Genomic DNA, 72,089 nt, shown 5'->3' on the forward strand with positions numbered 1-72,089 from the left:
GGGGAATTTCATTAGAGAGGGAGAGACCTCCCTGGACAAGACTGATAAGAGCAGAGGAGGAAAACAGCATCCACTGTGTTTGACCAAAGACAGCCTTCACTGTTATCTCTGGGGTGAGGAGGAGAGGGCAGAGCCAAGGGGAGGATATTTAAAAAAATAAAAAAATAAAATAATGAGAAAAGAGGAGAGGGGATGGAGTGAGGAGGTGAGATGAGGTGGAAAAATAGGGTTGATTTTGTTTTATTTACTTATTTCATTCTACCTTTATTTTACCAGAAAGTTACATTGAGATTAAAAGTCCCAATCCAAGATCAATAAGATCAAAGGTCAATACAACATAGAATACATTTTAAACATGTTCAGTGCTCTTTAAAGAAAAAGACTTGCAGGCCTCTGTCACCACATGCTTTAAATTATTTCTTCAATTGTACATTTGTTGAGATACGATTGAAACAAATTTGAGCTCTTTTTGAATGCAGTTCCATCCATGTCCAAGGTGCATCATAGCAACATATCTTTGTCCCAAGATCTGTTAAAACCCAGTAAATTGGAGCTCCGTAACCGTTCGTTAGAATAAGGTCAAGCAGGGTAGATTTATCTTGTGTTTTAGGATTTAGTCTTGCAGGTGAGTTGATAAGTTGCCCAACATTTAGGGAATTGCAAATATCTTTTAAACAATCTGAGCTACATGACAGCCAATCTCAATTGAAATCCCCCATCAGGATGAATTTGGAGTCATTTAGGTTATGTAAAATATCTGCGATGGATTTAAAGGCATCCTCTGTAGCAGATGGTGTCTATAACAGCCCACTACTACAGGGTTGGGAGGGTTACTTTAAAAATGTAGTCCGATACAGTTACTAATTACCTGTTAAAAAATGTAGTCAGTAACGTATTCTAAGTACCACAATATTATAGTAATGTAACTTGATTACTTTAAGTTACTTTTGGATTACCGCAATACAAATGCAAATAAAGACAACGAAAGAAGAAATATCCAACTGAAACTATCTAACCTATTGACTATTAACAGTTCAGCTGTATTCAAAAATAACAATGGTTAACAATTATTATTAGTGTTATTGTAACTACTATTTCTAGTTATAGCAGTTGTAAAACACCCCCACCTATAGGATGTGTGTCACTTATATGTTCCCCAAAACTACCCCTACATGTTCCTAATATAATCATGCTATTTTAATACCTTGTTGTGCTCTAAAGTGTTAGTGACCCATTTCAGTCACTGCAGGTGTTTCAGGCAATTTTGTAACGTACAAGCCCCCCACAAGGTGGCAGTAGCTACATTTAAAGTGCCTATGGGGCCCTCGCAAGTCAACGAGTTTTCCACGATGAAGTCCGTGCAAATGTTTCACAATAAAAGCCTATTGAGCTATTTATGCTAGATGACTTTTTATATGAGACAGACCACAGTAAGTGTTGAGTTTGTATTAACAATGTACTTTTAACAGGGAAAACAAGAGCGAAACAAAACGAGCCTTCGCACTACAGCATGTTAAATCACATCAGAAATAATAAATAAATAAAAACTTCTGTGATCATTTAGCTAAATGATGTTACGGTATTCACATTTGAACGTCAGGCTCGAACTTCAAAACTACCAAAAAACACGTACCATCCCGGTCACCAGCAGCACCACCCACAGACCCAAAATAGTAGCAGCAGTAGCAGTAGCAGTAGTACTAACAATAACAATGACAGCCCGAGCCTGGTTAGCAGGCTAACTAATGTTAACTTTAGCTAACAGAACTTCTGTGTAGCTAGCTAAAGTTTCGCTTACCGTTAAATGTTTCTTTAAATTCGATGTGGAGTCCTTTGACAATGACAGTGTGTTCACAGCTGGGAGGCATAGCTTGCACTGTACAGTGATGTTGTTCCCCCTTACTTGTGTAACCGGGTAGTTGTTATGTGTTTATTATTTTAAGTATGGAATGTATGTTGTCACCATTAATATTATTTTTACATTACATGTTATTGTTTTATTATGTGTTTAAGTTGTATTGTTAACTTTATTAATTATGTTATTTTGTCTATAATGTTTTATTGTCACTTTAGTCTTTTGTTTTCTTAGCGGAACATAATGTTGGTTCCGCGTCCCCTTGTTGTGGTGGGGAACCAGGAAAAGGACGGACCGAAAAGAGAGTTCGGCTCCGCGTTAGTTGGTTGCTCTGTTACCTGTGATTAAGGGAAATAAAGTCTCGCTGAAACGGTGTCTCTTCATTTGAAGAATTATATTTCCCCTTGTAACCCGCAAAACCCACGCTCCTGGCGCTACCTGTCAAGAAGTCGGGATTACACTTGTTTAGAAATAAGCTAATGGCGAAATTGCCACGCAGTGAAAGCATTTTTTTTCTGATTACGTCTTTTTTTCTGTAACTGTAACGGAATACAGTTACTGTTTTTCTGTACCCTAATTACGTAACGCCGTTACACGTAGTCCGTTACTCCCCAAGCCTGCACTACTGTGATGTGAAAGTGCTTTGACACACCCACTTTGACAGCCAGGATCTCAAACTGTTTTGCTTTACTAATTGACAAAGTTACTGTAATGGTCATTTGGAAGGAAAGGAACGGAAAAGGTCTGTAATAAAATGAAATGTTAGGAATGTAAATATGGGGTATTACAAAATAGAGAAATGAGGAGAGGAGACAAAATTAGAGAAGGTGGTGAGGAGACAGTGAAGAATACAGAAATATAAGAGAAGATTGAGGAAAGGAAAGGAGTGTGGAGAAAACAAGAGGAAAATATTGGGACAGAAAATGAAAACAAAGGAAAGTATAGTGGAAGGTGGAGGAGGATAATGCATGAGAAGGAAGAGGAGCAGATGAAATGTTAGGGTTAGAAAAGACTGAGGAGAGAGGAAGAAGTTAAAAGTGAGGATGGTTTAGAGACAAAACTAAGGGCAGATGATAAGAAAGGAAAGGAGGATATAGGACAGGTGGGAAAGATGGCCAGATAAGAGGAGTCGAGCACCAGAATGGTAAACGGGCCTGGACTCCCCACTGAGGAGTGATATGATGGTAATCTCTCAGCTGGAACATCTGGTCCAGCCTTGAATAGTGACTCCTGCGGGCAGATCGCAGTGATCCAATCTGGCTCTCCAAGACCTTATGAGATGAACCGATAACCCACATAGGCCAGTCTGACTCCGCAGGTCAGCGTCTTCCACTTCAACAAAGACGGGCCTTGTGTGTAGACGCACCAGGTCACAGTTAATACACCTGCTGCTATGGGCTCTGATAAAAACAGGGGAAGTGAGTGGGATAGAAGCTCCTGTGTTCAAGGTGATTAGAGAAATTCCCTGGGGACATTCCTTAAAGAACCTCAGTGCGTGAACTGAACTTGCACACCACCAAACAGACAATAACATCTACAGAGACAGAGAACATCTACACAAAGAACTTGTTACAAGCGACTTGAGACTTGACTTGGAGTTGAGCTCAGACTTGAGACTTGCAAAAAAGACGTGGAAATCTCTGCAAAGAACATCTACAAATACTGTGGACACATCAGCAAAAAGACGAAGGACATCAACAGACAAAAACATCTACAAAGAGACACTAAACAACCATAACAAGACAACCAACAACTACTAAAAGACCACAGAACTACAATGTGTTCTTCATGTGGAATTCGCAAAGGCACCGCATTTCATTTCCACGTATGCTAAATGTGTGCTTAGAAGTGACACTGATTCTGATTCACAGAGACAAAAATATCTACAGAGAGACACAATACAACAAAAAAAACACACATCTGCAATGAGACACAAAACACATGGGACAGCTACAAAATGAAATGCAGAACAATAACAAATGAACACAGACCCATTAAGCAGCACAGACATACAAAAAAACATAACTCAATGACCTCAGAGATGCAAAACTCCACCACAAAACGACTAAAAGGGAGCCTGGAAAACTACAACAACATAAGTATCACAGAGACAAATGACCTCTGTGATGCAAGACGATAACAAACAAGCAATGCAATAGACAACACAACACAAAAACAAGGCACAGGATGAATATAAAAAGACAGAGAGGGGCCTCAAACAGATGCTTAACCACTACAAAGCAGCACAAACATGCAACAATGAGAAAAAAGAAAGACTATAAATTGACACACAACCAACAGAGATATGAAAGAATGAGAAACAATCAAAAACAAAGAAAACACAAAGCGGCTGCAAATCTCAGAACAGTGACGATGCAAAAACACCACGAAAAAAGATGCAGAAATTACTCAAAGGGCAAAAAAAAAAAAACACTTACTAAACCAAGAGACAAATGAAATGTGTTGTTGGGTGAAATGGTATTGTGACAGGGCTGAGGTGAACATGTCTGAGCCTGGAGGGCCTGTTGTCTAATAATCCATCCATACACATGTGCATGATCTTTGTTTCTAAGACGCTCGGAGATCAGAACAAGGACATAAACAGTCAGGGGGTCGACAGCGAAGCACAATGATCATCAAGTCCTTAAGAGTTGAAGACGTTCCAGATGGTGCTCAAGTGGAAGACAACATCACAGGAGACTATGGCTCGTGAATGTCAACAACTCTGATTAAAAGCCATTCCGCTCAGGGGTAAAAAAACAAAACAAACTGCTGGCTCTGCCTTTCATGGCCATTTATCACATGGAACTGTTTGTATACAGTTATTTTATTCTCCCCAACTGTGTGCCGAGGAGAAAGAGAGAGACAGAGATGAGATGAATGTAATTAAAGTTTTTTAATTAGACACTGTTCTTTTCTGGGAAGCCTGTGGCTGCGCTGGGTGGAGCCAGAGTAGAGACAGGAGGTTTGTGGTCTGGCTGAGGGAACCGCACCGGCCAGGCTAATGGAAACCGGGTGTTCACTGTGCACACACACACACACACACACGCACACATTTATATATGTACACGCACACACACACAGAGTATACTCTCTCTCACACACACAGGGTGAAGCTGTACTTCATAGGACACTGCACTGACTTCTATTCATTTATACAGCGATCACTAACCTGAACCATAACCAGCTCATCCCTAACCCTAACCTTAACCTGATCACAATTCCCTAAACTTAATCAGTTTCCGGGGTCAGTGTGTGTACCAGAAACAGTCCAAAAATAGGTAAATACAGTAATACACACACGCACACTGGTGATGTGACTACCTGGATTATAGAATTCAGTCTGCTGACACGAACATTTCGCTAAATAGTGAGGACGTGTGCATGCAAATATGCACATGTATGCTTCCAAACTCATGCATACATAACAACAAATAAGGACTGACACACACACACACACACACCCCCACACACACACACACATCCTCTCTCGACAGGGATGCACGACCCACACGCAGAGAGGTACACGCGTGGATACACATTCACTTCCACTCACTGCCTGTCACTCACACACCCACACTTTCTCTCTCTCACTCACACACACACACGCACACACACACATGCATGAGCACACATAGAACTCATAATAGATGCTTATAGTGTTTATAGCCAAACAAACATATCGAGCCTCTCCACTGCACGCACACTCTTCTTGTTCTCCACCGCCGCCCCTCCCCCCCAGTCATTACACATGCATGCACACGCACACATGCGTGCACACACATATAGATGGGTTTAGACACATGCTCGAGTACACACCCACACACACACACGATCATACACGCACACAATAAGCCCTCGTCACTCAAATCCCACGGCACACAAACGCACGCACGCACAAATTGTATTCCAAACCCTCTCCACAAACACACACAGACACACACAGACAGTCACGACACAAAGGCACACACACGCACAAACTAACCTTAGCCATTACCAGTTAATGACTAACCCAAAACTTAACCCTAACACACTTCTGATTGTAATGCTCTCTTTATCCAGCGTCTCAGAAATGAGGTTGGGCCCAAACGCCTGGGCCTAATGAGGACGACTGGTCCTGACAGGATCCTAAATATGTCACACAATCTCAGACATAATGCCCTTTACCTTAGACTTAACCATCACAACTAAAACCCAAACCCTTAACCTAAACCCAATTCTAAGTCTAACCCCAAAAACCGGTTCTTAACCCCCCAAAAAGAGGACCAGACCAAAATGTCCTCACTCCCTATGTTTTAGACGTTTTTGGCTCTCACATAGACACATGCACACAAAAACACAGTCATGATACAAAAGCGCATGTGCGCGCACACACGCACACACTGGTTTCCATCACTTCAGAGGACATCACATTGACTTACATTCATTTCCTGGAGACTTACTCTAAACTGAACCATAATTATTACTGGTCTAATCCTAATCCATAACCTAACCATAGCCTCAGCCTAATCTTAAAACATTCACCTTCAAATGTACTCATTTATAATATGGGGACTTGATTTTTGTCCACACACGCACACACACACACACACACACACACACACACACACACACACTAGAATAGTAGGGCCAGGAAATGTAGAAAACAGATCTGATGACATCAGAGAGAGCAGTCTGGCCTTTTTCCTTAGACGCTGATATCACTTTTCCACTTAAAAAAATTCACCTCAAATTACAGGAGATCCAGCTCTGCCCCCTGCTGACCACTGAGAATTGATCAATGTGATTGATTGTGCACATCATCATCCTCCTCATACATGCGTCAATGCACAGAGAGCACACTTCAACACTGGCTTTTCTCGAAGCACTGCAGTCACAGGCGTGAGGATATGTAAAACAGTGAGGTGTGAGCGTGCATATATTTAACACAGCTGCCTCTGCTGCCATAATGTGTTTGTCAGTGAGCTGTGTTTCCACGAATAAACCACATTCACTCCTGTGCTGCTGTTTCTGCTGCTGCTACCACTGTCACAGTCAACACAGGTCACAACTGGGTAGCAACAGGTCACTATCACTATGAACAGGGCACCATCTAGTGTTGCATGCAGAGTATGGGAGGAGAAGAAGAGCTCGAGGAGGGAGCACACACAAACGTTTCATCCCGTGAAACTCCAAGGTCACAGAGAGGTTAGGTTCTCCATGTCAGAGTGAGAGGTTTCCTGAGAATTATAAGGAAGAAGACAGAGATTCAGAGCTGAAACAGACCTGAGCAGTGGTCATCAGGGTTCCTGCTGCGTCTGTGGCTGCAGGGAAAAAGCCTCAACTTCGATCTCATCAATTCTCACAAGTCCAACTGAACCTTCTTGTCCTTTTCTTGTCGTCTCAGCGACTGTTGTCATCAGAGATGCAAATGTTAACAGGCCAGTGAATAACCTCCTTAAATAGCCGTCTTTAAACATCTGATTTTTTTTATATTTCTTGTAAAGTGCTGCTGTGACGCTCGTCATTTCTCAATTTTGGGATCAATAAAGTGGATCTATCGTTCTATGTAATCTAATATAATCTACTGGGAAACATGAAAATGACTCGTGAACAATATTTTAAACATCAATTCATGTTTTTACTGTTATCTTTGATAATTAAAAAGCTCAATATGGACTTTGACTGCTATTAATTAATGATAATATTAATTAATGATCATTTCGATGGTACATTCATCAGTTAGAATTTTTTTATGAAAAAACCTTCTTATCCTAAATGTGAATATTTTTTATTTAGATGGTTTATATGAAATAATTCTTTTTTGAAATCTTTTTTGGTTTGTGAATAAAACAATACCTGTGAGGTGGGCGTTGTCATTTTTCTTTCTTTTTCCTTTAAGTAAGCAAATAGTTCATAGTTATCAACAGCCCTTACTCTATCGTTGCCATGGCTACATCTTTGTTGTCATACATGCACTCATGTATTCTTTGACATTTGCAAATATTCATCAGGTGCTGTTTGTAGCAGATACATCAGACATCAGACATCTGTGTTTGACCTCTGACCTTCACACTGTTGACAGCCTATTTTCAACACTGGTGCAGCCAGTTCATGTTTACCTACATTTTCTTAAGCTCAAACTAAACTGCTAGTCTACAAAGACATTAAACAGTTGTTTATAGTTGCATTACATTTTACACTTTTCTATAGTTAATAGTAGTCATATGGTGATATTCAAAATGATTCCAACAACTGTCAGATAATTAAAAACTTAAAGATTTTTTCCCCGATGAACGAGTTAAATGAGGGTTTAAAAGTAAATAGGACTGAAAATGAACTGTATTCCAACTGAAATCACAATTTCAAACTGCAATAAAAAAATGTCATTTCTACATTTTAGAAACTCAGATTTTTAACTCCTAATCATTGTCTTAGTGTTTAACACTATATTTTGATATTATTTCCAGTGGTAGATATTGAAGTGACACTAAAAACTTAAAAGTTTTATCGCAAATCAAAATACCAATGAAATAAAAACCACAACGACATTGGCGGCAGAACATTCAAAGAAGTTATACCTGGTCATTTCAGTGTGTTTGCAAACTGCGCTAAACACACAGACTTACTAACAATTATTTTCATAAATGATTAATCTGTGGATTATATTCCCTAATAGATAGATATGTAGAATTGTGCTGTATTGCTTGGTTATAGAGATATTTTTAAGATTTGAATCCATGCATTTGATGACGGCTTTAAAAAAAAAAAAAAAAACGTTGAAAACCCAGTAAAACACAGCAACTGGTGTTTATTGTCAAAGTGTAGGAGTAGGACAACGTTATATGTGCATAATTCATTATTGTGACTAACTGTGCAACAAACTACGCTACAGTATATACAGACATCTATCATTGAACTGTTGATAGCTTGGATGACAGTTATACTGTATAACAGTAAATCTAAGTTGGCCCGGTTGCTTGGGCCGGAAAGTCTCCACTGACGGTCCGTCGAAGACCCAAGACTTTGGTATCATCTGGTGTCAAATGCGGAAACCAAAGAAAAAAACAAAAAAAGTGACTCTTTACTCTTAAACTGTAAATATCAGTCGGTACAACTAAACACGGCCATTTAAAAACATCCACATGAATATACTCGATCAACAAATGTTATGCAGAAAACAAAACTGTTTTTTTTTTTTTAACCCCCCCCCCCCACTCTCTTTTTACCTTTGTAAAATCCAGTCAAGGTTAAACAAACATTTAAATGTTACATATCCCCCATAAAAAGTAAAAAGAGAATAATGTTATTTGACGATGACAATCCACCCCCCCGCCCTACATAGCAATGATGCTTTGTGAAAAATAGAGCTATTGTATAGTGAACTAAACATTTACATGATTTTACAGGTGGAAAGAAAAACATTGTTTTGACATAGTTTCATTTTTTTTAAGAATAGTAATAATAATAATAATAATAATAATAATAATAATAATACAGCCCCCACAGTCTTATGAACATGCTATGATTTCTTAGTTACTCACTCTGATGCTTGTCCATGTGATCACAGAGTTGTGGATGAATTAATTGTGTTTACATGTCGTGTGTGTCTTGCATGTCAATGTAGGTAATGTGTGTGTGTGTGTGTGTGTGTGTGTGTGTGTGTGTGTGTGTGTGGTGCATTCACAGGCTCAACAGTCCCCAGAGTTATGCGAATGTGGCCCGGTCTCCATTTTCCAGTCTCTCTGCTCAGGTGCCTCGACCTGGCTGTGGTGGGAGGAGGCAGCGGGGGACAGTGACATCTGTCTGCGGGGGTTTCCACTGTGCATGGTGTTCCAGTGGCGCTTCAGGTCCGAAGCCTTGATGAAGGCTTTGTCGCAGGAGCCGCAGTTGAACGGCCGTTCGCCTCGGTGCTGCCGCTCGTGGTCTTTCAGGTGGGACTTGTGCTTGAAGGCCTTTTCGCAGATCTGGCACGCAAAGGGCCGCTCGTTGCTGTGGACCCTCTCGTGCCTCTTCAGGTCGGGGCCCCTGATGAAGGCCTTGCCGCAGACAACGCAGCGGTGAGGCTTGAAGCCTGAGTGGATCTTCAGGTGCTCTTTGAGGTGTGCAGAGGTGGTGAAGGCTTTGGGGCAGTGCTCACAGGCATAAGGGCGGTTGGCAGTGAGGAGACGCTCCTTTTTGGCGTTGTGGTCCAAGGGCTTAGTGCCCGTGCTCTGGCAGGAGCCGTGGTCGCGGTGGCCATAGAGGAGATACTCCAGCTTCATGTCGCTGGAGGAGGAGGAGCCCCAGTTGTGGCTGTGAGGATCTTTTGTCATGTTGGTGTTGTAGTTATGCGGCTGTGTCACATGTGAGGCACCTGGGCCCATGCTGTCCATGCCCTGGTCATAGAAGCTGTTCTTCCTCACCTCCTCCATGGCCAGCTCCTTCAGGATGGCGTCCTGAGCTCTCATCACGTGGTCACCCGGAGCCTGGTTCTCCCGGGTCTTCATGTTGGTTAGTTCGCGTTTCTGTGTGCACAGGTTGTCCAGGAAGTTAATGCCAAGGATTTGGCCAGAGGACATCATCATATTGATGTCCTTCTTCCTCACAGCGAGCCTGGCGGTGTACATGTAGTTGAGCACCTCCTCAAAGATGTCGGAGCGGATGAAGTCCAGCTCCACGATGGAGTTATCCTCATCGCTCTGTTTCTTGAAGAGCTTTTTGAAGTAGTTGCTGCAGGCTGCGAGGACACAGCGGTGAGCCCGGAACTCGATGTTCTCCACCACCACCACCACGTCACAGTGCTCACCCTCCATCCTCTGCTGGTTGAGCATTTTCAGGAAGGTAGCTTTGTGGTCGTAGTCGATATATCTCAGTAAGTCGGACATGTTGCAGGTCAATAAGGAGGATCCTGCAAAGGAGAAACAGTAAAACAGTTAAACACTGATTCCTAGAGTGACAAATGTAGATGTAGAGCAGTGCATCATAGGGAGGAGGAGCTTTATTTTCATGTCTCTGTGACATTATATGCAGACTGAGGATGCACCACACTTTGACAAGTAGTTATACAAAACCTGCAACACACTAGGTGTGCCAACTGCCAAGGAATAGTAAGGCTCGTCGCGGATTATTAAATTAACAAATGGCAGTAATGCAACTTTATGACTGTTAATTGCAGTTGGACTCAACCGCCAACCCATTAACCTGTAACCGATTTAACATTTTACGTTGTATGGAACAGAAATGCAGAGAGTAAGCAACAGTAACTTAGTTCAACCACGCAGAAAAACACTGAAAAAAACACACACACACGAGAGGCCCGAGAGCGACGAAAGCCGCGGCAATGTCAATAAAATGCACTAACGAGCGGCAGGAAACAACACACGCACTTTCCTTAAGTTGCACGAAACGTTTTCACCGCCGTGTTCGCGTGACAGTCGCGTTGCGTGTGCGGAGGATCAACCTGAGCAGGAATATTTCACATTTCACTGCGCCCAGCCATTTTGCTCAGCGAGCCTCCATTGGCATGTTCCTGGTGCGTTCACGGCAGCTCTCCAACAGCGGAAAGAAGAGCGCGTCAGCGGCGAACAACAGGCGGGCGGGAGAGCCAACGCGGCGCAGCGCGGTGTTTTCCGCGTCGCTCTCAGCGACAAACGAGAGAAAACATTAGAAAAATGTAAATACCCGAAGCCTGAGTGCGATTCCAGTGTTGTCACGCAAGGCAGTCGACGACGATCCTTGAGCTGTCGTTTTTCCTCTTCCTCCTCTTGTTGTTACTGTTTGGTTGCACAGGAAGCGCAGCATTGCCCTGCTGCCACCTACAGCACGGGAGACGGTACTGCTCTACAAAGATCGTCTATAGACGAGACAACGGCTGCAGCGGAGGTACAAGCATTTCACCTTCTGAATGGGGAACTACTGAAATCGCGATTCACTTTATCACAAGAGCAAAATTGTGCATGATGTGCTACTGACTATTTTTTTTTTTTAATTATATTGACTAGGTAAACCCAGCCAATTCTGTCTGTAATGCATGCGTTATTGAAACTAGCACTTTTATAATTTTAGTACGTTGTTTAAGTTGCAATTCTAACACCTGTATTGAATTTATGCTGTATTACACCATGTCAAAAATAAAGTCAAATATAGGCCAAAAATGTAAGGGCTGATCTCTCCATTAATCCAACAGCAACATAAAACAAAGCTGAGTGGGAGCTCTCACCTTTTGTTTTTCTCTGCGGGAAACGAGCACGCGCAGTCTGGTCCACATCCAGCAGGGGGCGGGGACATGGGTGGGCGGGGCTTCTCAGGCCTCATCATGTTCAACATTTAACCGAGTTAAAATAATGCTTCTTTATCACCCAATCAATGAAGTGTTGGTTATGTTGAGTAATTCTTGAACTAAAGCTGTTTTCAGACTCAACAAATTGAAATAAACACATTTATTGCACTGTATATAATTTTCAATACTCACTCTTTGTTTTTTTGGAGTAAGTTAGTTTCTGAGGCTATGAAATCTGTCTGGTCTCATTAATCATGAGGTAAAATAAATATTACACAAGTCATTTTAGGACATCAGGCATCAAATCTTATGACAAAACCTATGTTATTAGTTTCGACACTGGTTCCATATCAGACAATTTTTCAGTGCTGCTGTCAACAAGGTTATCTCAATAAAATATGGATGGTTATGGTATTAAAAAGTCCAATATGTAAAATTGTGTGACATCTAAAGGTTACATTACAGAGTCTTACAGTAGCACACATCAGAGAACTATGGTGATGGCCCTCACGTTCCAGAAAGGACACTGTTCACATTTGTTTAGGTCATTGTTTCTCAAAGTGCGACCTGCAGAAACATTTCTGGTGGCCTGCAATGAATTACAGTTGATAGTTTTAATACAGGAGCTAATAAGCTTGTTAAATGTTTATTGGACATTACTGGATACCGATGGGATTTCTTTGTTGTTTTTTTTTCCTTTGGCGGCCCCTCAGTTGAGTTTGTCCTTTTCAGGCTGCTGCAGAGACATGGACGTACACAACGACGTCCTCTGTAAAGTCAGGCTGCTGCCAGACTTGAAGCTCATGAGTTTGAGACAAAAACCAAGTACCTATGCATTATATACAAACATACTCATTAACCCTGCGGGTTAAGCAGTGCATTCTCTAGTTTGAGAATTGAGAAAAAAAGCCAGTTGAGGAAAACATGTGTTTGCCACTTTTATTTAATTTTTGAGGAAAACATGGCTGTACATGAACGATACTTGAGTTATTCAGGATACAATGAAACACGAGGGAGGCATACAGATGACATGATCAGGAGAGGTTGGTTTCGGGTAGATGACAGATCTTCTTTTTGGCTTTGCATGTGGTTTTGGGCAGAGCTTGGCAGACCAAACCCTTTTCCCCTGTCACACAAACCTGGGGGGACGTGTGCTGCAGCCGATCATCAACCCTGGAAAACATTCACAGCCTGCGCAGGCACATCGAAAAAAATCTAATAAGTCCTTAGCATTTGCCAAAACAGATCTTCAGTGGTGGAATCAGATAATGAGAAACAATAAAATACTGAAATGATCATTAAAAAAATGGAGGAAAAAATAATTCAAGTAGACATGACAAAAAAAAAAAAAAAATTACTGGTGACAGATAAGTCGCAAATTTCTTAGGAAAGCTCTGATATGTACAGTTGTGGGCTGTGAGTGACGTACCTCGCAGAGATTCATGGGCTTGTCAAGTAAGTGAGGCGACGCTTGCTGACAAATGAAGTTGGCACTTCTACAGCAAGGGTTAAATAGTGTATGCTCTCTTTAACATATACAGCTGATGGCGATTTAAAAAGTTTCCGGACTGATGGCTTTTTATTTCATAAATAAAAGGCTTGCTACAATAATTATTCTCAGTAATCATAAAAATGCTTCAGAGTCATAAGGCAGTGAAAGCAATGCTGCACACAGGGATTTCGGCGTGCAGGCGGATCGAGGACCATTTCTTTTAAAATCGTACTATGTTCAGTTGGATTAATGCGACGTTGCGTCCTTCTCATGCACTAAATGCACTGGTTTATATTGCAGGTGATGGTTGCGACCGGCGGCGAGCTGCAGCATTAGGAGAGTGAGGAGGCTTTTCTAGTCTTCCGAGAGTCCTGGTTGTGATGCGAGGAGAGAGATCTGGGATGTCGGAGTTGTGGGAGGCTGAACCGGGAAAGAGACCTCAGCAGTGCTACTCCTGGAGGAGCAGAGTAAACGGCAGTTAGTGCATCCTGCAAGCTTTTAACGTTATATTGTACCTTCAAGTGCAGCAGTGCATCCTGCCAAAGACTGAAAATGAGACCGATATAACATTACCACAGTTCCCCCACGTGAACAAACACACCAGAAATCTACAGATCACACAACAAGGCTACAAAAACCAAATAGTCCCAGAAGCAACGATAGAAAAAAAAGAACCCTTTCATGTTTCATTAAGAAATGATTCAAGCAGGATAGTGTCACAAATGAATAGAACACAGAAAACAACACTATCAACAACTATCTGTCACAAATCCTTTTTTAGGGAATTAAGTTTTGATGAAACACATAGCGTTGGTTTTTATAAACTGCCTTCATCAGAGTGAGGAGAAACATTATTTATATCCTTAAAGGTCCCATATCCTATTTCTCCAAGTGAACCAAGTTCCCTGGTGTCCTAATGAACATGTATCCACTGGGCAGATAAATCCTCTGAGGCTGGAAGTTTGTGTAGAACTATCTGCTGCACTGTGGAGACAAAACTTCCGGTTTTCGGAATACCGTTGCCCTCGTCAGCACTCTCGCGTGTTTTATGGACAAAGCGGAGCTCCGCGAGACAACAACTCCAGGAATTCAGCGTCTCGTGACGTCCCAAGGAGCGCAGAAGTCAACATTGCGTGTTTTATCTCCTGTACTTAGACTGAGGAGGACCACAAAAACACGAGTGAGAGATCTTTGTTCACACTTTGCCGACTGATAGGGCCTCAAAAGTCCCAAATATAAGGATTTAAATGATTAAAAAGTTGATTTTGCATAATATGGGACCTTTAAAAAAAGTTAAATGAGGCAGAGAGGTTGTTTATGCTTGAGTACGGCTGGGCAATATATTGATATTGATATTATACTGTACAGTCAGGTCCATAAATGTTGGTACAATCAATCAACACAATTTCTTCTTTTTGGCTTTATACACCACTACAATGGATTTGAAATGAAACGGACAAGATGTGCTTTAACTGCACGCTTTCAGTTTAAATTTGAGGGTATTTACATCCAAATTAAGTGAACGGTGTAGGAATTAAAACACTTTCTATATGTGCCTCCCACGTTTTAGGGGACCAAAAGTAATCGGGATAATTGAGTGAAAAGCTATTTCATGGACAGGTTTGGGCTATTCCCTCATTATTTCATGTTCAATGAAGCAGGTAAAAGTTCTGGAGTTGATTCCAGGAGTGACATTTGCATTTGGAATCTGTTGCTGTTAACTCTCAATATGAGATCCAAGGAGCTGTCACTGTCAGTGAAGCAAGCCATCATTAGGCTGAGACATCAAAACAAACCCATCAGAGAAATAGCAAAAACATTAGGTGTGGCCAAATTAACTATTTGGAACATTCTTAAAACGATAAAAAACCACTGTGGTGGACCACAGAAGAAGAAAAGCCCTTCACAACAGTTGGCCAGATCAAAAACACTCTCTATGAGGTAGGTGTATGTGTTTCAAAGTCAACAATCAAAAGAAGACTTCACCATAGTGAATACAGAGGGTTCACCACAAGATGGAAACCATAAGTGAGCCTCAAAAACAGGAAGACAAAGCATACCCATACCCATGACCCAAAGCATACTGCAAAAGCAACCAAAGAGTTTTTTAAGGAAAATAAGTGGAATGTTATGCATTGGCCAAGTCAGTCACCTGACCTGAATCTGATTGAGCATGCATTTCACTTGTTGAAGACCAAACTGAAGGGAAAATGCCCCAAGAACAAGCAGGAACTGAAGACCGTGTCAGTAGAGGCCTCACAGAGCATCACCAGGGATGAAACCCAGTGTCTGGTGATGTCTATGCCTTCAGACTTCAGGCTGTAATTGACTGCAAAGGATTTGCAACCAAGTATTAAACAATGAAAGTTTGATTTATGATTGTTTAGTTTGTCCCATTACTTTTGGTCCCCTAAAAAGTGTGAGGCACAGATAGAAAGTGTTGTAATTCCTACACCGATCACTCGATTTGGATGTAAATGCCCTCAAATCAAAGCTGAAAGTGTGCAGTTAAAGCACATCTTGTTCGTTTCATTTCAAATCCATTGTAGTGGTGCATAGAGCCAGAAAGAAGAGAATTGTTGATTGTTGATATTGATGTCCCAATATTTATGGACCTGACTGTATATGGTGACATGAGACAGGATATTGTCTAAGATTTTGAATATCATCATATTGTGATAAGGAATCTGTATGGACTGTTCCTGGTTTTAAAGGTTGTTGGATTGATGAGCATAACTTACTAAATGAATAAAATTGATTAACAAAATTCATGGAATTGTCAAAAATATATGTAATACTTTAATTTTAAGCCTAAAAACCTATAAGAAAATAAAGAAAACAGTGCTAAGAAGACAAGGAGGTGGCGTCTTTTTTTAAAGACATGCCGTGGCACAATGAAAATGAGAGGCTCCATCATGCAGCTCCACACCTGACATAATCCTGCCGTCAACTGACACGCGGACATGTTGAGACACAAATGGCTGCATTTGAGAGGATTTGTTTTGTTTGAAATGCTGCCACAAGGAATGCTGACCTATTTCCAGCCCTGACACACGCACGCACACACAAAGAGAGAGAGAGAAGCAAGAGTGCAACAGAGTGGAGCACTGCGTCATTAAGCCTTTTACTAAAATAATGAGACTCAGAAATACGGTGATTAACTCCAAGCTAAATAAATGTCTTAAATACATCTGATATTAGACGCTAAGCTCAAGGCATTTTAGTTCATTTAAACTTTAATCTGCCAGTGTTTGTCATTTAGTCTGCTATTTAATTATAAGTTCTAAAACTAAGGCTGCAACAATCTGTCAACTTGTTTCCCCAATAATCAATTAGTAGTGTGTAGTAGTACGTCTTGTTTTGTCTAAAAATATTCACAGTTGAGAACCTGAAAAATCGGAGAACTTGTTTAATTATTTGAGAAAACACTAAAACTGATTATCGGCTACAAAAATATGTATTACACTTTTTTGTGGTATAAAACTGATGCAGCACATGACATTTTACTTGTCAGAACGGAGTAGAAATTTGAGGTTTGCAGTGGACTGAGCGTTCTGAGAAGAAGCTGGTTGAGCCAGTATTTAATCGCTCATCACTGCCTGTGCCCTTTGTGGGGAAACACAATGTAGACACAACAATGCATGGAAATGTTTTTGCAGAATCCATGAGGGCACAATCATTTCTACACAACACATGATTATCTCAGTAGCCGATTCTATTAAATTCCTCACGTTTTCCTTTTTTTACAAAGCAGTTTAGGCATATTTTGGCAATATCAATTTAGATTTGTCGTGAACAACGTTGAAGGAAAAAGATTATACTTCTGTCCAGCAGGGGGAAGTGTTGTCAGCAAAAACGTGAGACATTGCATGACACTGCCAGCAGCATTACTGAAAGGGTTTTTAAGCCTCGTCATTACGAGATGAGAGTAATATCCGCTGTGTGCACGCACGCACGCACCAGTCGACCTTTTCCCTGCAGTGGGAGTGGTGCTGGGATGATGACGACAACAACAACAACAACAACTAAATGATGCTTTAAAAGCCACAGAAACAGTGCTGTTTTGTACCAGTGACAGGAAGTGCTGATGTAGAAACCAGCATGTCTGACAGTGGAGAGCAACTCAGAGAGAAAATGGGGGGGGGGGAGTAAAGAAAAGAAAAGAAAGCCCATTCCAACTAAATTCAACCAGACTGAACCGGACAGTGCCGGGACCAGGACTGAGGCCTCTTTTGTCTTACCTGGGTCAGTCCTCCCCCTCCTCTGGCGTGATCTCTGTCTCTTTATGTACCACTACTTTGGTCACTGACATGTCAGGGTGCTGTTCTTTAGCCTCCTTTATGGCCTGAGCCAGAGCCTATATGTGGGAGTGTAGTGCCAGAAAGGATCACCAGGGGGAGACAGAGAACGGGAAAGGGCAAGGAGGGAGGAGGATGTTGAATTATTCATCAGTTTGCCAACAGGGAAGTCACCTTTAGTTACACTTCTCATTGTGTGTCACAGACAAAGCACCAGTTCATGCTGTTTTGTTTCAAACATCACATGCTCATTTTGGGAGGAGGGGAATTCCTGGAGGGTCACTGATGTCAAAACTTTATTCATTCATGCTCATTGTGCAAATTCAATCCTGACTTCAGAGAAAAAAATAAATAAAAATAAATAAATAAATCACAAAAGTAGGTAAATTAAGGAAAAAAAAATGAAAAAAAATGCTATTAAAAAAAAGTTAAGACACCTGATCATGGTCGATGTCTGCATCTCCTGTGATGACAATCCTCTTCTCAATTCTCGTCTCAGATATTCCTCCTTTCACCATCTGATCAACCCAATCAAACCCAAGACAATTCAGTCAATTTAGTCTAAGAAAACACCCATGCAAAAAAAAAAAAATTAAATGCATTTCTCCATTCATTTTAAATAGGAAGTAAAACATACACTGCAACAATCAATCCTTTTTTGATTATCCAGTTCACGTTTTGCTGACTTAAGATGAACTAAAATGAAGAAAAGTGATTATTACTCACATCAAAAATGTCAATAATATAAAACGACTAGACCCACAGAAGGGTCATGGGCGAGTCCCCAAACAAATGTGCAGATTTCTTGCAACATTGCACACAAATTTGCTCTTTTCGTAATTTATATTGTGGTTTGGGTCAAAACAGTTGGCATCTTTAAAAAGTGTGTCCATAAAGAAAGTTAGGAAAAAACTGATCTAACCCAGTGTATAACATGTAAAACAGTGGAGGTTAAGACAAACAGACACTGTTCTAAAGGCTTTGCATTTCAAGGAGACAGAGGGAGCAGCATAGATGAACCCTGACCTTTGTGATGTGAGTGGTTGTGGTGGTGCTGGTGGTTTCTGAGGTGATGGTCTGAGCGCTCAGCAGCACCCCGGGGTCTGCGTCACCATTAGTGTCAGCCTGGTGATAAGCAAAACACATAATGTTGAATAATTCAACTTTGGATGAGCTAAAAAAAAACATCTTACAAAGGTTTTATTATTATTATTATTAATAATAATAATAATAATAATAATAATAATAATAATAATAATAATAACCCATGAAAAGGGCAACACTAATATTCATTGGAAGATAAAATAAGTCTATTAAATGAAGTCTATTATTCAGTCCTATTTAATCAGCAATGAGAGTGTGAAATGTGCAGCTTCTTGGCTGCAGCTGGTGTTTAGAGAATTTTCCAGAGTGAGCTTGGTTAATTACAGCTGCTTGATGGGGCTAAAAACTAGAATTAATAGTAGAAGATGAGCCAGCGCATGTTCTACAAGAGGAACAGAGAGCAGAATTTATGTATAAATAACTGGGGCCTGATATGAGCTTCCCCCGTTTCAAAGAGCAGCAACTACCACTGGTGTTCAGCAATGAGAGAGTGTGTATAATGTGGAAGCCGTCTGCAGCCTGTTCTACAGTTAGTAGAAAAAGGTGACGACATCAAGGTTTGTTCGTGTACCTCTGCTGCCTCATAGGTGATGGTTTTTGTCTCTGTGTGAACCACAGGTATCTCTTTGGTTCCCACCTCACTGATTTCAAGACCCTGGGGGAAGAAAAGAGGGACACATTTATATATTCATGTGCAGAGGGAGTACAGCAACACCAATATAATATCCTCTGCTGAAATTAGATGACATAGCTGCAGGTGTTCACTATTAAATACAAGACTGTACTGTTTAAACAGCACTAGGATGTTGTACACAACATTACATTGACACAAATAAATACATAACCAGCACCAATGCACTCACTGTAGGGCTTAGGGCTGGGCAATATATCAATGTTGTCTTAATGTTGTGACATGAGACAAGATCCAATTTAGACAACGTTGAATAAATGAGTGAAAAATACTAAACATATATATTGATTAAAGGTGCCATATGTAAGAATGTGGCCAAAAACGGTTACTACATTAAAATTCAAAATACAGAGGTCTTTTAGGTTTCGTTTTCTGACGTAACTGGCAACCCGTGGTTGCTCCGCAGCTGAGACTCTACTGACTGCAATGAATGGTAGACGGCGGTAGGTGGCGCCACATGCCAAAACATGATTTCAAAACATAAACATGATTTGCAGTCTGCAAAATATTTTTTTTAATGCAAATATTCTGGCTGTACTGTTGTTGTTGGTGAGTTCAGTTTGTTATATGAACATTATTCCTGAGTCTCTGTGACATATTAGGAGGATTTCATGGCCAGTTGCTTAAGGGATATTACATAATGCACCTTACTTGGAATCAACAAAATTATATGGTAAAAAAAAAGAAAGTAATTTAATGGCAATTGTTGCATGTTAAGCCTATTTTTTGTTATAGCAAAATTTGACAATATTTATACATAGTTACACACATAAATATCCTTCATTTAACATCAAAAAGCCAAATAGATAAACCGTTTCAGGTATTACCTGAAATTAAAAGTAATACGGATCAAAAAGAGTATATATTTTATGTTAGAGTGTTTTTAGTGTATCGTCACTCACTCTCTTTGAGAAACACAAACATCTCAAAAGATCACGAGTCCAGAGAAAACCTGTGTGCAGCTTTATATCCACATATATCTCTTATATCGCGATATATCCTAAAACTATTCAGATATCATCTATGAAGCCATATTGCCCAGCCTTAGTAGGGCTGAAATCTCTCACCGAGCATGCAATCATGCATTAGTTCCCAAACCTGTGAAGGACAAGACACTGGAGAGGGGAAAAATCACAAGGTTTTGATCACGGGTGTATTATAGGTAGCCTTTTCTGCTCAACGACAAACTGTTGAGTTACGAAAGTTGAGGTGCGGCTGCTGAAGTTTTCGTCTTTGATTATTCGTTGTCAGATTGTGACAGCAGGAGGTGAGGGAGGCGATGGTGAGGTTATGGGGTCGATAGTTGAGGCAGCTGCAGTTGGGGTTACCTCCGACTGAGTCATGGCCGAATGGGTGAGCGGGTGAGCAGTCACAGTCACTCCACATGGGGCAGACTCCCAATCTTGTTCCTGCGTTGCCCCCTTCTTCAGTATGTCAGGGTTTGTCACTGCTTCTGATCCGATAACATCTCTCCCTTCTAAAACCTTTCCATCACTGTCATCGTCTACTTCCACTCTCACCTCTGCATCATATTTTCCTCTGTCATTTGCCTCTTCCTGCTTCATCCTCTCACTTTCATCCTCTGAGCAGTCCGTCTGTATGCAGTAGTATTTCTCTTTTTCAAAGGGAGGTGGGTTTAAGATGTCTGGGAGGGGCTTTAGTGCTTCATCTTCTTTGATACTATCATTTTGCTCTGTGGGAAACTCTTCTTCCTCGAAATACTCCACCTTGTGGGAAAACTGGACTCTCTTGCCTACATTACCTTCTGTCTGCTTTCTCTCTCTCAAATCTACCAATTCATCATCCAAACAAATCTCACCTCCTCCATCTTCCAAGTCCACCTCTTCTATCAACAGATTGTCTTCCTTTTCTTTGTCTCTAATGGGAGTATTACTGAGATTAATACTGTCATTTTCTGACACCAGAGACTCCTCCTCAACACATGCATCCTCCTCCTCTTCATCTATTAATCCCTCATTTTCCTTTACTGCAGATTCTGTCAGAGTGCTATCATCACAGAGACTCTCGTCAAATCCCAGAGTTGTTGCTACTGGCTGCAATTCTACTTTCACATATGTGTGCAGTTGAAGATGCTCTAAAAACGGGGCTTTTTTGCAAAGAAGCAAGTCGGCTGTTGGATGTGCTGATCTACTGTCACTATTAAGCGTTGTTATTACACATTCTAGCTCCTCTAACACAGGCTCCGCTAACACTGGTTTCAACAGGGAGCAGTGTGGTAGTGAGGTCTCAATATTCACCGTTGGCCCTGGAGACTCGGCTGGCGCTGCCTCCGTCTCTGTGGTTAATGCCGCCTTCTGCTCTGGCTCTGGTGATGTCTGTGGAAAATAAGGATACAATTAGGTGGCGACCGCCATGACAAAAAAAATAACTTTCACATCAAACCTATTATAGAAAAAAAAAGAAGATTATTTTAGTCATAAGAATCAGACAAACAGAATCAGAAGGATATTTTAATGGGCACAAACATTTTAAGATAATTTTTGTGGACCAGAGAGGAGTGGTCACCTTTTGGGAGTAGGGGACCCATCCCAGCGTAGACTGATGGGACAGAAAGATGGATGGACACAAGAACAGAGAAAAAGTCACAAGAACACTCAAGAGCAAAGGGAAAGAGGAGGTGGAAAAGGGTCTGAAAGGTAAGATTTTAATTTGAATGTATGGAATACCACTATAAAGCTTGTTAAAATGCTGAAGTTGAACATATCCAACAACCCCAAAGTGGTTTGAGTGTTGTTGAATCTAAGAGCAGCATATTTGGACCAATGTGTGTTTCTTAAGACGAGTGGAATCTCTTTTCAGGTAAACCCATACATTTGTTCATAGGCAATAGGGGATTTGGGAGGATGAGGCGGGGAAAGCTGCAGTAGTTGCATGGGGCCAGGGCTATGAAGTCTCTGCTTTCAGGGAAACTGAAAAGGAAAGAAAGGAATGATGCAGTTTTTTCCCTTCCTTATCAGCAGTAGTAGCCAGCTGCTAAAGCAAAGGGAATGGTTTTTAGCTGTCAACAAAAACAAAACATATTGTGTCAAGATGAAGCAGCAGGGGCCTGGACGCAACACAAATCAGCATTTTGGCAAGTGTGAGGGTAAACACTGAGTGTTAAGGTGAAGTTAGCCATGCACAGTGCACTGTTGTTAGACTGGTTTAGCTGCTGCAGGAGGGAAGGCGATGGAGAGTAGGCTGCAGGTGGTGGTGGAGATATGGACAGGGGGTGCAGCCAATACTTTTTTTGTTGCTTGAAATTTTATTTTCATACAGTACCACAGCTAAGGTTGTAGCTGAAGATTCAAAAATTGAGTTCTGAGTGGAGTCGGACTTTGACTGTTTGGTCTGGGCGATTTCTTCGAAGGTGAAGATTTCGGCTTTCTGCTGCAGGCTGTCGCAGGTTTTGGTCTCTCTGACTTCCTTTGCAGACACACAGATGACCTCTGACGCCTCAGCCTTCCCCTCCTGGGATATCCATGACGCCATGGCCTTTTTCGGCGAGTCCATACCTTTCATCTGAGTCATGTCACCAGCTTTCATTTCAATCTTCAGACTTGGAGTCTTGACTTCATTTGTCATTTGGGCTTTGATGACAACGGCAATGTGATCTTTAACAGTTTCTTTCTCTTTAGGAGCAGACAGTAAATCGGTCTCTTCTCCGTCCTCTCCGGGAACAGCAGGCACATCCTTTTCAACTGTGTTTTGGCCCTCTGTGTCCTCTTTTAGGATAATCAGAGTCCCTTTCTTGTCAGTGATTGCCTGGGACACTTCCTGCCTGACAGCCCTGGGGCTGATCTTCACCATCGACCTCTCAGACACTTCATCCTGGGAGTCAGGTGTCTTCTCTTCCGCCTCCCTGAGGGTCCCATCTATGAAGACGTCATCATCCATAGTGGTTGATAGACTAATTCCGTGAGGCCCAGAGGAGGTTGCACCTTCTGTTACAACACTATCCACCACGTACTTCACCAGATATCCTGTGGCCTGAGGAGACACTTGGCTTATTGGTAAAGAGTTGTTTGAGTTATTTGACAAAGGGAAAACAAAGAGCCAACATACGGCAAGAAGAAAAGGTTTGATAGAAAATGAGACACACTTCAAATGAGGTCTGCAATACTGGGGCAGAGATGGAGTGTTTGAACACAACTTGACTTTAATTTTCTGTCATGAGATTTTAACTGTAAGATTGTAATTTATGATTAAATCGAATAATGATTCGATAAATGGATGTAGTTTTCTATTCTGAAAAAAACTTTATTTCAGTTATTTATGAGGAAAAATGGCATGTGAAGGCATAGTTTCCAAACATAAACACAGTTGTCGTGCTCATAAATGTCTGGAGCAAGGTCATGGAAAAAAGGAAAACATTTAAAAGCACCACAATCACAAAATGTCAGAGTGAAAAAACCAAGGACAATTTTTACCTCAGTGGCTTTGGGCTCCTCATCCTGTTTCCTCTCATCTCCTGCAGGCTCCTCATCTTTAGTCTGTGGAAAAAAACATTTTTTTTTTTTTAAAAGGTCACTCACATATTGATACAACCACAAGTAAATCATGATCTGGGACACAACAGCTCCTTCAGAGAACCATCCTTCTTTCATTGCAACCATAAACCATTACGGTCAGCGAAAAAGAGTCTACAGTCAATGATGCTCATTAGCCCTGCGTTCATTTATCAGATTGACTTACACATTGCAAATAAAACAGAAGCTCCCAAAAAACCCCAGAGTACTGGCAACAACCACAACAACCACATTTTCCAATTCATGAGTTCCTCATCCATTACTGAGATAAATGAATGTGTTTAAGCTGCTGATGATGCCACACTGAATTTACTGCATCATGGCTCTACAATCACTCCTCAGGTTGATGTCTTGGTGACGTCATGCTGCTTCAAACGCACATACACACACACACACACGTCGTCATTCAGTCTGCTGTGGACTGCGGCTTACGTCCTGTGGCTCCAGAGGTTCTATCATTGGTGCTTCGTCTGCTCTGGGCGAGTGCACGGGCGACGAGGAGAGCCGCTTCTCCCACTCTGTCAGGCCCGGCTTGTTGTCGCCGGTCTCAAGGAAGGAGCGCTTCAGTTCACTGATGTTGGTTTGATGCTTGGCCACCTCCACTAGTGGCTCCGAGTCCTGCAGTAGCCGTAGTAGTCAATCATGATACATTTGAGATGATGGAGGAGCAGGAACAACGGCCATGCGCAATGGTAGCAATGGTAGCTTGCATATCCAATGAATTTCCAAAAAAATAACTGGTAGAGACCTTTTACAGGCCTTTTTGGGTTGGTGTGCAGGCTACCTATAGTGCAGGCTATACACACAGCAACAGGTTCACTTACATGAGCTGCAACTACACCCTAAATGCCAGGGTCATTTAGGGAAAGGTGATTACAATCAAACGACACAGCGTCATGCGCATGTTCACAGATTTACTGTCACTTGTTAAGTTAAGCACAACACTCCCAGATCTCGTTAGACGTCAAGTTCTCTCTGCAAAACACGGACTTCTCACCAAAATAAATTTGGATGTTCACAGCAAGAACACCGTTAAAAGTGAAATGTCACAGGAAGTTCAGGGAAGAGTAGCAGAGCTACTTGCATGTTAGACCTCCATGTTATCATTTAGGATTCCTTGCAACAAAATCACACGCAGGCATATTTCACTCATGCGTTGTTTTCTTACCAACCTCTAGCATCAGATTACTATGTCTGATAAAAACGTTCTCCCCTGTTACTCGTCTTATGAAACTATACTGAAAAAGGAAAGAGGGGAGAGGAAGTGTAATTAAGGTTCAATTTAGGCTCTTGTTAAGAGAGATTAGACCTTTCAATTCTGAGACAAGGCTATCAACGACGTGATGGTAAAAGTCACTGGAAAATAACCTTGAGAAATGAGCTGGAATGGTGTGTTTAGAAGCGACAGCTTTGCAGCAGCAGCGGTCTACAGTGTGAATTCAGGCAAGAGTGAATGGGTCAGTCCCATGTGTGTGTGTGTGTGTGTGTTATGATAATGTCAACAGCAGCAAGCAAGCTGAAGCGGAGGGATGATATGACCGATGTAAGAGAGGCTCAGTGCATCTGCTGGTGGTGGTGGTGTGATGCACTGAACAGGGCCGTAAAACCAACCCAGTGTACCTGAGTCTGCATCTCAGAGTCCTCCTCTGCTTCCGACTGACGGCAAGTAGACAAGGAGAGGGACAGAGAGCGTGAGACGAGGAAAAAGACACAGTGAACATGTCAAGTGAAAAGGAAGACAGAGATGCAAGCAGAGAAGTGGGAATGACTGTTTGCAAAACCCCTCCCATTAATGTCATCGCCTGACACAGTGGACCGAACAAGGTTTACTGATGCATACATGCAAGTCATAGTGTGGCACTGCTTTTAAATCATTTGGATTTAGAGGGTGGTGTAAGTGTTAACAACATAGTCTTTCTAGTGAAACATATGCACTGCACTGTTGTAACTAAATGCTGGTGTGACATTTAATTGGTTTTCTAAACAATACAATTTAAAGCTCCCATAGGACACATTATGTGAGTTATGGAGGTCTACCTACATACATTAACTTGTTTTTATGGTCAAAAACCTCCTAGTTGCTGTAAATGAGCTGATAGAAATCTCTCCTCACTGAAGCCCTCGTCAGTCGCACCGTTTCAGACTGAAATCTCACCCCCAGAAGACAGACTGTGTTGCGATTGGCCAGCCAGCGTAGAGCCTTCCCAACTGTCTTGTGATTGGTCAATACCTGGAAGTGACGTAATCAGCACAGCAGCTCTCAGAAGCACAGCTCCCCCTCTGGAGCAGTGGATGCACTGCTACTCATTATTAAAACATTGTTTTAACAATGTTTTAAAAAGCGTTCTCAGCAGTTGCTGAACTGTTTGATTAGAACCTTCAGGGCTCCATAAACGAGGTAATGGTGAAGATACACACCAAAAAAACAGTGTTAAATGGAAATTCCGTTCTATGGGAGCTTTAAACATTCAACCAGACAGCAGCTTGGCTCTTTTGAAGAGGCAACTGCCCTTTTATAATATCAAAAGCAGATTCTAAATATTGGCATGTTGGCAGCTAAAAAGTTAATACTATTAAACTATTAAACACATTTTAAATGGTCGCTCAATGGTTTGGGAAAATACATACAAAATACATCTACGGGTTACAGACTACAGCATGTTTACATCATCTATGACTATGAAAAACTATGAAAGCGTCCTAATCCAGGGACCACATACTTTGGAGAGTGTAAACCTGACGGGCTAAACATTAGGAGCTGAGAGGGCGGGGCTTGGCAAACACTCATAGCCACTAGGAAAAGTCACTAATAAGAGGGAATGGTGTTCATTTAAAGTAATTCGTAACATTTGACAAATTTTGGCATAATAGGGTGTCATACATGCACAACATGCAGGTCTTCAAGTTAATCTGGACGTTTCACATTACACCTATGATCCAGTCATTTTTGGGTCTCTCCTTGGTCTGTACACGCGCACATTCATGCTGAAATATGAACATTTTCCCCTGATGTACAGACCTCTGTGGCAGTCATCTCTCCATCAAAGGCAAAGTCAGTTTGTTCGCTGTCAGTCTGCTTTCACAAAACCGTTTCCAAGTGGCAAGCAATAAAAAAAAAAGAGACGGGCCCAACCCAATTTTAAATCCTTGCAAAAAACCAGACAAATAGACTTCTCATATACAGATATTCTTAATTATCACATATTAAACAAATGGAAAATGCACTGCTTGTTTCTGACGACTTCACAGCACAGTATCAGACAACACTGTAAAACAGGAGCAGAAGCAGGACGTGAAGAAAAAGAGAAGCAAATGCAAAGCAAGCAAAAACAGACTCAGAGGAAGTTGAAACCTTCAGTCAGTCACCTTGACATTTAAATAAAATATTTTTAAACTGACCTAAGCTAAATCACGGTAAATAAAGAAAACATTTAACATATTTACAACATATGTGGTAAAAAATATTTTTGACAATTTTGTCACTGAACAGTAACCTGACTTTCAGGCCCTCCCCCCTCCTCTACGTGCATGATGACAATAAAGTTGATGTGGATGTGCTTTGAGTCGTCACAGTCTCTCACTGCATCACAGAATAGATTTCCAAATGCTGGTTGGTGGAACAATATCACATCTTGGCACAGCACAGTGAGATAATTCTCTGAAATGCTGAAAGCCCTTTTCAGCAGAGCTTCCATTTTAACGATCCACTTTAATTTGGACTTCTCTGCTCGAGTCAGATGATGATGCAGAGAGACTGAGTGCTCAGATGAATGTGGAAGTGGCATGCAGCTGGCATTCATCTTCAAACTGTTAATTTGCCATATTGAAAAGCCTTGAGTGTGGATGATAACACTGAGATGGGTTAGTCACAAAGATTCTAAATATGATTTTTTTTGTGGGTGAGAGATTAGTGACCAAATGAAGATACTGTATGTTAAACTTCTGGTTGATATTGCAGTAATATGGCAACGATGATTCATTAATGATACAAATATAGGACTATTATATATATTTTTCACACAAATGAGTATCTAATTGTGTCTAACCCTCTCATAAAGATGACGTAAATACAAGCCATTGAAATATGAAATGATGAAGACTTGCAGGTTCATCTCTGTGTACTTGTGATGTTGATAAGGATGTAGTCTACAGGATGTGTGAATGGGCAGAGATGAGGTTCTGAAAGTAGGGAAACTGACAGACACTGGGACAGACAGTCTCCAGGTCGGCTCTGAACTGGTGAAACAGCAGAGCATGAATCAGGACAGGATAAGGAACTAACAATTACATTTAATGAACTGCAGTTCTAAGCCAGAGGCACTTGAACATAAAGGCGTACGCACGCACACACACACCTCCTCTTCCTCTGAACTGTCATGGTAGCCCTGGGCTATGGAGGCGGTCAGGGTGGCTGCCTTAGGCTCCAGGTAGCAGAGGCACAGTGCCAAGGGGAAGGAGAGAGTGAGGGCATAGGGGACGGAGAAGGATGTGGAGAGCAGGAAGAAGAAGATGAAGAGGAAGCAGGGGATGAGCGATGGTGACTTGATGGGGAGAAATTTCTGCGCACAACAGGGGAGGAAGCGCATCTCTGACAGGTCGGGGAAGGTGATGTAGCCATCCTCGTCCAAGATGGAGGACAGGTCAGGCAGGTGCAGGGAGAAGGAGAAGAGCATGCCGCCACGTCTCGTGCCCTGCTCCAGCCTCTGCTTGCGGGCAGAGAGTAGCAGTGCCTGCTCCTCTAACAAGGCGGCTTTGCGATCGGCGCGGGCTTGGCGACGGTGGCACCCGTTGCTGCTCTTGGCCGGACTGACCGATGAGGCACGTTTACGAGCGTTCTCCCTGCGCCGCCGCCTTACTTTAGTTAATGAAACGGGAGATGAGGGGAGTGAGAGCTCAGAACGGAGGGGATCGGTTGTGTATGCATGATGGGAGTACTGACGGAGGGTAATGTCAACAAAGGGATAACGTGTGTGTAAATGAGGAGTAGAAAAAGGAGACAGGAGGTGAACACGCATGAGCACACACAAGTATAGTGTGGGGTCAAAGGAAGAACAAGAAAAGAAAAGCTTATTAGTAAAGCGCCGAAAAAATGAAAGCACTTAGGCCTAATTCTACTGCAGGGAGTTGAGCTGAAAGCAATTCTGTTCAGCCATATTGTTACAGATAAAAAAAGTTAATTAAGGAAAACAAAATAAAAAGGAGTCAAAGAAAACTTCAAAGCCTCTGAGAGGTTCTTTTATCCAAATGAAACACAGGTCTGACTACAGCAAATGTATCTCAGAGAGGTTTACCTTTGTGTCGTGTCGAGGCTGCGTTGAGGCAGCGGGCTCTGGCGTCTCGGCCGCGTCCATCTGAGCGTCTTCCTGCTCCGCTTGCTCTTCCTCTGCTTTCTTCTCCGTTGTTATCGTGGTGATGATGTCTCCCTTAGCGATGACTTTGGCTGCCCCATCAGTGGCACTATCCTTCATCAGAGTCTCGTGGTTCTCGGTGATGGGAGCTGGAATAGCAAATGATAAAAATGAATGTAATGGACTAGAATCAATGACATTTCATCGTCTGGAGGACTGACTCAAGCACATGACTGTTATAAGACTCATTGTGGCTTTTTCACTGCATTGCAAAAGTGTGTCATACTGTATACTCCGGAGCGACTTATAGTCTGGAAAATATGGTATATCTTCCTTTAGGGAACATTATTAGAAAGCACAACAAATGCCCAGAAGAAGCGGCTTGCCGCGCCGCATCGATATCAATAGGTAGCAGTTCTATTTTTTCCGTTGCCGCTGCTGAACCCTCGTAAATTCCAACAGAGCAGTTCGCACCAGACAGGAAAAGCGACACAGAATCAAAGTAAAACATTTCCGCCCCCATTTCAAAATAAAACACAATACGCAGGTCGTATAGCCTGTCACAATTTCACATCAACATTACGTCGTGACCGGTGCTGCCAGGTCAACAGTCAATTAATCAGAGCGTCTCGGAGAGTCATGATGTACGACGAGAGACTGATTGTTGAAGTGGAGAAATATAAAATCATTTATGACACCAGATCAACAGTTCTTCCATGTCGGAGAATGAAAAGAAGCAGCGGCAATGGCAAAAATAGAACTGCTACCTATCGATAGCGATGCGGCGCGGCGAGCCGCTTCTGGGACGCTGCAGAAACGCGCCGCATCGTGTCTGGTGGAAATGCTCTCATTGATTAGAATGGAAGCGATTTGCAACGGCGACCGCTGACATTCCGCGGCTGTAACGCGTCCAGTGGAAATCCAGGGTAAGGCAGCGTCGATGAATCAATTATTCAATTTGATGAATTGGTTTGAGTGTTGATTTAATAATTAAAAAGTGCTCAGGTTTTTTCCGTGTTGTGGAAAAAACAAGACATTTGAAAACATTTTTCATTTCCAGGTTTGAGAAACACATGGTTCAACATTTAATTCAATTCAATATATGTTCATGATGAAAATGATCATTACACTGCTCCTCACCTCCGTCTAAGCTGCGGGACATGTTGTAGCGTTTGCTGGAGGAGCGTTCAAAGAGCGGAGCGGGTCTGATGATCTGAGAGCTGGCCCTGCGGGTCTGAGCCTGCGTTCTGCCGCTGTAGCGGAACTTGGAACCGAGGGTCATGAACTTCTTTGGAGGAGCCTCAGGGGATACGAGTCTGTGACCAGTCACAAAAACTCACATTCATCACACCAGAGAATAAACTATTACATTTAAGCTGCTCACTGTTAAATAAATAAACTCCTTCTAATTTGAATATTACACAGAGAGCTCTAAAGTGCTAGTCTTAAGAACCCAGGGGAACATTAACTTCGTTTAAGACAGCACAAAGCCACTTTGCATGTTGAGCCCTATTAAACTACAAATATATAATTACAGGTGGTTATCAGTGACCTTGTTTTGACAAGGCTGACATTGCAGAGAAAAACAAAGTAGCCCATGTTTGGCTCTCTATTCTATGAAGACTTTAAATCATTAGTCTCAATTGGTTGGAAGAAAATACAGGTATACAATTCAAGATCCTCTATTGTTTCTTACCTGAAAAAGGTGTGATGTTCAACACAGACCTTCCAGAGCCGTTTGGCAGCGCGGTGATTTGGCAGTTTGAAACCGATAGTGCTTTCAAACTGCTCAAACTGGAATTCAGATTTAAAAAAAAAAAAAAAAAAAAAGTGGTCAGATTTACTGTATATGCCATCTCATGGTCAAACTCAAGCGTGTTCAATGATTATTTTCAGGCTTTTTCAGCATCTTACAGCTGTGGTAAATTGACATACAGTACTATGCAAAAGTCTTTGCTGCTTTTATGTTTGGATTGGAATGATGTGACTGAAAGTTGCTTTTATATATTACCAAACTGTCAATGAGTTGAATTCGTACAACATGTGTATGTAATGCTCAAGCATGTCTTCAAGAAACCTGGTGTAACAGATATTTTTCAGAGCAGATATTTGCAGGAACATGAAATAGCAGGAAAAACAACGGTAACACTAATTAGGGTTCCACTCCAGGTTTAAGAGAACCAGAGTTGTGAATTTTGTTCAAGTGTAATTGGAGGTCACATTAATTGATTGACACTTTAACCTATTGAAGTGTTATTTTAAAACTACATACATGTATCCTGTATTCTCTGGATGTGTTCCAATAAAGTGGTTGAGAAATAATGATACTGATAATGTCATTATCCATCCATCCATTTTGTTTTTGGACTGTTTTTCAACTTCATGCAGAAAGGGCTATGTTCTGACCAGGTCTCAAACCCAGGTATTCTTGCTGCAAAGACAAGAGTGCTAACCAGTACACCAACAGTGTGGCCCATTACAAAATATCTAAAACAACACATCTAGTGTGGGCCTAAAGCCTCTTCTAAACAGTGATATTTTAGCAAACATATAAGTTTATTGCAAGAATCTAATAATCTTTGGTAGGACATAAAGTTTGATGATTGTTCGATGACTGAATTGCAAGCTACGACGTACACCATGGTCAAGACGCAAGGGTAAAACATCGACAGCAAGCGCAGCATCAGCATACACTAGTGCAGTGCCCGTAGGGAGTATGTATTCCTATAGTGGGAGCTGAAGAAGATTTTTCACTTATGGTAACGCATGATAAGGAACGTAAAGGCTAACATAATACAAACACTGTGCAACCTCATTAGGCACAACGCAAATGCTTTAATTTTTCGATAAGCATTAGCGTAGCTAACTGTGCTAGACTTTGGTCGCAAGACCATGGACAACAGCCGTCTGTGAACCTGTCTTCCAGTGCGACGTAAGACCACCGAAGATACTGCCACATTTATACATCTTTCCTCAGACAGCCCAAAACTGCACCGCACATAATGAGGTGGCTTAAGACTTTTGCACAGTGCTATATATTTATAAAAATACATACGCACATACATAAACTTTCAGAGCAAGCCAAGCCCAGATCATTGTGAAATAAATGCCGTTACAATCTCAAGCCCTGTTGCACATGCATATGTTTGCCGTTTCAAATACTAAATCAAACATATGTGAAGAGATGTTGGATTAGGAAACAAGTTAATTTAATCAACTCCAGAAAAAAAAAAATTAGACACTCAGATATGACTTTCACCCGATGGCTGCACTTTAGACTTGTGCTGAACACATTCAATGATGAGATAGAAGTGCAATTAAAACAGTGAGCGTGACAGCAGATACAAACTGAAAATAATCATGAATGACACCAATAATGACCAAGCAGGTCAGCTCAGGCCTTTCCTAACTGAATCCTTTCAATTTAATTAACGTTCTCCTTACCTCGCCAGGCCGGATTTTGATGTAGAAATTGTTCCTCTTGTAGGAGATCTTGAGAATTTTGGGCCAGGCGAACCTGTTGATGCGCAACCTGTCCCTGTAGATGAGGAGGCCACTTGCACAAACTCCCAGCATGATCTCCACACCTTCTGAGTCCTGAACAACACATGTAGACATGCAAGAGATGACACACAGACACAAACATGTCCATTTAGATTAGTGAGATTAGTGGGAAACTAAGATAGAATCTATGATAATCTAAAAGCCTAAAATAAAAATACCCTTCTTTTCGTGTTTTGCTAAAAAAAAAAAAACTTTACCACAAACTCTATGGGAGGAATTAAGGAGCCAGTGCAGGATGAAGTCAACGTGAATAGGGTCGACTTGTGATAATGACAGGGTAAAGCAGGCAGGTGGAGAACAGAATCAGGCAGACTCTTATCTTCTCTATGCAGGCTGTGTTGATGTTGGAACGGTGTGACTCAAAGGGGGCACATAAAGTGAGTGCGAGTGGATAAAGCCACAGTGAAGTCGAGGGAAAGTGGTGGATGAAGCACAAAATGATGCTCTTCACTGCACAAAGCATGAGATGAGCAGGTTAAACCACTCAGAAGGACTTTGAGAAGGAGGCTCTGGTCCAAAGCGAGAACGACCAGTCTTAAATAACAGTGGGACGCTTGAAGATGACACATCTGTATGTAACCATGCACAAGGAAAAACCACATACACGCAGACGCACACACACACACACGCAGACGCACACACACTTGGATATGGGATGCCTCTTACCTCTCCCTCAGCTGGAGCCAATTCATAGAGACTCCCTATCAACTTTGCATTTAATGAGAGAGGAGAGAAGACAAAAGAGGGATGCTGGTCTGATATGTACATATTCTTTTCGTGTTTCAAAAACTGTAATTCACAGAACGGACACTGAGCACTGATGTAGTCTCAGTCTGATCAAGGCCACTTCCTCATTTCTGCCCTCTCCTCTATTATGATCTAAAGCTGCAAAAGGCAGTATGCTTGCTCGGCCATCACTCACATCTACGCTCATTGTGACTTTCAAAGTACCTTTGATAAAGGATCCATGTTGAGACTGATGATTGAAATTTTCTTTAAAAGGTGACAGCGAGCAGGTTCAGCTCTCGTGCTGTGGCTCGCTCTTTACTGCCTGTTGTGTTCTAATAATGGGGTTGATCTCCTCTGGACAGTAGACTAAATACAATTCACGTTGAGCTGGACTGCAGAACATTCCTCCACCCTTTAACCCCAGGTCCGCAGAAGCAGAAGTGATATAATGCCAGTCAGTCAGCAGTGCAGCAGAGGCATTTTTGTGGGAGCCATGATGTTTCTGAAGCAGCGGGGTCGTGGTGCAAAGCGTCACTTACTGACTGCATGATTTGGAATGTGTTAGTTTAAAGTTGCATATACAGAACACAAACACCACTTCAATGCATCTTATTACATATCACGGAGACAACTACATTACTGAAGACATGAGGGAAATGATACCACTCGCAGCTAATCCAAGTAGCTGGTTCACTTAAATTAAGGCCTGGGTCATACTTTACCATGTCTGTGTGAGTTAGATGTCGTAAGCTGCCCGTGTTCATGGTGGTGCACGCAGAATCAACAGATAAATGCAAGAGCTTCCACATTTTTAGACTGCGTGGGCCGTAATTTTTTTACCGTGCATGCTCCCTGTGGCATTGAACTTTGCAGTCCAGTTGGTGGCATGCTCTTTATTTTGGTCAAAAGTGACTGCGAGGAAGATGGTAACCATGGAAACTTTCTCATAGTTGTACGAGGAGAGGTCTGCCAATTCCCACATTTTTGTAGAGATGATTGATGACGACACCATTGCTTGGTTTCCCTGCTCACTCTGTCTCACTTTGCGCTCTAAGACAGAGACAATGGCGACGAGCCAGTGAAACGTAGCGTTTCCAAAGTGGTAGTACCGACACTACTTCTTGCTTACTGAGGTCAAAGGACGAATGTGTATGTAACATGCACACTATGCCCGGGGTAAAGAGTTTATCCACGTATGCCTCACACAGCGCGAACCTTATGAAGCACTTGTTGCTAATCCCACCCCAAGCCCAGATGCAGTTAGTGTGAGCTCCAGAGAAGGAGACGGTGTCATTCCGTTAAAACAAGCAAAGCTTGTGTTGCGGCCGAGCTGTGCACGCTGATTGTAAGGTATGTTGTTGAAAACATGCTCCCCCTGTCTACTGTGGAGTCTGAGTCATTCAGGCATCTCCTTGATAAAATACCAACACGAGGAGGAAGGGGGGTTAAAAAAGTCAGTTAATTTGCTGAGTAATAATTACTTTTACTATGTAGTAACTGAGTTACTAACTCAATTACTTTTTGGGAGAAGTAATTTGTAACTATATGCCCAACACTGCTGATAAGAAGCAGTGCCGTCCCTCCCCGAAGAACACAAGAGCTAACTCAAAGCTAATGTGATGTCTGCATCACATCAGCAGGCCATATGGTGCTTTTCAATTCAATTCATGTTTTATTTCTATAGTAAAGAATGACGACAAACATTATCTCAAGACACTGTACATAGACAACGACCAAGACCCATTTATATGTGTAACATTAAGCAATTTTTAAATCAAAATAACCTTTTCGCGCGCTCGCCATCCGCTCAAAACGGAACGTTTACTCTTTACTTACACGAGCCGACTACTCTTTGACCGGCTCGCGCAGCGTGTCTGTTGTTGTTTCCGGTCTATCTAGATCTGGTGTGGTGTTGTAGTTGTTCTAACTTTACTAGTTGATGCAACAGCTTGTAAAAAAAACTACAAAGTTTGCTCGGCCAAAAGAGAGCGTTAAAAAAATTGACGCCGTAAAAATGGGTAAGCGTTAACGCGTTAAACTGACAGCACTACCTAAAACAATTCTACTTTGCATTAAGAATCTCTTTCATAATCTATTCTGAAAGGAGGAAACGACTTATAAAAAGAAAAAAAATAAACAATGCTTTTGAGACAATGTTACCAAAAAACCTGCATACTTTATGATGATGAGCCTTTTTTAAATTATTATTTGGGAAAGACACAATTCATTTTTTTTAGACAAATAGTCAAAGATTGACAATGACTTGTTACCTTGGCGTGGTGGAGGTCCACACCGTACATGGATAGCTTCTTAGCGTTTTCCAGAAAGTGCATCTCTGCTTCAGCTGGTGTCATCCCCCTGATAAGACAAGACAGAGCAGGTTCAAGGAAAAACAAAAGCAAGATTGGATGCTTTCATATCGATATGAGAGACAAGTCCAGGGAGATCTAAATCAGGGATAATTCAGTAATTTATATCAGAGAAAGCTTTTGGATCGATGTTATTTATGGATGTTTTAACTGCAGTGCTACAGGCTACCATGAGAGCATCCATTTTTAGCATACATGCAGAGGCGATTCTGGAGTCAGTTTCCAGGGGGCCCTTCCGACCAGTGTTCATCACCATTAGCGAGTGCGAGTCTGCGCTCTTGGTCATCAGTTCATTTACTTATTTTTGTGTCAGTTATATGTTGTGAAATATGTTTAACCTTAAATAGAATACATCTACAGGTAGTTATGTCTCGTTGTATTAGTTTGTCCTGTTATTGACGTCACGCTGTCATCACCTGACAGTCTGGCTGATTGAAAGCCCCCAGATGCAGCGGATGCAACGCACACCAGATGCGCGATGCAAATACTATGAGAATATATTTGAATATCTGTGTTTTTTTAGAGGGAATATTCGAATATCATTTTTGAGCAATTTTGACTGCCCTAGTAAGCATGTCTTGGAATATCAAGAATGCATGAAGTTAAGTCAGCACCCTTCACATCAGCAGGTAACACGGGGATTTTTATAAAAGATGTTGATTTGCACAGTCAAAGTTGTGTATTTTGACTGTAATTGTCTTTGCATTCCGATTCCTCACTTCATTAGAATCATGAGCTCTTCTTTGTAAACAGCATCATTTTCTGGGGCCATGTGAACCTGTACTAGTGTGGAGTTATTCTACAGTATTCATGACAAAAAATAGACCATCCTTAGTTAATCTACTGCAGTAATTCTGTTAGAATGAGTAGAAAATGCTGTGAACACCTGATTATGCATGAAAAAAAAAATACCGTCAGATACCGTGAAACCGTTTGAATTTTGAAAAATAGTGTGATATATATTTTTGGTCATACCTCCCCGCCCTACTGTGTTGTTGTTTCCTTTATACACACAGTCTATCGCGGGATCTCGCGACCAGGGGGATTATTTATTTTTTATTTCTGTACTAAACTGCAAATCTTCATGCTTGGTAAAATCCCATAGGTTCAGGACTACAAAACTAACACATCTTAAATCTAGAGTAAGCAATAAAATTAGGATAATAAATAATACTGAGACTAACTTGTAGGTCTTGTGGAGTTCCATGACCTTCTCCTCCAGCTCTTTGGTTTGGTTTGGTGCAAAGCGCAGTTCGCCGATGTAGTCGCTGGCCAGTTCTTCGGGGTCATAGTCTCCCAGTTCAGACTGCACTGTGTAGGAGCCCAGCACTGTGTGAGTGGCAAAGGAGCAGGGCAGGCGACCAGACACCACGTCATCTCTGAGCTGCAGGCACAGGTAGTACCTGTGTGACCAAAGACCAGACAGAACACACATCGGTAGAATCATTCTCTCCACATTTCTTCACCATAATGAATTATTTTCCCTTTTAAAACAACACTTTTTTGACATGCTTATCATCAAACTAGAGATGACCTCACCTTGTGATATCCTCGGCAAGCTGGGTGGGGTCTGGAGGGTAAAATTTTACGTTGAATGCAAAGTTCCAGGGACCAGCTGAAAAAGACATTTAATGATCAAAATCCGCTCTTTCCAGGTCCTTATCAACTTTGAATAACTACAAAACACTTTGCTGCCTTCAGTCAAATGTGGGACTTACTCCTAATCTGCTTCTTCAGCTCTTTGGAAGGGTCCAGCCAGTTCTGAAAACAAACCAAAGCATAAATCATCACTTGTTTGTGTCCAAATAAGTAGTACAATTTTAATATTTTGACAGAAATCCAAAAAAATAGTTTGACATCGTCGGTGTGAAGATGCTCAGCAATTTTCCAGAATTTTCCTGGAGAACATCGTTATATAAGGAATTATATTTAATGCTTCACTTTTAAATGCACTTTTAAAGTTAAGTGTAGAGCTACAAATCTTGATTATTTTCATAATCATTTCATAATCATTTCAATTTCATTGTTTGGTCCATAAAATGTCAGGAAATAATAATATTATAATATTAACCATGTTTCCCAAACCTGGAAATGATGAGGTCTCAAATGTCTTGTTTTGTCTACAAACCTAAATTATTCAGTTTTAAAGATTAATTTGTTAAGTTTATATGATTTACAGAAAGTCTGCAAGAATTAGGAATGCCTAAGAAAATTAGGCATGTGCATAAGTTTAGGAAAGAAAAATGTGTGTGTGTTTTTATTACCTTCTGGTTATCTACATCTTTGTATGTTATTCCAAAGTAGTCTTTCTCCAGTAGATTGAGGTGATCACACACTTTATCAAAGAGCATTTGTCCCCTGGCTCGTTTCTGTGAGAGGGGAGAAAAAAACCCAACATATCAGTCGTGCTATCAGAGCATTTTAACATCGTTCATTCCAAGAAATCAATTATATCACAAAGAAATTAATCAGGACTAAAGTTAATGTCTGCACTGCAGCAATGTGACATTTCTCTATTTCCAATAACAGCATGATGATACAGCATATTACACAGCTACATGATGGGTTCATTTGGCCAATTAATGCGGGACATTTTCAAGCCCAAATGGCCACAACACAGTAGCTTCCTGCTTTGCGCAGATAAAACCAGCTCCTCATGTCTAGATACGCTGAAAGCCACTGCTACAATTTAGCAGCAGGATTCTTAACAATCTGATGCATTTGTTGGATTCACATGGAAGCAGACAAATGCCCACATATTCCATGACACAAAGGCCCACATGGTATGAATACACATACAAATAAATGATACAAATACACACATACACACTTAATGGGAAAACTCAAGTGCATGCGCATTAATTGAACAGGGCTATAAATATGATGAGCAATCCTATCAGTCATGTCAGATTATTGCTGCCTTGCTGTGACAAGCAGCTTTTCAATGCAACACTTAACCCCAGCTCTAATGACGGAGCCTGCACATGCACAAAAACATGCACATCCAACAGTGCGAGTGTGATGTGCAAACCTCTGTTTTATGCTTAGTCACGCAGTCATCACAGGAAACATCCCAAAATGTTTCAATTACTCTATGAAGGAACACGAACTTCACCTCAAACCATGTATTAAACGTTTGGGTAAAAATGATGGATGGGCAATAAGATACTTTTCCTGGTTTTAAAGGCTGTTGAATTGATTTATTACTGTTACTTATATTGATTAAAACATACATGGAATTGACAAAAAATATATAAAATATATTTAAGTGTTTTGAAATGACATCTTAATTTAATTTTAAACTGAATTGTTGTTATAGCAGAATTTGACTATATGTATAGGAAACTTCATCGTTTCTAACACATGTAAATATCCTTCATTTAACATTAAAAACCAAAGAAATAAAGCAGGTATTATCTGAAATGAAAGGTAATAGGTGTATTTTAAGACTGTGTAACACATATCATAAACAGTAGTTATTAGATTAGTTGGTAGGTTATTTTAGAGTATATTTTCAGTTTGTTGTCACTCTCCTTGAGAAGCACAAAGATAGACAACCTGTGTGCAGCTTTATATTCCCATACTGTATCTAGTTTATTGGAATATAGATACAAATATCCAGATATGATTCAAATCATGATATATATTGATATCAAATTATAAAAAAAACTAAATTGTCAGTTGATTTTTCCCCCATATTGCCCAGCCCTACTTGAACCAATGTTTTTATTGCTCTTTGGTTGTTTGTTTGTCTTTCCATCATTAGAATGACTCCTGATAATGGGTGGGGCATGACACATTGGTTTGGACTTGAAGTGGATCCAAGATTTCCTTTTATTCCATTTGGCAAAGATCTGTGCTCACCGAGTGCCGCCCTAGTCACTTTTGGTGCAGACCATCGTATTAAACTAATAATTTGATCAATACAATTTCAAAAAATAATGAAAAGTGCTCTTCATATTTTCTTGTCTATTAAACAAGGATACAGAACTCCAAGGACTTCAGTTTGCAGTGCACTACATGAATGAGTTTCAATATTGTTAATTGTCAGTATTTTTTGCAACTTGATTTTTAGGGCTGCATTTGAGATTTCTAATAATTTTACAGTAAAAAGGTAGTTTTCCCCTCCTCCACTGAGAAATAAGACCTTCTGAATTGACATGGAGGAAAGTCATCAGTTCTGTGTCATGATAGAAAACAGATTTCTGAAGACATGTTTGCCAGAGGAGAAAATTGAGTTAAGCTGTAAAATTGTAATGTCAGGATAAAAAATAGATAAAAATGTTAAATCTCAACATTTTGGGCCGATTTCAAATTATGTTAGGAGCAGGATGTGGACTCCATGCAGTTATATATGGATCCTCTGACCTCGGTCATTTTACTGTGTCAAACACCATAAGCTGACACACTTTGGCTTAGGTCTTTTAAGTGTGTGCATGTCAGAGCAAGAAGCCCTCACCTCACCTCACCAGAAGAGTTGGACAGTCCTGCTTTCCAACACCCCTGGTGGGAAGGAATCTGCTCAAAGGAGACCTGAGAAGAAAGGCTGCTTCTTTACTTCAGCCTGCGCACATTTTAAGAAAAGTACAAAGCTGAAAGTCTCCCAACTTTGAGATAAAGCTCTGCTTTGTGTTGTTAGCAAGGAAACGTTCAAGAAAGTGAAATGTCACTGGTCAGTTTTATTTGTTAATTCATTGAAGTTCAAAGAAGTGGTGAGTGTTTGAAGACAAAATGCACAGCTGCTGTTCTGTAAAGCACCAACAAAAGGACATTACTCTTGTCTTGACTGACTGATTGGAGGGCTGTGTTGGAATAATGAAGGCATAAGATTTATGATCATCCATTCATCTGGTATTTGTGGGGGGCTGGAGCCAATCTCAGCTGACATAGGGTAAAAGGTAAAAGGTGGGGTACACTCTGGACAGATCACCAGTCCATCACAGAGCAAACATACAGAGACAAACAACCATTCACACTCACATTCACACCTACAGTCAATTTGTGCCAGTGCCCAGTTAACATCAACATGTTTTTGGACTGTGGGAGGAAAGCAGAGAATCCGGAGAAAACCCACGCACACACTGGGAGAACATACAGACCCATCAATACTACTAGCCATTACGCCACTGTGTGACCTAAATTGTGTTCACTAGGGCTGTAATGATACACAAACTCACGTTTCGATTTGTATCAAGATTTTTGACCCACAATTCGATACTTTACACAATTTTTTTTTTATTTAAAAAAACATTTAATTTAAACAACATTTACTTATATAGCAACTTAATGTAACATTTAATAACAATATTTTGGAACACTTTGAACAGATCTGAAGATAAATAAATAAAATATTTCTCTCTTTTCTGTAACAAAATAATACTGTTGAAAACTACAAAGTAAATGATCAATCAGACTGGGATTTGTTCCCAAAGCATGCTGGGAAGTTTAGTTCTTCATGAGAAGCAGTTTTGTTCCAGTGGAAATAACTTGTTTTGATAAACAGCAAAGGTAAGACGACATTTCCGCTTGTATTTCTTGAAAGTCAGTTGTTGTTTTGCTCTTATTCTGGGGCTGGATCCGTGAATCTTGTTCGTAGAGTGATAAAAACGGTACCACTAGAATCTGTAGATTCTCTGCTGTTTACATAATCACGCTGATGCTCCGGTGCCGCTTTTCAATGTGTGCGCTGTAACATCAAAACAATCTTGGAGACTAGGGATGCAAGATATTGGACTTTTTGCCAATATGTCAATATATCGGGAGAGTCTGGGCCAATAACCAATCCTGATATATACATTTATCCCTGTGCCCAGCTGTAGAGGTAAATTAGTATCTTCTGTAGTGAAATGAACCTAATATTTTGCCTTCTCATACCGCAGCAGGTAAACATTTCCTTCAATGACCAAAATAAAGACACAGGGCAAAAAAGAGCTGGGCGATAATACGATAACGACATGTATCACGATAAACACTTCCGCGGTATCAATAGAAAAAAATGTTCGATAGGACGTTCGATACAGTCACTCAACTTTGTAAAAAAACAAACAAAAAAAAAACACATTTTGTTTTACTAACACTTGGCTCAGTTTCTCTCAGGATTTATTTCTTTGAAATAACAACTGAACAGTTAAGGACCGTTATATGAGACGACATAGAGAAGAAAAGCTTTCGAGGGAAAGCAAATGCCCCCGAGCAATTTGGTATGCAAATGTACGCAGATGTAAAGTGGAATCCATGAAAATCTTATTCCTAAGAAAGGTTGCCCAAGGTTACCAGATTTTATTCTTTTATATTACAGCAGGCCAAGTGTCACAAGACGCAATGTTTCCAGCTCCTTATAAAACGCTCTTTGTGGGACTCATTCTTGAATATGAATACAGATATCCAAGCTATTCTAAATGAACCATACATTTTATGTTTTAAAACAGGACTTAAATAGAGCCACATGTTGCAGATTTTGTTTGCTGGACCTTAAGATAATTTTTTCAAGAACGCTGTTCCTTTGGAAATTTTAAGTACGACAACAGTGCAACTCGAGGACCACGAAGTATGTATTTAATAGTCATTGTGATCTTTAATTCAATTTAATTAAGAGGTCATATAGTGCTTGATAAAAAAATACAAGTCTTACATAGTATCAGATCAATCAATAAATATTCCCTTTTTTTAAAAGGGAATATTTACAATATAAAACTAAATCATGAAAGCATCTGCACTTGTAAAACCTAACACACCACTAAAACTGATATAATCGAGATATTTCAGTTTGAGTCTCATTATAGTGATTACAATTGGTGCAAATTGAGACAAAGCAAATCATGATTATAAAATTCTAGTATGATGCCACTACTGATGTTTAAAATATCAATTTGAATAGATATGTCTTGTTTTGTAACAAATAAATCTTCATTATGTAATTTAAAATCCATCAGACCTTCAGTCCATGACTTCACCACTCTTTGATTAACCAAAAAAGGCCATCATATAGATTTATGCAACAATCATTAAGAATGGATGCAAACATTTCTAGCAACATCTTAAAAAAACTAGAAAAGCACTCAGAGAGCGCAGACCTCTGCCAAGGCAGCTCAGTGACTACAAAATACACTCTGCTGGCCTGCCTGGGTCAGACAGCAAGTGTTGTAACCAGTGATAGCATCCAAAATTGAATCACTTGTTCCTGGTCCCATTGCGGACATTTCCTGAAAATTCCATCCAAATCCGTCCGTGACCTTTCGAGTTATGTTGCTAACTAACAGACAAACAGACAGACAGACAAACAAACACTAGCGAAAAAGATAACCTCCTTGGCGGAAGTAAAAAATAATAACAATCAGAGATGGCAGACTTCACCCCAGTCACGTAGCAAGCCTCTGGCGGCATCTGCTGGTCATATTGGCAAGTGCAGAAGCACAGACAGTCGGACAGACAGTGCCACTAAAACAATACTTCAATTCCACTCCTTGGGGTGAAGTGATCATTTCCAGCAGGCTATACATTGAGAGGTGCAATGTTGCCCTCCACAGGAAAAACAAGTCTCTGTTGCTTTATATTCTTAAATATAGTCCAGTTACATGAAGACAGGCTAAATAGCAAGAAGATGATCTTTCTTAGTATTGGAAATGTATTTGACCAGGAAAACATGAAAGCCCCAGGTCAGCCAGTTCAAAAAAAAAAACTGCTGTTCTTCACTTTTGAAGCGACCACATGGAAATAGAGCATGTTTCATTTAAAGTCTAGTTAGGACAACCTGATCCATTCTCTTTAACTTTGTTGAAAATCACACTGCTCTTCTGTTATTATGTCATTCTAACAAACCCCCTTCCACAGTGCAGCTCACCTCCACATCCAGTGTGTAGTCGGAGCCATCCATCAGGGTGACTTTACACTGCATGATCTTCACCTTCTTCACTCCTCTTAAAGGAGACTTGGACAGATGACTGAAGGATGACCTGTGGGATTCCTGGTCGTCGTCCTGCGTCTCCTGTGCCAAAGAGAACAAGTGCAAATGACCACTGATGAGTATGTCATGTACGCTCATAAATTAGTGGACCACCATTTTGTCTTAAACAGAGAAAATGTAAATTTTCACATGAATACAAAGGCTTTCTGACTGACTGCCTTTAAGATTGCCTTCTTACTCACACATCAAGGGAATTTAAAGGCTATTTTCATCCTTCTGTTGCAAATGTTTTGTCAAATAATTACCATTATTTCAAATATCAGAGTTTAAAATTGAATTGCATGAAACGTGCAGATATTTCAATGATTAACGATATGAACGATTAATGAGTGACAGATTTAAACAGATGTATGGAATACCAGCGGAATCATTCATACGTACATCTCATAATATGAGAGAGTTTACAGTTTTTATATACTCATGTTATGAGAGATTAACAGTGTAGTGTTAAGAGTGCCACAACATCCTCTGCATTACCAATTACTTGTTTGACATAATCAAAGTTGTGCAATGATAAATACAATATTAGAGAAACTGTAGTTGAGCAAACCATACATTTAAAACAATTATAGTTATGAAAGTCACTTCTCTCTGTGTCATATGGATCCCTGAACATTTAACCATAACTCAATTTGTTTCGACTTTGATGTAGGAATAGATATTTGCTAAAATCCACAACATTTTAATCAAACTCAGCTTTACTTTGTGTTCAGTGTGTCAAAAGCAAATGTTACCAAGCTAACATGGTACACAAAGTGACAAAATATCTTATATAATCTTATATTTTATAAAATATCAAATGACAGTAAAAATTAGAATTAGCACTTAATAATTATAAATATGGCTGAAACGATTATAAATCTACAGCTACATTTACACATTTTATAATCAGTTTGAATGAGTTTTCTGATATTTCATGGATCAAAACTATTACTCGATTAATCAAGAAAATAAGCAACAGATAAATACATTTTGAATTTTGATTCCACTTTTTGCAGCCAGTTAGCAGAGCAGTCAGGGAATCACTTGTGGAGACATTTCAGCAGACAACATGAAAGCACAGTATCGGATCGGGGATCTCTACAGTTGTATCTGAAAATTCCCATCCGTGAATTACGTCTGTATTGGAACCCGATACCTATACTGAATCGGATCGGCCCCATCCCTACCGAGAACCTCCATACGCCAAACATCAGCGAAACCTCAAACAGTATTTGTTTTGGAAGTTTGAAAACATTTTCCAAGTTAAATCCATTGACGGAGCAAGTTTTACCTGGTGAAAAATAAACAGAAAGAGGCATCATACCTTGTGTGCAACAGACAAACGTGTTCGACAGCTAAACAATCACAAGTATGTGCACACCAAAGGGAGGTTGCTAATAATAAGGAACAAATCTGTATGCCTGTGCAGCTGTTCCTTTCAAATGCTAAATTAGGGAAGAGGCTCTCGGTTTTTAAAGCATTTGAAATTCATTCTACAGATCCATTACACAGGAAACCTGGAGGTTGTTTGGATTGGAATCTGCAGACAAGCACTTAGTGTTCAGATAAAATTGGGAGCTACTAAGCGGTCTGCTTAAAAAAAACGGACAAGCTACAGGCTGCACTTACTTCTGTCCTGCTTCTGTCATGTATGTCTGTGGATGTCACAAGCACTTTCAACTGGTCTTAGTACGATCTGAGATAAACTCAGAACCTATTTCCCACACACAATAATTAATGTTCTTTCTTTTTTTGTGTGATTATTTGACTTAGTTTATTGTGGTGATTTTAGTCACTAAGGCTGGTTAGCTTAGCAACTCCTAGGTTTTCGTTGCTTAGTAACAACAGATATGTCAAAAATGTCAACCGATTTCTCCCAAACCTCGAAATGATGATGTTCTCAAAATTTGAGAACATCATCATTTATTCAAATCGGAGGTTTTATTTTGTCCACAAACCAAAATAATTTAGTTTTAATTATTTATTTTGTTATATTGAAAACCAGAATCCCCCCAGAAAACATTCACATTTAAAAGGAATACTGTATTGCTGGACAGATTAATGTTTATCATAACTGGTTCATTCAAATGTGCCATCATTTTAGACGTAGGTGCATTTTTCAAGAACATGCAATAAATGTATTTTTGGCTCATGTGGATGAACAACAGCAAGAAATCCCAGAATGCACTGCGCTATCTGCCCTGCAAGGCCACTCCGAACATAACCATAGGCCACACTCCCTGCTTACCAAGTGTAGTGGGAGCACTCGTGTAAACACAAAGATCCTTGTGAGGAATTAGTTGGCATATATGTTATAGACTTGTAAATTACTCTCAATATGGTGCTAAATTGTATTGGGACATGCAGTTAAAACAAGGAAATGACAACTGGTAAGTTTCCATCATTTGCCGTTCAGCAATTCAGAGCAGTGTAAACAGTGGCTGCTATCGGCTATCAACCACCTGACATGCACAGAGTTCATTTACACCCCTACTTTCTAGCCAGTTTGCCCAGTTCCACCAATGAAAACAGCTGAAGTTGGAGCTTCCGTTTTCATTCACTAACTTAATCAACACAGGATGTGTTTGTCTTGTCTCGTGAGAGTGTTGTTATTATGATCGCTGACCTTCTTGTGGCTATGGAGAACCTTAATGCCTGCGCCTTTATCTTGTTGGAAGAAATAACGTTGGCGGTGGATGGGTGGGGGATGTAGTAACTCTGTTTGGTGCGCTGGAGTTTAACTCGCAGGAAGGTGTCAGGCGGCACGCGCATCTGATAGAAATGCCTCGAGAAATATGAAGCATGTGCGATTAATGCGGTTCCCCATCCGCACGATAGAGCCACTACTCATATTTCTATTGTGTCAAGGCCCCCGCCTTTGCCTTAGACAGGCAGGGAAATCCCTCCATATACTCCAGATGTGTGTAACAACTGGCTGGACATTATGAAGGACAAGTTCAGAGAATGTATAGTCAGTGTGGTGATGTGGACACTGACCTGTTCTTTCCTGGCAGGGGTGCTGTGTCCGACAGCAGCTGGAAGCTGCTCTGGCTGCTTCTGAGGTGAAGTGGGGTTGGCTGCTGCTTTAGCTTTCCCCTTCTCTGTCTCGTTGGTCGCCTGTGGCTGCTTGGCCTCAGAATCTGCTCCCGTTTCAGTTGTCATGGTGAATCCCGCTGGAGGGAGAAGAGGATAAAGAGGGAAAACAGATGAGTCAGCTGACTTGTTATGAATTGATGCTTGCAGATGTATGTCATGATGAGCAGCTCTCTGATGTAAATCCATACATGTGGATATTGTTTGACAGTGGAATCTTTTTTTTTTTTTTTTAATTTACCTGAAGTCTCTTAGGTGCACTTTAGTCCCTTTTTCAGCAATCACAGTGTCAGCAGCTGATAATGTAAAGTGCTTACACTGCTGGCACTCTGATATGCACACATTTTTAATAGAAATGGCACAATAACACTTTTTCTTGTCTGATATGGATAACTATATCACAAATTTGAGTACTAATATCAGTCAGGTACAGTCATTTTACACCTTTAAAACAATGAACCTGTACACCCTGGACAGTTCCCTAGTCCATCACAGGGCCACATAGAGACATTCACTCACACTCTCACACCTACAGTCAATTTAGTGACCAATTCACCTAATCCCCAAGAGAGCAAAAGCGCTAACCACTACGCCAACCATGTGACCCCTGTAACAAATATTCTTCTCCCATAAAGAAGAAGTAACCAGCCCACAACGTGACTTGGCTAAAATGTCAAATACATATTTTTTTTACATTTTTACAGTCTGTGCAGAGTGAAGCATATGATTTTGATCAGTGACCGATAACGATACCAAGTATGATATTGACTGATCCCTACAACGTTATTTATTCAGGGACTGGATACACTTTTAAAAAATATGTCGTGTTCCCCCATTTGCTTCCCTAAGTACATATTTTCTGTAATACAGCGTTCTGTAATGTTCCGTGTCTGTGGTAACGTGCCCATTTTGAGTTACTTCTCCTTACTTCATGAGTCACCATAATGGTCCTTCAAAAAGGCTCAGAATGCCCCATTTTTACATCAAATGTTCAAAAGCTCCAGCATCAACCCCAATCCCACAACCACCCCCTCCCTCCCCACCCTCGGTCACTCTGCTCCCTTGCCGTTCCCTTTCAGTTTTTACTTTTTCCTATTGTACCAAACCCATACTGAACAATGACCCCAAAATCGAGGTAACTGTGACTTGTGTGTACCGTTACACTCCTAATCATAACACAACCTTCTCCCACTGTCATACCAACTTAAACAGATGCTGGCCAATAAATCTGAGTTATTAAAGGAAAATCTAATGACCAATTTTGCCAAACAAAGATGAAAGATGGGTCAGATCACATTGAGGGCCTGTGATAATTGTACCCACAGGCATTCAAATTGGGATGTGGGGTTTTGAGGGAGTGTGTGTGTGATAGCTGGACAGAACACTGGGCCTCTCGGGTGTCTGGGGTGTGTAGTAGAGATGCCAAATTATTCTGCTGTTGGCATGCTTCTCCCTAGGCACTATTAATAGGGTCGTGTTTACGCCAGGGCAAGATAATTCAGGCAAGGGATCGGTGACTTGCAGCCATGGTTGAGGACACCGCTGAAGACCATGCTTTGGGGCTGAGGGGGTCATCCCCCAAACTTTTATCAGACTGAAGAACATCTGGAACAAACACAATTGAAGAAAAATCCAAGAAAACAGCAGGTTTTGACGTTCTCTTATTGCTACAACCTCTTCATAGAGGGGGTTAAACATCAACATATTTTACAATCCAAGTGCTGTAAATGTAATAAGAAAGCTATCTGTAACAGAAAATAAAAACTGACTAAGTATTATTTCCAAGGACTAAATGTGGCCCACGTGTCTAACTCCTGATGTTCCACAATGAAAAACACTGGCAATCACATAGCTGGGGAAAGCTGTCCTCACCATGCCTCCATTACTTCAAAATACTTTGATATTTTTCTTCATGTGATGAAGAATGATCTTAAAAACATTACTGAGAGGGTTTGACCCAAATGGATTGCAAAATAAAGCAAATAAAGTAATAAATAAAGTAAAAGAAAACGAGTAAACAACAAACTCTCAAAACGGCAGTAAATCTGATCAAAAATGAGTCGAGTGCCTCAAAGTTTCATTCAGCAGAAGGCTTTGTAGAAGCAAAGGTCACTGAACGCAACATGCTGATCAAACTCTTTTTGAATTATAGGAACTTATGGTGCCATAAAAAAAGGTTATAAAGATTACTAAATCCACACAACAGGCGTGAGCTGCAGTAATGTGAGTCATACAGTGATGATGAAGCCCCAAGGTGCAAACTCCATCCTTGGTTTTTAAAGCTGCAGTGTATAGCTTTCTATATACAGGGTCTCTGCAGGTTTCAACAAGTCAAATTTAAGACTTTTTAAGACTTTTTTATGACCATAATGAATAAAATTTAAGACCCATTTCAAATCCATACTGGCAAAAAAGTATAAAAGACATCAAGGAAAATTGGATGCATTGCATCTGGTGCATTTATGGAATTGTCCCTTTTAACTAAACAAATAATATATCAATAACTGAGGCAAATTCAACCAAAATCACAGAGGAGTATGGCAGAGCTGAGGAGCAACTCAGTGATCAGGTGACTGATTATGGCTGCACAGCTAACCTTTGCTTCTCTTAACCCCAGTGTAAAAACAGAAACTATAGTAGGAAGGGAAAGAAAGGCACATCTTCGCACCATAGAAATGGAAGAAGAATACATTCAGTCAGTGGTGACAGGCACCTCTTCACAGAGCCACACAACAGCCCACACAGCAGCCCAGTGTGTGACCCTCACCATGAACTGGAACATACATTATGCATTGATAAAGCTCTATTCACTCATTTAATGTCTTGGGGTAGTTGATGATCGCACCAATAAAGCCTTATCATATTGCGTATCAGATTCCACTGAAGACAAAGGCAAAGTGTTTTAATCTAATCATCTGTGACATTGTGAGTAAATTACTGCGTTTTGCTGCGCTTTTTCCTGAAAAGAGATTTTGTCTCCCTGGTCCCTTGGAGTAAAAACAGTTTGTGTCAAGAAAATTACTTTAATTACAGACAAAATTGTAGCAAATCCAAATCTTTTGGAATCTCTCAATTTTCAATTAGCTTAAAGAAAAAAAGAGAAAAAGAAGGAGATCCCTGCACAGCCAAAGCAACAATATATGTAGGAACAAAATACTAAACAATCAAAAACGTTTCACCTGTGGCTTCCTCGGGTTCAAAAAGAAAAAGAAAAGAAGAAAAGCCTGAAGATTTAATCTTAACCTAGTTCATAAAAATACATTATAATCACAATTTCACTATAACAATTTAGAGTAACGAGAGATTTAATGACCAGAAAAGTGAGAAACAGCCACTGTTTCAACAACAACAGTCTTTCTCGGACAGACGCCATTGCTCACTGTAGCCAAAGGCACAACAACCTTGCGTAGCGACCCCTACTGATCGGGCGGGAAATTGCAGTGCGTATCCTTCACCACGACGCAGAAGTATGAAGGGTCGAGGGGTCTCCATGGTTACACAGTCGGATAACACATTACGCAGTCGGAGAAGTATAATGTGGCCTTGAGTTGGTTTACAAATACTACAAATAGTACCTACTCAATGTTGGGGGAATCATCACTGCACGGCTGCATGAAACTTCGTTTTAAACGTGACACACACAAATTAGTGACTAGTGACTTGTAAAGCAGTTTAGCATCGTTCGGCTTGATTCTTGTGTCGTACACTCATGCCTCTTTCTGTATCACCTCAGCTCGATTGGAACCTCGCCAGAGCAGTACTAAAAAAGGCACAAGGTACAAGGTACTGTCACTAGTGGAAACGCAACATGACCATGCCGTGCTGAGGAGAGGCGAGTTAAACTAGTGGAAACGCATCATTACACACAGTTTATCAAACATGCCATCTCACCACTGGACTACTACAGACTAAATCAGAAATCACATCACATTCAGATATAATGCAGAGATAACCCAGTGCACTGCATGTCCATGTCAGACGCTAAAAGCTCAGCAGAGCTTTATCTGTATTTAGCTACATTACATCATTGATCACCAACACTAAATGGTGGTGATGCCACAGATGCAAATCTCCATTTTAACACACACAACAAGGAGGGACCGCCAGCCATCTGTGGCGAGAGCCAATAGCTGAAGTAGACCACAGCTGGTCCAGCAGACCCCGCCCCCACAGCCAGAACCTCCCTGGGGTTCATGGACGTTCTATAGATGGAAACAGCTAGTGTTTTGACACATCCCTGCCCATCCCAAGTGGACCTGTCATATATGATGTGACCTCTCCACATAGCTGCAGGGCTGACAGCTGTCACACAGAAACCTAGCTGATAGCTACCGTAACAGGATACTGTAAAGATGATCTGGCCACTCACAACAAGACACCTCTGCTGAACGGTTACAGATCCCTGAGGGGAATTTATAACTGTTGTGTTTAATAACTAAAAACCAATGTGATGTGTTTGTTCATGAAAACAATGTCCATTCCCAGGTGTAAATAGTATTTACTGTTACTTTAAAGAAGATTTGAGGCATGACCACAATAACTGATTACTGAGAAAACATCTGATATAGACAGCCACAATCATTGGAAATCACTTGGTAATAGTTGTACTTTCAACAATTAAGAACCTTGTACTAATCAAATATGATTAGTCTACATTCTTAGCATTGCTCTTTTTAATGTGTGAGACATTCCTGGATAAAACAGACAAATCAGCTCACTTACCATCATCTCTACCTAACTGACATGGTTGCACTTCCTTTTGTTATTGCGCTACTGATGCTGTTGCTGCTACTTAAGGCAAGTAATACACACTTCACCAATTCCTGATATGTTTGCTGAAGTTAGCACGCGGGCCAACTGTACTGATCCAGATTATAATCTTCTATTAAGGTAAAATGGATTAAAACTAAACCTTGGTAGCTTTAGTGAAACTAATAAGGTTTTAAGTATTGCCTGCAAATGGCCATTAGGGGTCAAGCATTTTATAAGATTAGCTTTAGATAATCAGTAAATAAGCTGTAACCTGATATATCACCCCATAAAACTACAGACAAGCATAAAATGGGTAAAAAAAAAAGTATGTCACTTTTTTTTACATTTTCAATGAAATGTGATCCAAAATTTGCTTTACCGTCTCTGCTATGAATTCTGGGGTTAACCAGTCAGAGATATGTTAATAATAGATCAGATTAAGCAGATCTGGAATGTTTTGCAGCTTTAAAATCATTGAATTTAGTCGTTTGTTTGACAATTGTAAAACACTGCAGCACAAACAAGTTTAACGTGCATTGTGTATAATGGATTTGATGGATTAATCTTATCACATGATTTAGATTATATACTTGTTGGGTTTTCATTTATTCAAATCAGAGCTACACTGATTATTAGATCATTCTTTTTGGCTGACTGGCAAAGTCAACAATACACATCAAACATTTTACAGCATCAAATGCTCACCTGAGAAGCTGCCAACGAGTCAGTCATTGGATTATTGATATAGCTGTCAATGAATTTACTCTAAATGACTGGATTTGGGGCCCATTTCACTAGTTGAAGAGCTGTCACTGACTGGATGACACTGTGTTTAGCTCAAGAATCTCAACCCTTGATGAGATTTTAAATAAATTCCAAGCCAATTTTATTAAATGTTGGGAAATACTTTTTTTTATTTTTTTTTATTGGGGTACTACACCATTATTTGTATTTGTCACTAATAGTTCAGAACTGCTCGTTGCCGCGAGTTCCACTGTTGAAACTACCCGTAAAAGCAAAACACAAAGGGGAACCAAATGAGACAAGACAACAATTCCCATGATCCAATGCTGCTGCATCCTGATATCATCAAACTAGAGAGTGCCTAGCAGCATACTAAACATACTGTGCATTTAAAACCATGCCGATTTAAGGGGCAATCCCATAATTGAGTACGGGAAGGGGCGTTGTCACCTCCCACTTCCAAAAAAACGGAATCCGAATTGAAAGACAGCTGCTCTTCGGTGGCCACCATGTTGGATGTATTCAATGCTAAACGTCGCTTCTCTGCTGTCATGGTGCTAAGTCCGCCTCTAGCGCGCCTGGAGTTTGTCCTTGCCAGACGTGTCTGCAGAGTTAAATCAAATCACTGGCAGACTTGGCTGGGTTCAGCCAAGCTTGATCATTTCTACCCTTGTTCTAAACAACCTTGGGGTTTAAATACAAACAACAACAAGATTATAACAATAATAATAACATTGAGACAAGAAGAGTTGAGCAATATAAGGCGCTGAAGGTTGTTGGTAGTACCAGCAAGAACATAAACTACTCGTTACATTCCTACGAATAAAAAACGGAGGGTGTTTTGTAATGTTTTTTCAACAACTCTGTGTTCAAGGTGTGTTGCAGTCTGTCTTGTCCAAGTCTCCTGTGTAAAAGAGGTTCTTCATTTCAATGGGATTTGTTTCCTGGTTTAATACATAATAAAATACAATCAAACAGGAAGGTTGCATTGAAGCTGTGAACTCATGATGAATGAAGTATGAAGCCCTGATAGCACAAGTGTGCTGCCTTTCAGAGCAACAGCAGCAGTAGCATTACAGTGCATCTTCATTAAAGTGTGACGTCAGAGCCTTGAAGGATGTGAGGATGCTAAAAGAGGAGCCAGCTCGTGGCCACGCCTACCGCACTGCAGATCAAAAACACCCGACTATGTCGCCTTCGCATTCCACCATGTCACTATTTTAATCCTTTTAATTGTCCACAATCGTCTCTTTGGTTGGTAGTGAAACATTGCTGCCATTCGCTGTTGTAAAAGCGCCCCATTAAAGCTCAGAAAAGCCTCCTCTACCGTGTCGTCTCGTCCATTTTATCTCCCCACTTTCTCCTTCGGAATTAGCATACGTTAGCTAGCTGTACTTCGCTTTGGAATTGTCCGTCCAAGCTTTGACTTTTAGCTCGGAAGTAAACCCCGGCAGCTGCAGTCCATTCAGGGAGGACAGAAAAACAATATGTCGCTGCAGTTTCAAAGTACAGACAGACAACAACACACACACACACACACACACACACACACACAATACTACAACTGGGCTCAGAAAGTCGTTCAGCCACCTAAGGATTGTCCACCTCAGTGATGACAGCTGGAGATTATTTTAATGATAACTATCTGTCATTGGTCGCGGGTGCTGGGGTCCAGTGAGGCGAAAAATGGCTGCACGAAGTATAAGTAAAACTGAACTGTACACACCGGAAAGCAAATAGCTGTACTTAATAAACGATGGATGGAAGAAAATCAGCGTAAAAAGAGGCTCATTACCGGGTAATCCGTCCTTGTTCAGCTGGTTACGCTAGTTGCATTCAAGAGGGCTCGAGTTTCCTGACAGCGGTGCTATTCTGCTGCAGCAGCTTCCCCCTCCGTCTACACTGTCTATAGTGTCTACTACTACAGCTACAGCTACAGCAGCAGCAGCTAAAGCTACAGCTACAGCAGCCTATCACAATAAAGCACCGGAGCACAGAGCGGGCTGATGGAATATCACGACAGTCTGGACACACAGTCCCCCCCCCCCCCCCCCCCCCCCCACACACACACACACACACACACACACAGGCTCCAATTAATGAGTATCACTATCAACTTGATGATACTTGTCCTGATTATTAATTAGTTGCTTCGTAAAATCTTAGAAAACGATATAAATTGTTGAAATGCCCGATTCCTAAAACCTAAAAATGAGGATATTCTAAACCAGGGGTTATTCAACTCATTTTCACTGAGGGCCACATCAGCATAATGGTTACCCTCAAAGGGCCAGATGTAACTGTCATACAGAATAAATGTAACTAAATGTAACCAAATATAATGTAAAATAAAGGTAACAACCGCGTCTGTGTGTAACATTAGGAGGGTTTAACTGTAGGGCTGCAACTAATGATTCTTTTCATAATCAATTCATTTATTGATGATTCTGTTATTACACAATATTCTTTGTTGAAGTGTATAATCACATTAAATGGTTGTTCACTTCACCACTATCTTGCCCTGCCATGTTGCTACAGCAACCCAACAGATCTTTATACACTGGCCCTTTCTAATCATTTGTTTCATAAATATCTTTCCGTTTTGGACGGCACTGTTACAGTACGTTCGTTAATATTTATATAGCACTTATCTAGTCTCGATGACCACCACTCAAAGCTGCTTTACGGTTACCTGAGTTATAGTCTGAATTATTCAACAAAGTATTCGGGTCATAAAGTTGTCATATTACAGGAAAAAAGTTGCAATATTATGAGAATAAAGTCGTAATATTATTTTCCAGTGAGATCTCACCAATAGACTCCAACCTGTGACAAGATGAGGAACACGGAGCTTTAATATTACAACTAAAGACAAAATGTAAATACATACACTCAGAGAGTATAGCTGGTATGTACTACAGGCAGCTGGCTCCTCAATGACATATATGATATGTGACACTGAAGACATAAGTGGCATTACAATAAGGTTATTCAGATTCCCCATGTGCTCATTTTAAGTTCCTAAACACCGAGTGGACAAGCAAGCAGCAGCAAGAAGAGAGCAAGCTTTAGAGCTGCAGTGTGTGTGTGTAATAAAATCCTCCTGTAATATTTGATGCTGGGCTGAGAGATAATGGTGGAAGGAGGCTGTCGATGTCAGACACTTTAATAACTCACCGAGCTGTCATCCCGAGCTTTAATATGATACTTTCCATTAGTGCAAGGACAAAATCCAAGGGCATGATTTTACTGTTTTGAAACGCATGAATGTTGTTTTCAGAAATAAGTTGATCTTGATGTCAGGATGACTGTGAAGTCCTAAAAGTGGGAGTAGGATAATATGCATAATAATGCTACAGGAAATCTGATTTTGAGGATCTTTATTATGCATTAAAAGTGTTCACTGACAAATAATATGTATCCTATTTGAGAGACCAAACATAGGCATTTTTAAGTTTTTAAGTTTAAATTTAAAGCACATTTTTACACTTCATGCAGTGGTGCTAGGGCCAATTTAACCCCACAAAGCGAATGGGTAGAGCCCCCTAACTATAATCCATTATAGTTACAACAACCAAACATGCAACAGCCAAACAAAATGTCTCTCGGGGACCATGGCCCCTACTCAGCAGGAAGTTGGCCATTTTGAATTTTGCATCAATTTTGGTGATTTGCACTTTTCAGAAATAACACAATAACTCTGAGCACGTTAGTTGTTCCACAAAGACTAGACACGTCACAAAATGAAATTTACCAAAAGGTCTTGATAACTGGTAACTGATTCTGCAGACACTCAGTTTGAGAACATGTACTACTGTCTTCTTTAAGGTCATCTCACTTCAATTATAACATGTGCTCTGCTGCACACTTAGCTCATGTGCCTACGTGTTTTTGAGTCTGGAGAATCAATGCAGGGGTTTAACAGCACAAAAGGCTGCAAAATATGTGCAAACACTTTTTCAAAAGACAGACATTCGATGCGCATTAATAAATCAAACGTCTACTTATTTAGTATGAAAAATACTTCTCTTTCAGAATCTCTTAATTGTCATCGCACCAGTACGGCATTTGGTACTGGAGCTCAGACTCAGAAATCAGTATAACACACTACTTTTAAAGCTAGATAAAAAATATATATAAAAAGAAAAGAAATACACTGAACTATACACTGCTCTTTTAAAATCACAATAGATTCTACGAAGTCATCATCTCAACTGGAAAAATGAGTATATGAAAACAACACCTTAGTTTATATATGTATATATGTGTAAGTATACACATGGCACTCTCCTTAATAAAGGAGCATGATACTGATCCTTTCAGTAAAACTCAATTGGACGGCAGTTATGTTTCAAACTAGGGCTGCAACTAGAAATTATTTTCATAATCATTGAATCTGTCAATCATTTTTTCAGTTAGTTGTTCGGTCCATACAATGTCAGAAAATGTAGAAAAAGGTCGACATCAAAATGATGATATTCTCAAATGTTTTGTACAGAAACCAAAGTTATTCCATTTTGACAAAGTATTTGATATATGTGGAAACGAATCAGAGAGCTTGTTTTAATTATTTAGATAAACATGTCAAACTCTGCTTTTGAGGTTTGGATGAAGCGGGAGAAAACGACGCATGATATTTTAAGAAAAAATTTACATTTGTGGTAAATTTCAGGCTATATAGATTATTTCATGTTTAAACTTTCTACAGCCGGAGTTTTCACTCACTCTATGAGAAGTGACTTTTAGATCAGGGAAAGAGCAGATGTGACTCCTCAGCAAAATGCCTCAGTCAGCAGAATGATTAATACCACACAGACAACATGTGACCTCTGGACTCCATGTAGGGTCCATGTGGCTGCTGAACTCTTCACTTTATTTCTGCTGCATACAGACAATTACTTCTCGTGCTGCCGCTCATCTGCTCTGGAGCTGCGACCTTGAACCGCATTCACCTCAAATCTACAGCTTTTACTCACATAAACAAGTTATGGGGCTTTCAACTTGAGTAAGCAGTGGAGTGAATGGCAAAACTGTATGGTGAAGCAACTTTGAATGGTCATCAAGACTAGAAAAGTGCTATACAAACCATTTTCCATTGGCATTAATTAGGGAACGGAGAAACAGTTTTTGTTACTTTGCACATTCAAAGAGTATGTTACGTTTAAACTTATCAGTGTTGTTATAATATTTTAGTTTTTCGTCTCATTGATATCATTTACATTTTGATTTATATAGCATCAATTACATTGCTGCACCAATTTCTGTGTGGAGCTTGCATGTTCTCTCCGTGTGCTCTGTTTTCTTTGGGTTCTCTCGTTTCCTCCTACAGACCAAAACCATGCAGATTAGGTTCACTGGACAAATTGACCGTAGCTGTGAGAGTGATTTGAGTTGTTCATCTCTATGTTGAGCCTGCGATGGACTGATGACATGTCCAGGGTGCACCCAACCTTTCACCCAATCAGCTGGGAGTGCTTCCAGCTCCGCCCGCAAACCTCATGTGGAGAATTAAGCAGTAGAAAATAAATGATCAATTAATCATTAATCAATTATTAATTGTGTAATCGAATAATCGTCAACAATTTTGATAATCGATGAATTGGTTAGTTAAGTTCCCTGATATAAGTACAAGTTCAAGGTACAAGGTATCTGATTTTTAAGCTCCTTAAATATGAATATTTTATATTAACACAGAAATCATTAAAACTGAATACTTTTGTGGACAAAACAAGACGTTTTTACGGACCAAACAAGTACCCGATTAATTGAGAAAATAATGTTCTTCACCTTTTGACCTCAGTGTTCATTAATACACAATTACGTTGAAGCATGGCATTGTTACAAATCACAAATGATCTATGTCATTTAATAAAAAATACATAAATCAAACAAAGTCCGGACCTTTCATCCACTTTTAGGGAAAATGATTGCTTGATTGCCCAAAATGTTCCCATTTCGTCCTTGAGTTTTTAAACACAGCTCGGGCGAGGGAATTTACAAGGCCCTTGTGCCGCTGGATGACGCGAGTTGGATTCATGCAAACCTACTCTGTGCTCTCTTATTTCAACATGAAGTCATTTCAAATGATCCCTCTTTCAGTCTTAAAAACAAATGTTACTACTGTGCTGCCATCAGTGGGTCCCTTTGGTACTTCATCATCTCATACTCATCACAGCTACTATATCCCCTGCTGTCCACTCAGCTGTAAAAGCCTTCCCTCCCAGAGGGCGGCAGGTCAGTGAACATACATGCCAAATTACCGTCTGATTCCTTCCGACAGCCCAAACTGGGCCAAACATCCTAACTTGAGACACACCATTGTTCCTCTCCTACAAACATCAGTCGTCTTCTCTCACTCCGGCCTCCTCCTTTCATGTGAAACTGACGGTGCAAAGATTAACATGAAAGGGAATTTTAACAATGTGGAAGGGGCCACTCCCATAATAAAGGAATCATAAACGTGTTGAGTATTTCTAACCTTTGGAAATGGTGAGTGACAAGGCCACTTCCTCATGTCATCCACCCACTCTGTAATATTACAATGATGTGGAACTGACCGGGCATTTCCATTTGTTATTGACTGTTTCCAGTGTTCACATGACATTGTTAAGAAAGCAGACTTAAGCCCAATTTATACTTCTGCGTAAAGTGCTCTGCGTAGGCTACGTAGAGACTCTGCGTCGACGCAGAGACTGTCGAAGAGCCTCTGCGTAGTCTCCGTCTGCACGAAATATTTTTTAAGTGTCCGTCACTCCGTCAAGGGACTACGGAGACGGCAAGAGCTGCGATTGGTCCTCAGGACAGGCCGAGCTAAGCTGCTCTGTGCCGGCTCTCAGTGCGCTCCGGGCGTCCTGACAGAGGCGGAGCTGATCCCCGCCGATAACGCCGCTGCCGAACTATAAATACGTCATATCTTAACACACACAGCACATGTTTAGACTCTAAATGGCCAATTTCTCGCCTCAAATTATCTTAAAACTGCGTTCCGTGACACAGAAAAGTGAGAAACGGCCACTTTTTCAACAACAACAGTCTTTCTCTCTCTTTCTTTCTCGGACGCCATTGCTCACTGTAGCCAGAAGCACAACAACCTTGCGCAGCGACCCCTACTGATCGGGCGGGAAATTGCAGCGAGTGTCCGTCACCACGACGCAGAAGTATAAATGCTCGAGGCGTCTCCGTGGTGACGCAGACGGATAACGCATACGCAGTCGGAGAAGTATAATGTGGCCTTAAGTGAGCGCCACATAACTTTGGAAATTCCGAGTTCCAACTACAAATGGAACGCAGCATCAGTCTGAGGAAACGGATACGGGAAATGCTGCAACAAAAAAGGAAGTCTGAGAAATATTGAGAAATAAGGTCTATATCACGTGTCAAACTCAAGGCCCGGAGGCCAGATGTGGCCCGTCGCATCATTTTATATATATGGCCCCCCGAGTGATTAATTGGTCTTAAAAATCTGTGTTAAAATAGGTCTATGCTGCTTTAAGGCGTGCGTTGACCATAAACTACATTCCCACAATGCATGGCGATTGCGTTAACAAAGTGACGGCACCGCCACTAGATCGGAGTGTATCACTGTATATGCATCATGCGACGAGTGAAATTGAATAAGTAATAAATACAGAAAGAACCTTTAGTTTACATTATATTTGGTTACATTTAGTTACATTTATTCTCTATGACAGTTACATCTTGGCCCTTTGAGGGGAACCATTATGCTGATGTGGCCCTCAGTGAAAATGAGTTTGACACCCCCGGTCTATATGTTCTTTAGACGAGGACTTTGATTTACAGAGGCGCCATCTTGTACAGCAGACACACCAGCCAGAGTGTGCATTTTGAAAATGAATCGTGCTATGCAAAGAAGCCACCGCAGTTACCTGATGGATTTGGGAAAGGGAAGGGTGAGCATTTGGGGGTTGCTCCAAGTTTGGAAATTCCGAGATTCTGAATACAAACGGAACGGAAGCATCCGTCTGACTGCCCGCGATAAATACCCTGCGATTGTGGAAGTGGCACTGCCAGAGCAACAAAGCTACAGCTTTATAAGGCAACGGCATCCTCGTACTGCTGTCAAGTGATCGAGCATCACTGGGAGATAAAAAAGACTCCCAACAAGCTTATCTCTCCACTCCACAAGATTGAGCCATATGTGTTATCAGAGACCTCAGTCATCACGAGTTGGGTTCAGCTCCCCTCAGCTGACTGTGAACTAGCACTACAGCAGAGGGCAAAGACAACAGCTGTGTCGATCATTTAGACCAAGTGTTTCCTGAACATGTCCTATGGGGATTCACAACATAAATCAAAAGCAAATTTGAACATGAATGACATGAAGTCTCTTATGTATTTACTGCCATGTCTATTACCTAATATTAATTTGTATAGTTGAACCAGACATTTCCAAGAAATACAAGTTCGATCAATTAATAGCAAGTTTAAAAAAAATTTGCAGGGCAGCAACTCCTATTTTTATTGTCAATAGACAGATTATTTATTTCAATTCATAATCTAGGAAATGTCAGTGACATATACAGTATAAGAGATCTTTCTCACCTATGTTTACCATTTTTCCTCAAATTCTTCCACTGATTAATTGATCTCCGTTTAATTGAACTAAATGAATTACTTCCAGTTTTTTTTTCCAGTGTCTTGGAAACATTTCAGTCCTATCACCTTTTGTGATGGAAATATTGATTCCAACAATTAAGTCATTGATAACAAGAGAGAATGAATCTACAATCATCTCGGAAAGAAATGATAATTATGGTTATTTAAGATTATTTTAAATTAAAATATTTTCAGTACTAATTGATCTGAACGTAACTTGAATCTAGAGCTGCAACTTATGATAATTTCCATAAGCGATTATGCCTGCAACGTGTCTCCTGAATGAATGAATGAATGAATGGCGCAGCCCAACATGAAGGATTCAAAGTATTACTAAATGAAATATGAAAATGAAAAAAAAAGTAAATCAGAATTTAGTCAAAACTATCTCTTCAGTGTTATAATAGCAGACAATTTTCTTTCTAAAGGCTCCATCATCTTATAGAGAAGTGCATTGTGGGAAGGTTGTGGGAGTAATGCAATAACTCAGCCCTTGATTTCAAAGAAGATATTACTTTAACATCCCCTCATTTTATTTCTTTTGCAGATTATTTCTATTAACCTTTAATCGCGTAGTTATTGATCTCAACACTGATATTGATTTTAATTCTCTGCTGAACAGTCCGAGATAAGTCTTCATCAACTGGTAATGTTGATTCAAACCGACAGGGGGAACTCTCTACTGCTGAGCAAATCTGAAGACCTTGGATGAAGCAAAAAAATCAATGACACTTTCCTGGAGTCGCATCATTTACATTTAATCTTGAGATGTCATCCTGTGTGTTAGGGAATGTAAAAATGTACAAGGGCATTTTCTTTGAGATGTTTCTTTTCTTTCTGGGTAAAGGTTACAAAGGGATCACAAAATGATCTCTCTGTTGATGTAGCCTAAACCACATCTTCAGACGCTACACCTGATGACACCGACTGTTTCTTTTTTTCTTACATACGCAGCATTCCACTCAGTGTCAGACTCTGGAAACTCCCCACTGCATACCCATAATTACATCCCTTCTGTGTTCCAGTGGCTCAGCTTGGAAAAACCAGGCAAGAACCATGGTTAGCCACAAAACTTAAATGCACTTTCCCATGTTAGGGCTGGTATCCCTTCATTTACAGCATGGCAAGGAGGTCTGTTAGGTCTGTTATAAGTGCAACTTTCCATTTTGAATTTGCAGCCAAGAGAATAAGATGTTGGGACAATGTTGCCCATGATTAACTCTATGCTGCCAGTGTCTGTGTGCTATGACACATTATACTTAAGAAACCTCTTGGACATAGTGCCAGAGTTTCCTAAATGGAATTCCAATCCAAATGCCCTTATAAAAAAAAAGTTTTGGTTTGGCCTATTGTCGTTTTCAGCCACTTTAGGCAGCTTTTTCTGTAGTAAAAAAGTAAAAAACAAACGTTCAGCCATATTTTAGTTGAGTGATTGTGTCAGACAGAGCCTGTGCTCCAGTCATGCAGGAAGTACTGAATGATTCCATGATCAAATTGTTCTAATTTACTGATTCTAATGATTCAGTGCACCGAAAATAACTGCTTTTTTGCCATAAGCCAGGTATTTTTCCAAAAAATCAAGATCCAACAAATTTACAATAGCCCGCAATTCAGGCCTAGCGCGCACACACCGCCGTTGCCACTGCTTATACACCTATACCAATGTCACACTTTTCACTATTTCATCACCAATTTAAAGGTGAAGTAAGTAGTTTATAGTGCCATCTAGGGGAGAGGCTGAAATTTACAACAAAGAACTGCTCCTCTGCTCACCCCCTCCCTTCCCTGAGCGCTACGGTATCCGCAGCCGGTCAAATGTCGTCCTCGTCGTCTTTCTCCGTGTCAGCAGATGAGGTTCGTGAGGCGAGGGAGAGGGCGGAGCTACCGCGGCCGTAGCAGACGAAGCGGAGAGAGTGGAGGCGTCCGCTACAAGTAAAGAGACGCTTGATTTGTTCTCTCGCGTTTGTCCTTACAGGCTCCGGTAGAAACATGGCGTCTCGCTGCTAACAGTGGCTATGCAACCGCGGCCCGCGACCATGTTATTTTACATGACTTTTTGAAACACTCCGAAAATTAAACAAAAACTATTATACAGCGACTAGACAATGCATTGGATGCTATTCATTAGGCTTCTTTACAGTAAAAGGAAAATGGTTTGTATAAATATAGGACTTTTCGAGTCTTGATGACCACGTTTGCTTCCCACTGCAGTTATTCCATTGACCCATTAATGCTCTGATTTACACAGCACTATCTATCTGCAGCGGTAAATAGTCAGCTGGTTTAAACAGCTTTGAATTCATGTAAACTCTGCCGTCCTAGAGTACATATTACCGTAAAACATATGCTTGCAAGATCTCATATCCTAATATACAGAATCATGTGACTTAGAACGGGGCTCTAATGGCCTGTAATCTTTCAGCGCTAGTTACTCTGCTCTCTTGCCATTATACTCTTTTTTTTTTTCTGGAGTAATTCAGTCATAGTGATGGCTCAGGAATGTATCAGATGGATTAACACATGCAGAGCTGTGCACACCACTAACAGCTGGTGACCATGACAAGTCCCACAGACTTTGCCCAGCTTTATCTCCCCCATCCTGCACATTCACCTCCATCATTCTACCTCATAAAACAACCTGTTAAAACCCGGTGTAAGATGAAAATCAATAGGCACATCTTCAATGTCAAAAACCATGAATATCAAATAAGTCTCCATTCTAGACGAATGGACCTTTAGGTGCATTTGTGAATTGTCAAATGCACATTGGTGATTGTGCCTCTCGTTTTAAATGTGCCGTCAATGAAAAGATCAAACGAGCTCCTTCACTCTTTGATTCCTTCACATTTCCATTTTAAGCGAGCATCTGAACAGAAGCACAAGCTGTGACAACTTCCCGTTTCCCAACGACTCGTCTGTGCTTACAGACATTGGATCAGGTGTGTGTGTGTGTGTGTGTGTGTGTGTGTGTGTGTGTGTGTGTGTGTGTGTGTGTGTGTGTGTGTGTGTGTGTGTGTGTGTGTGTGTGTGTCTGGTGTCAGGGGAAACCATGTGTGCTTTGCTCAGCAGTACTTCTTGAGAAACTGCTGATCTGGGCCGTCGGACATGCCACCATGTCACAACACAATCAGCGAGTGTTACGCGGGAACAGTTAGAAGATGAATTGTAGTAGTGGTTCTCAAATATTAAAAAGAATAACCTAAAATAAAAAAAATAAAAGCTTGTCATCACTTTTGCTAACTTTAATACCATTTAGTCAGATGTGTCTGCTCAAGTCTTTCATGCACTGTGCTGTGTGTCATACTTCCTCTTTTTATTGTTTATCTAAGCTGTTTCTTTATGGACTGTGGTTACTATTTATGTTTTATGTGTGTACAGCACTTTGCTCAACTGAGATTATTTAAGAATACAATTTAAATCTAAGCGATACGTTTTAAAGCTCATAAGAGGGTCGCTTCTGCAGGAATAAGGTGACAGAGGAGATATATTGCATAAGTATGTCACATTTGAGAACATGCTTTTTAGATTTTCAGTTTGTTTTATGGAGAGTTGTGTTTTATTATACTTTTCCCATAATTTAAATGTTGTTTTATTCTTGCTGCTTTTTTTTTTATTATTATTATTATTCTGTGTTTTGAAAAGCACCAAGTTAATAAAAGTATTGTTGCTGAGAAGTGTATCATTGTCGCTTTAAAAGTGACAGACATATAGATAGTACTCACCATGTCACGTTCGAAGTCACCGGGAAAGCAGCAGGACACGGTGTTGTTGGTCAGAACCATAAACACAAGGAAACAAACGAGGATTAGCAATAAAATCAAAGTTTATGAGTGTAAACACATTCAGAAGTATTCCTGTCGTGTGTTCAAAGCTGTTTATGGTGAAGAGACACAGCTGCACAAACAATCCCGAGAGTTCTACAGTCGACATGTACTGTACTTGAACGCAACACCGCACAAACAAACTCTGGTAAACAACACAACAGTTTGGTTGTTTACCTGACCGTGGAGAGCGGACACAGACACGGCGTGAGCTTCAGCTGAAGACCAGGAAACGGCACAGACGGCTCGTCTGCTCGGAAAAAGGACCGGACACCTGTGGACGTCTGGTGTCTTTAGACGAACCTTCACAGTGACGGACCGCGGTGACACCGCCCCTCCCGCCTCCAAAACCGGCGCTCATTGTACTCGTGAACGGGCACACCCACGCTTTCACAGCTCAGCAGTCAGGCAGCCACTGTCCATGCGCCATCTAGTGGCGGCTTGATATAACAAGGAAGAGGTTGTATCTTTAGGTGTCATAGTCATGATGACCACTAGATGGCCATGTTAGATCGTTTCAAAGATAATACTGCAAACCATGTTATTCATATATATATATATATATATACATATATATATATATATATGTATATATATGTATATATATATATATATATATATGTATATATATGTATATATATATATATATATATATATATATATATATGTATATATATATATGTATATGTATATATATGTATATGTATATGTATATATATGTGTATATATATATATATGTATATATATATACATATATATATATATATATATATATATATATATATATATATATTTTACAACATGTACACTGCTGTTTTTGATTAAGGCTGTAGCAAAAAAATCATGGTTTTCCTATACTTCCACCAGTGAGTGAACATTGAATGGTACCAATATTACACTTGTTGATTCATAGACGTGTGTCAAATGTGTTACCAAATTAATTTGCAGGAATACGTTCCATATTTCAAGTTGTCACACATACACACAATTATTAGCTGGATTTTATTTTCTGATATTCCACATTTCTGTAAGATGAGCATGGTCATGGTCAACGCACACCTTAAAGCAGCATAGACCTATTTTAACACAGATTTTTAAGACCAATTAATCACTCGGGGCCACATAAAATGACGTGGCGGGCCACATCTGGCCCCCGGGCCTTGAGTTTGACACATGTGCTCTAAAGTGATATGGTTTGAAAAAAACATCCCCATCATTACAACACCAAACAAAGAAATACATTCTGAACAAATACCCCACAAAGACAGTTTGTGTTGATTTGCCAAGTATCTGAATCAGCAAGTACACCTGTATCCCTGTAACTGCTGCAAAGGCTGCATACATATCACAGGGTCTCAGTCCAGTTATCACAGATAATGCAGTCTTTCCTGGTATAGAGCAGCTAAAGTACAGCAAAACAAAATGTATATGTGTTGCTTTGCTGCACACTTGTCTGGGTATTTTCATTGTTTGGAGCAAAGAAACTCATCTGCAATAACAGCATTTAATGTGAAATCACACACAGTCATATTATTACATTTGCAGATGACTCTTTTATTGTGTTACTCCTCAACTGTGATAACTGTGATCATGGTCCTGTTTTGTGGGACTTTATCCAGTGGAGTGAATGAATCCTTTTTAAAAAATAATGTTGATAAAAACAGAAGAGATTTTAATAAAAATCCTTCCTTTATTTATTTTATGATGGTGGACAATCACAAGCTTCGCAGTTTTAAACGTAAACACCACTTTTATGAAAATTTGCTGGCACAGGTCACAGGTTTTCTTTTAAACAAACAAAAAAAAATGCTTACAGCTTATGGTGAAGGTTTGAAACAAAACTGCAGGAACACGACTGAATGACCTCAGGTCATGGAGAACAAACAGGTTTAAAATGTTCTTTATTCCTGTCAATGGATCTTAAATGTGGATCAGTGTTTATTCTATTGTTGTATTGATTCATTTTGGTGGGTCATGGTACCTTGAACCTTCAATAGATGCCCTCCAGAGCCGACAGCTGTTACAGTCAAGTTTATTCAACCATGAATGATTCATAACAAGTGTGCACGTGGGAATACCTTGTCCTCAAGGTCCTGATCCTAAACCAAACTTCTACCTGAGATTCAAGTCATGTCACTTTTTCACATGATATTCACACAACAAGGTAGAGAAATATATCTAGACTAGAATGGTTTGTGTGGCACGTGTCAGTGCTACAGGACAACACGTAGTTCTCACTGACAGTTTTTGAGATTCTACTATAGCTACAGTGTTTGCCGTATTCTGGTATACAAAACAAAAGTTCCCTCTAAATCAATACTAAATCTCTTCATAGGTCTTTAGTATTGCTCTTGCTACATTGAAAAAAAAAATAGAAAATGTACATCTGTGTATTGAGCTGTGGGTGTGGCATTTGTAAAGAACCTTGCTCCTCAGTGTTCATGGCTCTGTTTCAATAGTCCTTTGCTGCTTACTCTGCACAGTTTCCTTCCTCTGCAATGGCCAGCTTCACATCCACAATCAGAGAAAGGAGGTATGAGGCAAAGCCACAGACATAATTTCCACCAAAGCAGTGTCTGCTATTCTGCAGATGTGCTGGGCGTCACCAGGTCGTCCTCTACCTGAGCTCCGACCTCCACTGCTGCTACTGCATCCGCTGCTGCTTCCTGTTCAGTGGCCGCTAAAGAAGTGTCGGTGTCGGGGGCTTCGAAGGAGTCGCCCCCCAGAGCAGTGAGTTTGATGTAGCCCTTGCTGTTAGAGCGCTCCAGGCGAGGACAGCTGAAGCGCCTGCCTCTGTCGCCATGACTACACACAGACACAGAGAGGCTGCACCGCCTCACAGACCTGGGCTGATCCGTGAGCGAGTTGAGCGACAGACGTGAACCCGTTGCCCTGGCAACAGGTGATGGAGGGAACAGCTGGGTCCACTGTGGCAGAGGCTGAGCCTGTGGCACCCCCTGTTGGTCAGCTGTGTCTGTGGATACGTCTTCATGGCTGTGATGGGGTGGGGGTTGGTCTGTCGTTGAGGTGTCCTCTGTTTGGCTCTCATCAGTCCAGCCGGTGTCGGTGTCGGCCTGTCCTTCCTCGCTGATGTCTTTAGCTCCTGTCTCAATAACAACTCCTTCCCCTGAGTGGCCCTCTGCTCTCTCCGACTCCTCCACCTCACAGTTGTTCAGTTTGATCACAGGGAGGGTGAAAGCGTTCACAGAGGAGGTGACGATGGATGTGGTCTCCCACTGTTGAGGTTGCGGTGCCTGCTTGCTGCTATTGCTGTAGTCTTTGTAGATGCTGTAGACAGTGTCTGTGAAGGTCTGGACATCTCTGGACCAGCTGCGAGGTCTGCCTGCTAAAGACGTGCGCCTCAATGCGCCATCGCCCCCAAACTCGCCCTGCAGGCCCAGTCCAGTGGAAGGCCAGGAGCTGCGAGCGAGCATCCCACTTGCAGGGAAGGAGCCGGAGGGGCCTTCGACACTCCTCGACTGAGTGTAGTTCACTAAACCGTTTAGAGGCGTGTACTCCTTTGACCGTATGCTGTGAAGATCTATCACCGTGGAGTAGATGTCTCTCAGATTGATGATTTTGGTTTTCTTGTCACGGTTTTCGTGTAGGACAGCATTGGCACAGATGAAGAGGAAAATGCCGATCCCCATCACCAGCGGACCGAAGACTTTCAGATTGTCTGAGTACAAGTAACGATCCAGGAAGTCACAGAGGAAGCCACAGTGAGGGGTGGGCTCAGCGGTGCTGCTGTTAGCATGGCTCTGGTTAAATAAACGAATCTGGCTGGAGCTGGACTTGTCATGTGTCAAATTTGAGGAAACGGTCACAATTTTGGGGTAGCTTACTCTGCTGGTGTGGTACACTCCAGTTCTGCGGCGCTCCTGGTACTCATGCTGGCTCTGACTGGGCCAGTAGCCCAGCACAGCCATAGTAATCCCCACCATGAGAACTACAACTCCAACAGCAGCCACCAACCCGGCCGGGGAGCACAGATTGAGCTTCCCCTTCACCACCACCACATCGTTCTTCTTCTTCTTCTTGGATTTCCGCTTCCTCTTGTTTTCTGCGCGGTTTTTGGAGCGGAGGGAATCCTGGCGCCTGTTCATGCGCAGCAGGCCGCCTGTCGCTATCATGGCGGCGGTGGGACAGCAGGCTCGTCACTCAACCTGAGAGGACGACGAATCAGACAGAATAAATAGTTAGTCGTAAAAATGACAAGCAGTTTCCCAAACTTTCCAAGATGGAGACACACTTTTTAAAGAGGGCAAATAATTGTGGCAATCAAATGTGTGCATACTACAGCAACACATTTATAGCCATATCTGTAACACCTAATATCATTTGGTAGACAAATCGTTTTCAAGCTATGCTTGAAGAGAAATGTGCACATAAATCAAAACTAAAGGGTCGGGGGTCCCAAAAAAGATGTCAGGCGGGGACTCAGATGCAGAGATGGTTCAGTTGATAAGAATTTTACTAATAAACCAAAGTTCCCCTGATCAGAGTAACAAAGCAAACAGTGATATGAAAATCAACTAGAAACAAAAGCAACAAAAATGAACTCCAAATGGAGATAAATAACTAGAGATCAGAGGCTATGGAAAAGTTGAAACAAGAATCACTCCCAGGGGAGGCAAACAAAAAGATGAACAAAAAACACTTTGACTGGAGGAAAACCTGGCAAGATCCACTCCTAAAAAACCGAGGACGTACGATTAACTCTGAAACTTTTAAACAACAAAATCACAAAAGAATCAAGAGAGAAAACAAAAGAGCGCCTCCACTCTCTCTCCGCCTCGTCTGCTACGGCCGCGGTAGCTCCGCCCTCTCCCTCGCCTCACGAACCTCATCTGCTGACACGGAGAAAGACGACGAGGACGACATTTGACCGGCTGAGGATACCGTAGCGCTCAGGGAAGGGAGGGGGTGAGCAGAGGAGCAGTCCTTTGTTGTAAATTTCAGCCTCTCCTCTAGATGGCACTCTAAACTACTTACTTCACCTTTAAGCATGGAGGTAACAGACAACAGGTGACAAATGAAGAAAGTTCTATACTCTACAGAAGTGCTCTGAAACGAGAGGAGAGTGAGTCTTTCAAAATAAAACAGGAAATGACAGGACAAAGAAATCCCAAAAAGAGACAACCCTCACCACGGTGTGGCAAAAGATCTACACCAGACTTCAGGAATCGCTGGTCTAAATGCTGATTTCAGTGAGAGATTACGTATGTAATCCAGATTTATTAAAGCCTACATACAATGTTGGATTACAGACCAGGCAAAGCTGACAACTAACCCTGAGGGATCACCAGCCCTCCTATCTGTGACAATTACTTGCTGAATCATGATTAATTACAGGAAATACATCGTTGTGCAGTGGCTAGCATTGTTGCCTCATATAGCAAGAAGGCCAAAGGAACTCTGGGTGGACTTTGCATGTTCTATTCGGGTTCTCTGGCTTCCTCTGGCGACACTGTGGAACTCTGGGTGGGTTAACTGGACACTCTAAGTTGACTGTAAGTGTGAATGTGAGAGTGAATGTTTGTTCGTCCTTGTATGTTGGCCCTGTGATGAACTGGGGACCTGTTCCAGAGTGTGCTCCACCTTTTTCCCCTATGTCAACTGGGATTAGCTCCAGCCCCACGCAACTGTCACGAGGAGGATAAAGCCGCAGAAGATGGATGGATCGATGATTCATTCCTAAAAGTGAAACTCCTTCAGTCAGCCTGAGACGTTTAAATGGCATAGAAATCAGATTTTCACGCAAATAAATGACAAAAGGTCATTTTACATCAGCGTCTTTCTAAAATCATGCACAGCCACAGTTAAAAAGGGTATTTCATATCAGAGAGTTCTACTCTGTGTTCTTCTGAGAGGTTTTAAGTGGTCAGCACTCAGCTTGGCTTATAATGTAAGCATTAAGCAGCATTTACATTTCCATGGAGGTTAAATATCATATATAGTGTGTTGTTCAGTCATTTTCAGTCAAATCTGATTAAAGAGCACCCACACAGTCCTGGTTAAGCACTTTTTGAGTGTTAAATTAAAGAAAGTAAAAAAAAACATCTAACAATTTCCATATCGCTTTATGAGTCATGAATATTTAATATAACAGAGAAATTACAATTTCAGGGGCTTTACTGTTCCAGCATAATAGGAAATATTCCGTTGGCTTTTCAGGCAAAGTTGGCTGAAAGAAAAATAAAGAAGGGGAGGGAAGGACTTCATGGGAGCCTAAGCCACAAGCTTAATCCAGCCCTTTAACCAGGATTATAGTTAAAGATGCATCAGACGGACACTATACCAACAGATAACGTACATCAGCTGCGGCTGCAGGAATCTATAAATACAACGATGTAAGTGAAACAGAGAACTGCTATATATCTATATTCGGCTGCGTCAGTGTTATATCAGCCTTATGAAAATGTAATGTGTCCAGACAGGAGGCCAGTGGGTATGTATCTCTCCACCTCACCCCCTGCTTCTCCAACACTCACTCTCTCTCTCTCTCTCTCTCTCCTGCCTTCCACCCAAATCCATGTCACCATCAGCTGCTGCAACCGTGCTTCAAGAGGACGGCAGGCTTTAAAAAACAACTCAACACCACAGGTAAATGTGATCTACGTATGAAATCTGTTTATACATGTTAACACGTTTTAGTAGTATCCTACACTACTACAGCTATATACTGTACATTACAGATTGTAGTATCGTCTATAGCAGGGGTTCTCAAAGTTTTGATACCCGAGGGCCAATTTAGGAACCCAACATTGGACTGAGGGCCGCCAAAGTAAAAGCTAGTAATTGGGGGCTGTAGCTACCTGCTTATTACCAGCTTATAACCCAATAATACACTAAAATTCACCATATAGAAACCAGGTAAATACCCAGTATTTTTGTTT

General features: G+C 40.9%; 3 protein-coding genes across 4 annotated transcripts; all 3 read right to left on the reverse strand.

Annotated features, from left to right (window-relative positions):
• Positions 1-9,088: 9,088 nt before the first annotated feature.
• On the reverse strand, positions 9,089-11,575 carry LOC310942792 (zinc finger and BTB domain-containing protein 14-like). The gene is made up of 2 exons (XM_083908228.1): positions 11,498-11,575; positions 9,089-10,724 (listed from the first exon to the last, which is right to left on the reverse strand). Exon 2 carries the CDS (start codon positions 10,699-10,701, stop codon positions 9,526-9,528), a length of 1,176 nt encoding a protein of 391 aa, XP_083764354.1. The 5' UTR covers positions 10,702-10,724; positions 11,498-11,575; the 3' UTR covers positions 9,089-9,525.
• A 1,462-nt stretch (positions 11,576-13,037) lies between these two features.
• epb41l3b (erythrocyte membrane protein band 4.1-like 3b) lies at positions 13,038-54,649 on the reverse strand. 2 transcript variants are annotated; one of them, XM_083907871.1, is made up of 25 exons: positions 54,549-54,649; positions 47,162-47,337; positions 44,060-44,203; positions 38,484-38,588; positions 37,938-37,980; positions 37,759-37,834; positions 37,404-37,622; positions 36,121-36,208; positions 33,002-33,154; positions 31,254-31,351; positions 30,698-30,873; positions 29,501-29,706; positions 28,565-29,143; positions 27,229-27,282; positions 25,830-25,865; positions 24,642-24,827; positions 24,111-24,173; positions 22,963-23,670; positions 22,207-22,239; positions 21,939-22,016; positions 19,561-19,644; positions 18,912-19,010; positions 18,323-18,403; positions 17,829-17,944; positions 13,038-14,041 (listed from the first exon to the last, which is right to left on the reverse strand). In XM_083907871.1, the coding sequence occupies exons 2-24, from the start codon at positions 47,324-47,326 to the stop codon at positions 17,834-17,836; spliced, it is 3,585 nt and encodes a 1,194-aa protein (XP_083763997.1). In that variant the 5' UTR covers positions 47,327-47,337; positions 54,549-54,649; the 3' UTR covers positions 13,038-14,041; positions 17,829-17,833. The 2 variants fall into 2 exon arrangements, with proteins under 2 accessions (XP_083763997.1, XP_083763998.1); XM_083907872.1 differs by lacking the exons at positions 22,207-22,239; positions 22,963-23,670; positions 28,565-29,143 and adding exons at positions 25,382-25,447; positions 33,788-33,829.
• Positions 54,650-67,769: 13,120 nt separating this feature from the next.
• On the reverse strand, positions 67,770-69,323 carry tmem200cb (transmembrane protein 200C-b; the record flags this gene model as incomplete). Its single annotated transcript, XM_083907993.1, has 1 exon — positions 67,770-69,323. One exon carries the CDS (start codon positions 69,321-69,323, stop codon positions 67,770-67,772), a length of 1,554 nt encoding a protein of 517 aa, XP_083764119.1.
• Positions 69,324-72,089: the final 2,766 nt, after the last annotated feature.

The sequence above is a fragment of the Microchirus variegatus genome (assembly GCF_963457635.1).
Source record: "Microchirus variegatus genome assembly, chromosome: 21".
NCBI lineage: Eukaryota > Metazoa > Chordata > Actinopteri > Pleuronectiformes > Soleidae > Microchirus > Microchirus variegatus.

Excerpts from the sequence above, each read along its gene's own strand:
- LOC310942792 (XM_083908228.1), bottom strand. The coding sequence starts at position 10,701 with ATGTCCGACTTACTGAGATATATCGACTACGACCACAAAGCTACCTTC.
- epb41l3b (XM_083907871.1), bottom strand. The coding sequence starts at position 47,326 with ATGACAACTGAAACGGGAGCAGATTCTGAGGCCAAGCAGCCACAGGCG. Across the intron at positions 22,240-22,962 it reads CAGCTACAACCTTAGCTGTG|TCTACGCTGGGATGGGTCCC; the intron begins GTACTGTATGAA and ends CTGTCCCATCAG. Across the intron at positions 19,011-19,560 it reads TCACCTATGAGGCAGCAGAG|GCTGACACTAATGGTGACGC; the intron begins GTACACGAACAA and ends GCTTATCACCAG.